Consider the following 66,751-nt stretch of genomic DNA (forward strand, 5'->3'; position numbering starts at 1 on the left):
TTGGTGACAAAGTTGTACAGCTTGAACATGGGGGCTCTTGATTTCAAGAACAAAATGAAGCCTCTCTAAAACATAGCCGCACTTCTTCCCTTGAAGTGTCCTTTTGGTCTTGAGAACCTAAGATTCTGCTTCCCCTGTCAAAGGGCAGGCGGGGTGGGTGTAGGATGGCAGCAGAGGGACTCTCAAGGCTCTGTAAGTAGCACAGTCACCTCTGAGCCTTCCACCCAGAAAGTCCATTCAAACTCCACCTCCCATTTCTCCTTTCACACAGAAGGGCCTACTTGTCTCTCCATCAGCAATCATAGTTCTTTGTTAGGTTAACGAAGTGCGACAGCAACATGCCTGCAGGAGAGGTTAATTAGGAGCCTCACATCTGTGCTGTCCTGTCACCTTCAGCAACTGGGTCAAGGCAGAATCATCTTTGCTTTCATTGTTACCTAAGCAGACCACGGGCAGCTCTGGATCAGGGACCAGGCCTCCCTGTCCAGGGCCGAGCACCGACAAAGGACAGGGAAATCTCTATGAGCACATCAGCAAGCAAATGAAGCCACCCTTTCATAATAATGATTATAATAATGATCACAATAGTGGCAGCTGCAGCAGCCACAGCACCTAACTTCATTGTATGGTTGCTGAATGCCAGGTTCTTCTAAAGAGTTTCATGGATATCTTCCATCTAATTTTCATGTTTGCATGATGACAGAGGTACCATTTTGATCTTCATTTTAGAGATGGGAATACTAAGTCACAGAAGAGTTAGGTCACCAGCTTGCACACATTCACATAGCTTAGAAGCAACAGAATCAGATTTTTTTTTTTTTCAGATGGAGTCTCACTCTGTTACCTAGGCTGGAGTGCAGTGGCACAATCTCAGCTCACTGTAACCTACGCCTCCCGGGTTCAAGCAATTCCCCTGCCTCAGCCTCCCAAGTAGCTGAGATTAAAGGCACCTGCTACCGCGCCCAGCTAATTTTTGTATTTTTAGTAGAGACGGGTTTCACCATCTTGGCCAGGCTGGTCTCGAACTCCTGACCTCGTGATCCACCTGCCTCAGCCTCCCAAAGTGCTGGGATTACAGGTGTGAGCCACTGTGCCCGGCCACAGAATCAGAATTTAAATGCTGGTGATCTTGCTTTACAACCCATGATCTTAATCACTGTAGTCAAAATGGTATCATTCCCCACTGACTCCCATTTGATGCCCCAAGATCGGGCTCAGAAACCTTGGCTGTGAATTAATAGGGCCTCGGCTATCCCAGCATTCTTTTCTGGGTTTTGTGAAGATAGGATTCCATTCCTAGGCCCTCTCAATGCTCTGATTATATTGTAGGTTTATACTGGTTTGGTTTCAAATCATGAAGCAAAAAGGAAGCAGTCTCACCCCCTGCCCAATCTGTCCTGCCCAGCTGGCCTCTTCCCATGAGAGCTGTACCGTCTGGAGTGGCATGCCTGAAGCCTGGAAGAACCTCTAGTTCCAAGCCAGCCAAGTCTCATTCCTGCCTTCAAAGGCCCATCTCAAGAAGATGCCAGATCCCAGCATCAGATCCCTGTCCAACTCATGCAAGCCACAGAACTCTGGGGCAGCTCAGGCTGCAGAATCCGGAGTTGAGATCAAGTGGCTGAATAACAGAGGAAAATAACAGAGGAAAGAAAGTAAAACAGGCATGATATTGAATTCTCCAGCTTGCTAGTTCATTTTTACTTGGTCAACTCTTGATAGGATGTGATGTCTGAGTGCCCCAACCCACAAATTTAGAGTCAAAGAAGTCACTGTTTTTACATGGATCAAGCAGACGTCAGGAGACAGATTTGGACCCACTGAATATCCACAGAGGGATTTTTTTTCTTACCAACTGCTGGGATGGTTGATTTTGCATAGATTTTCTTGTTGATCCTTATAATAACTGCTTTATGTCTTCCACTATTTTTAGTCTCATTTTATAGATTTGAGGATGAAATTTACAGAAGGAAGAAAAGTAACATTTTATTGATCCTAGAAAGTAGAAGGGCTGGGCTCAAATCCCACATTCTGATTCCAAGCCCAGTGCTTTGGATTCATGAGCTCAGGTTCAAATGCTTCCTCCACTTTCACTTTTAGACGCTCCCTCCGGCCATTCCATGGTACTGAGAGGTGACAATGTGCTAGCAGCCCTCACTCTCAACGCCTCCTCTGCCTCGGCGTCTACTCTGGTGGCGCTTGAGGAGCCCTTCAGCCCGCCAGGGCACTGTGGGAGCCCCTCTCTCGGCTGGCTGAGGCCAGAGCCACCTCCCTTTGTTTGCGGGGAGGTATGGAGGGAGAGGCATGGGCGGGAACTGTGGCTGCCAGCAGTGCTCGGGGGCCAGTACGAGTTCGGGCGCCAGCGCAGGCTCAGTGGGCCCTGCACACGGAGCGGCCGGCGGGCCGCTGGCCCAGGGCAGTGAGGGGCTTACCACCTGGGCCAACAGCTGCGGAGGTTGCGCTGGGTCCCGCAGTAGTGCTGGCCGGCAGGCGCTGCACTCAAATTCTCGCGGAGTTTAGCTGCCTCCTGGCAGGGCAGGGCTTGGAACCTGCAGCCTGCCATGTCTGGGCTCCCCCACTGTGGTGGGCTCCCACCCAGCCAGAGCCTCCCCGATGGGCGCCACCCCCTGCTCCGTGGCGCCTGGTCCCATCAACCGCCCAAGGGCTGAGAAGTTCAGGGGTGGCTCAGGACTGGTGGGCAGCTCCAGCTGCAGCCCTGGTGCAGAATCCACTAGGTGAAGCTGGCTGGGCTCCTGACCTGGATGGGGACTTGGACAACTTATATCTAGCCAGAGGATCCTATGTGCACCAATCAGCACTCTGTATCTAGCTGATCTGGTGAAGACTTGCAGAACTTTTATGTCTAACTGGAGGATCCTAAATACACCAATCAGCACTCTGTGTCTAGTTCAGGGTTTGTAAAAACAGCAATCAGTACTCTGTGTCAAGCTCAAGGATTGTAAATACACCAATTGGTACTCTGTATCTAGTTAACTCTGTGTCTAGTTAACCTGGTGGGGACTTGGAGAACTTTTCTGTCTAGCACTCTGTGTCTGGCTCAAGGATTGTAAACACACCAATGAGCACTCTGTGTCTAGCTCAAGAACTGTAAACGCACCAATCAGCACTCTGTCAAAAGGGACCAATCAGCTCTCTGTAAAATAGACCAATCAGCTCTCTGTAAAATGGACCAATCAGCAGGATGTGGGTGGGGTCAGATGAAGGAATAGAAGCAGGCTGCCCTAGACACCAGTGGCAACCAGTTCGGGTTCTGCGCTGTTGAAGCTGTGTTGTTTTGCTCTCTGCAATAAAGCTTGGTGCTGCTTGCTCTTTGGGTCCACCTTGCATTTATGAGCTGTAACACCACAAAAGTCTGCAGCTTTAGTTCTGAAGCCGAGATCACGAACCCACCAACCCATTGGGAAGAACAAACAACTTGAGACGCGTTGCATTCAAGAGGTGTAATACTCACCATGAAGGTGTGCAGCTTCACTCCTGACAGTGAGATGACGAACCCACTAGAAGGAAGAAGCCCCAGACACATCTGAACGTCTGAAGGAACGAACTCCGGCCACACCATTTTTAAGAACTGTAACACTCAGCGCGAGGGTCTGCGGCTTCCTTCTTGAATTTAGTGAGACCAACAACCCACCAATTCCGGACACAGTAGTGCTCTGAAAGGTTGAACTGTTGTGTAAGGCAGGATGTGTGTGCTTTTGTCCCCGTGTTCTCCCCTTTTTTTGTGCAGACAACGGGACTGTACTCTGGGATTTTTTGCAGCTTGGTGTGGCTACTGGCTTGAGTTTGGGCTGGTGTAATGTGAGCAGAAGTGACCCGTGTAGATGTATTTTGGGCCTCCTGGGAAGCAGCTTCTGAACTAGAGATCGCATGCAGGTTCATCCTGGAGTGCTCTTGAGATTCAGACGAACTGCAGGGAAAAAAAGGAAGCAGGTGGGTGGACGGAGAAGTTAGTCTGTGATGACTGAGTGATGGCGACTCAGCTGTGGCCTCAACTGACGGGGCAGAACTCAAGCTGGGATGGCTCTTCTGCACTAGGGTGTGGGATGGGGTGAGGGAGCTGGGCCTTTTAGACACCTGTGTTAACCAGTCATCTGCCCTAGAAATGGGATAAGACCTTGTGTGAGGCTGAACTCCCTTCAGCCCACGGCATTTCTGAAAGGTGATTTAAGGTAAAGAGCTTCCAGCAATACTCCTATTGATTGAGGAAGTCAGCCCTTCAGCCTGATGGGGAGACTGGGTGGCATATCACAATGTCTACTACATGCCCCACTTGCAGCCCTGGTTCATAAAAACCTTGTATATATAATTCTTACCTCATTTACTTTCTGATTGAGGAGAATTCCAAGGACCTAGAGGATGTTGGAACCACAAGATGAAAGCATCCTGGAACCCTGAGTGACTGCCTGGAGCGGAGCTCCCCAGACCAAAGTATTGAAATGAATAACAAGCAAACCCTTCCTGTGTTGCTAAGTCACAGAAATTTTGGGTGTGTGACTCATGACTTTTTTTTTTTTTTCTTTTTTGAGACAGTCTCAGTCTGTCTCCCAGACTAGAGTGCAGTGGTACAAGCTTGGCTCACTGCAGCCTCCACCTCTGGGGTTCAAGCAATTCTCCTGTCTCAGCCTCCTGAGTAGCTGAGATTACAGGTGCAACATGACTGGCTAATTTTTACATTTTTAGTAAAGGTGGGGTTTCAGCATGTTGGCCAGGCTGGTCTGGAACTCCTGACCTCAGGTGATCCGCCTGCCTTGGTGTTGGGATTAAAGACATGAGCTACCGCACCTGGCTGTGTGTGTGACTCTCAACAGTCAGCTTACTTTAATACAGGCAGAAAGACAAAGATGCTGAGGGGATCAGTGAGAGGAAAATTGGGGGCCTGTAGAGTTCTAGTATAATTTCAGAGATAGGGTAGTTGTATACTCATGGCTGGACACAGAGTGCTAGAGAGAAAAGAGATGTGGATTCTGCTCTCCGATGTTGCCTGTACACAGACATCCCAGGCATGGTAAGGGCACCCAGGGATCTGCATGGTAGAGCAACTGAAGATAACAGCTCGAGTCTGGTTGCCTGGCTTTATACCCAGCCCCATCTCTTGCTTGCCTTACTGTTTTGGGCCAGTTTTGAAATCGCCTGTGGCTCAGGCAGAGGTGAGAGAGCTCACTGAGCCAGGCCAGAGCATTCTGGGGGCTCCACGCTTCCTGGCATGGGCTTATCCAGGCAGGCGAAGGGAGGGGGTAGAGATCCCTCTCAGGTCATGTTGGGCTAAGTTGCATAATAAAGGTTTAGCCAGAGCTTCTGGGTCTCAGATTCCCCAAGAGGAGCAGGAGGAAGAAATTCACCCACATCACTTTCTAGAGCTTTGCCATCCCACTGCCTGTAGCACTGGGTGGCTAGTGTGGCAAATGGGAGATGAGGAGGGACCATTCTGAGCTCGGAGGCTCCTAAGTGCCGTGCCATGAGTTTGGTCTTTCATTGCGCAGACAAAAGGGAGACAGTCAGTAGCAGTGAGAAGAGCTGCTCCATCTAGTTTGTGGTTTCTTAGAGCCAGAAAGGTGACAGCTGGGTGGCAGGTGACCTGAAACAGAATAAGTTTATGGAGGGCAGTGAGTCAAGGTGGAGGGACGTGACGAGGGCTTACAGCAAAGCACCAAAGTTGCAGAAATGCAGATCAGCATGAGAGACTGCAGGTGAGGGACAGTGGGAACAGCAGCTGATTTCAGGAGCTGGGAGGAGGTGTAGAGAGTGAGTGAGGGCAAGTCCAGGGTTATTAGGGAGGGAAATTGCACAGCATCCTCTGTGCCTCCATCAGGACGCAGGCTGTGCTTTTCTCTATTCTGCGCTGGCAGTGCTGTGTGGAGCACGTGGTGGCCGGATTGGATGAATCACACGACTGGCACACAGCCTTTCCTAGCCATCTCTTACTGTCTCCTGCTTCCACGGCCACCATGTCAGCACATCAGTTCTTTGTCTCTACTGACGTTTCAGTTCATGAGCCCACCTGGCTGAGCCTCCTGGAATTCTAGCAAATACTCAAAATGCCACAGCTTCCTTGGCTTCTGTCCAAGTGCTGCTCCTGGTGGTCTGGGTGGGTGCTTCTGTTAAAGTAGACTGTCTTGTGGTGAGTAAAGGGCACTAACCAGAGCTGCCAGGCAGAGACCCAGGCCAGGTCTAGGGTCACAAGATTTAGCAAATAAAAAATCTGGGATGCCCCAGTTGTATCTGAACTCCGAATTTCGGATAAAAAATAAGTACATTTGTAGCATAGATATGTGTTGGATATTGCATGGTTCATACTTATTTGTTGCTTATCTGAAATTCAAATTTAATTGACTGTCTCCTGTTTTATGTGGGAAGTCTCCTGGGTTGCTGATGGTCTGGTTTGGCCGGTTAGAGGGAGCTTTGCTGAGGGTGGTGCTTCTTACGGTATCGAGGAGCAGCTCTGCCTACTCTAAGAGAGGGAGCTGCAACCCCCACGCTGGCCCAGCCCTGGGTTCATCCTACTAGCGATTCCATCATACTTTCTTTCATTCATAAAACTCACCAGCAAAGCAATGACAACTAAGGGGCAGGGGCGGAGGTGCCGGTTGGCAGCCGGGCCCTCATCCATCATGCTGCCACTAACAAGGCTTGCTAACAGACCGTTGCGGTTCCAGCACATTAATGATCATTATGGCCCTAATGAAGATTTGTGATGCTGCTGGAAGAGGCTTCCAGCCCATTGTTGTCTCAGGCAGATGGGGAGGGGGTGCCTTGGGGAGTTGTTGATGGGAAGGGAGGTTCTGGGGACTGGAGGAGCTGGGAAGGATGAGTGGCAAGGGGCAGAGAAGAGAGTGTAAGCTGGAGAGGTGAGGGCTGAGGCTGAGGGGAGAGCTGCAGTGGAGGGGGGATAAGGTGTCTGCAACTGGAGTCTGGGACCACCCAGACAAGGGAGTAGACGGAATGGCAAGAGGTCGGAAAGACAGCAAGAAGTTAGCAGATGGGAGTTACAAGTTTCCTGGGACTGTTGGAAAAAATTACCACAAACTTGGGGCTTCAAACAACAGAAATGTCTTCTCTCACAGCTCTGGCGGCTAGCAGTCTGAAATCGGTTTCACTGAGCAGAAAATGAAATTAAGTATGAGTAGGACTGTGCTCCCTCCAGAGGTTGTAGGGGAGAATTCATTCCCTATGTCTCCCAGTTGCTGGGGGCTCCAGGCATTCCTTGGCTGATGGCTCCACTACTCCATTCTCTGCCTCCCTTGTCCCAAGACTCCTACTGCTGTTCTCCAGTAAGGACACCTGGGAGTACACTTAGGTGATACTCACAGGGCTGGGTCATGATAATCCAGCATGAGCTCCTCCTCCTCTCAAGATCATAAACTTAATCCTATCTTTTGCTATATTAAGTATTATTCCCTGGTCCAGGTATTAGAATGTGGACATATCTTTTTGGGGGCTGCTACCAGGTGTGAGGAAGGCCTGAGCATCATGCCAGGGTAGGGAAGGTTCCTTCAGGGACCCACTTGGAACACTTGCCCCAGTTTTCATTCCCTTCCCCTTACTCTAGTACCTTGAAGCCAAGGCAGAGTCATGCACATGTCTCCATGGGGGCAGGTGTGTGCCCTGCAGTGGGGGAACACTGAGTTGGGTGGGAGTCCCAGCTCTGCCTTTGATCCACCTTGTGACCTTGTGCTGGTCGTGCCTCCTCTTTGAGACTGTCTCACCTGCTGCAAATGAGGATGTTGAATTGCATGATCTCTAAGGGTCTTTCTAGCCTAGAGACCAGTTGATGAACTCCAATCTCATTTTATACTGGAGAAACTGAAGTCCATGGAAATTGAACCTCAAGTCTCTAAGGACATAGAGCCCAATTCAGGCTGTCGTTCACAGTGAGTTTTTGGTTTGAGCTCACAGCCTACTCTGAGCAGCTTTTTCTAATTCAGAACCGAGGTCATAATTCAATCTGTGATTGACCTCATAGCTAAGTGGATTTTGCTTAAGCCATGCCCTGACTTAGTATCATGGCACAAACCTAGATCAATAGAGAAGCAGCTGCAGTGCAATGAAATTAGACAGATTGGGCTCTGTGTGACCCTGGGCGAGTCACTTAACATTTCCCAATCTCAGTGTCCTCGTTAGAAAAATAAAGATATTTTGAAGGCTATTGATTTATGAGAATTAGAAAGAAATAAATGCAAAATGCTCTGTAGGATGTTTGGTATGTGTGTGGGGTCAGCAAAGGGTAACTTTACCACTGGAGGGCTTCCTCTAAGGTCTCTCCTATTTCTCTCCCCTTATTCTCTCTGTTCTAGCCCTGGCCCCACCTCCCTGCTATTCCTGGAATGTGCCCGTCCTGCTCTTGTCCTAGGCCCTGGAGCTCGGTCCCCTCTGCCCAGAGCATCCTTCTCCCAAATAGACACACAGCTCAGGCTCACTCTTCCCTTCCCTCGGGCATTCACAGCCAAGTCACCTTCTTAAAGAGACTTTTTTAGCACCCTTTTCTGCTTTGTTTTTCTTCCTGGAAGGTATCACTGTATAATTTATTCTATGTTTTACATACTTTGTAAATTGCCTGTTCCCCTTTTTCAACTATAAGCTTCATGAGGTTAGGGATTCTAGCTTATTTTAATCACTGCTGAATTCCCAGTTAAAACAGTGCCTGGCCCACAATAGGCACTCAAAAATATTTGTTGAATGAATGAATGAGTGAGAGAGTGAAGGAAAATGTCTTCAAGCTGCTGTAAAACCAGCTATGGAGAGTGAAGAGTACATCAACAAATCTCTTGAAATGATTCCGTTTTTTAAAGGAATGAGACTTAATTGCAGTGTACAGTTTGCAAACTGGGAGTGGCAGCTTTTGGAACACAACAGAAGGACATTCTGGGAGAAGAAAGGGGCTGCCTCTTATAGAAAACGTTCCTGCCTAGGTTCCCACTCTGGTTCACTGTGCAAAAGAAGGATGCAAACTTGTTTGGTTCTGATTGGCTGACACAGGTCACAGTCTGTTGGTTAGGTATAGTAGGCAAACTGGGATTTTCCAGCACCTTTGATGCAGGCAGCATGAGCAGGAACAGACAGCTATGAAAGTCCCAAAGTTGCTTAATGATGTGACAAGAGTACATGCCTGGCCTCTTGACAACAAATGGCTGCTTGTCTCTAATTTGAATTTAGGCTTGTTTAGCTACTTAGGATCCATCTGGAGGGACTGGTTCTTGTAGGGTTTACAAGGAGGAGTTGAGTTACCAGTTAGGAGGCTGCAACTATCAGGGAACAGCTGATGGTGGGGACTTGGAGTGGGGCTGGTGGCGGAGGGGGTGGGATGTGGGTACACTTGAGGGATCTTTTGAAGGTAGATGTACTAAGATGTGCTGATGTGTGAGCTGTAGGAGGATGCCAAGGTTGCCTGGAGCCTGTGGTGGTTCTATTGACTGAGCTGGAGGTGATTAGGGAGGGGAGAACCAGGTTCATGATGTCTATGTCCGGTGGCCTTTTCAATGAGGGAGACGTGGAGGAAAATGAACTCTACCAGCATTTACAGAAGTTGCGTTATACTTCAACCTTGAGGATGGGTTCAGTTTGACTTAAAGCCATGCCCTGACTTCAGCTTTCTGGGCTGGAAATTCTTCAACTTTAGAGCAAGAGTTGGGTGAATGGAGCCCACCTGGGGTCTTGGGCAGGCAGTGTGGCCATGGAAAAGGCTTGGGTTTGGAGTGAGATGAATTCGTGCTGAAATCCAACCCTTGCCATTGACTAGTTAGTTAATTTCATCGGACTCAATTTCTTCCTCTCTAGAATGAGGTGGTAATTCAACCTCGCAAAAATGCTGTGCATTTCAAGCAATATAACATCTCTGAGTGCCAAACTCTGTGCCAGGCACATAGCAGAACAATCAATAAATGCTCATTTTCTCCCCCTGGCCTCCTGGCCCCTGCAGTACACTAACATCATGATTTCACAGTTCCCAGCAGCAGCCACTTCGAAGCAGATAGAATTGCAATACATTATGAAGCATCTAACACTCTTTACCTGTGTGTATCTCAGAAACTCACTATTTCAGTGCAAATATGCTACATGGATTATTTTGAAAAGGCCATTCAATAATATCTATCAAGTGACAACATTGAAAGGAAGATCTATTGCTATATTATACAGAGAGAATAAAAATTAATCTCTTCTTTCTCTGCCATTACCTTTCTCTTAGATTTCTCACACCAGGTGTTCAAATCCCAGAGAGAAAACTTCCTGTTTTCAGTCTGACATTTTCAAACATGTTGATACATACCGGATGGAGTGATTCTGCAGAAGATGGTGCCACTCACAGCTCCAACCTGGATGAAGTAGCTCCCCGAATTCTATTTATGTCATAATGAATATATTCAACTTAATTTTGTCAAAGACTTCATAGGTGCACCTGCAGCTAAGAGTGCAGTATGGATCTGGAGTGATTCTGAAATTTTCTTTCCATAAAAATAATTTTGGCAGCTTGGGATCAATATCTTCCTCCCATATGTTTCATATTCTCTATAAAGTGTAATTGAAGACACCCTTCTCAACAGTACTTCTCAGTATGAATACATTCAGAAATTCTAAATAGGTAATTTGAAAAGGAAGGAAACTAACATTTGGCGAGGGTCTTCCATGACATGCCAGGGCTGTGTGTTATGCACCTTTGCATATGTCATTTCATTTAATCTGCACAACAATGTGAGAACGACGATGTCAAGCTTACTTTTGCAGGACAGGAGACTGAGGCTCAGAGAGGTTAAAATACTTGCCTAATATCACACAGTCATTAGTGGTAGAGCCAGGATCGGAAGCCAATGTTGTCTGACTCCAGAGCTTGCTCTGTTGTGTGTACTCTCATCGCTCCATCTCTAATTCTCCACCCCTCCCAATCCCAAGCCTCTCCTTATTGGGGGAAAATCCAAACGCTGGCACCAGATCTAGAAAGAGCTTTCTTGGCCTGGACTTTGAAAGAACATTTTTGGCCCAAACATACACTTGGACCACATCTATTTCATCTTTAGTTAATTGGCTTCAGTGTTCTCATTTCCTTGTGGGTAAACGGAAGCAAAGTTGGACAGGGATGTCCGTGATCTTGGATCGAAGGAGATTTTGACTTTATTCGAGGAAATCCTTGTCTTCCTCTAGGAGGTGAGAAGGAAGCGGTCCCAGCCCAGGGAGACGGATTCTTTCCTCTGCTGCTCTGACAGCCATCTCGGCAACTCTCCCGGCCAAACTCCCCAGGCTGTGCCGTGCCCCACTGTGTAGTTCCTGTTGGGGTAAGGTTTGGCTCCATGTCTCCTTCCACCCATTAATCTTCATTTTAGTTTGTTACTTATGAAGATACATCTTGAAACACTCAAGAAGGGAAGGAGGAGTCCATCCCTGTCACAGACAGCATGCTTCAAGGATTGCTATTTCTTCAACCTGGCCAACTTGGATGTCAAAGCGAACATCCTCTGGGAGGAAATGGCCTTGGAATTTTTCCTTGCTTTTCACTATGTCCCCCATAGTGTTTGTCTAAAACAGCAAACCCCATTGTATTATTGTGTCCATGACCAAGAGGACAGGGCTGCCTTTTGTGTCCCTAGAGTTGGGGGATCCTTTACCTCGTGGTGACCCCAGTGACCATGGTTCCCACACCATGTGCCTCAGCCTGGCTGCCCTGTAATGTCCTCTTCCTGGAGCCAGTGCATTTCCACTAAATCCAGCAAGCGTATGGGCAATTTCCTTGGTGGCATATAGTTATTACTCAGATTTTCGGACAAGGTTCTTGTCCTTAAGACCCACCCTACCCTCACAGCTTTGTTAAATGGATATTGCTACTGGTAGTTACCTACCTAATTTTTCCCGTGCTTCTGTTTTGGGGAAGGTCAGAGAGGGGAGAGGTTCTGACCATTGGACAGCTGGTTGAAAGCATAAGCATTCCTTAGGAAATGGAGAACTCTTATCTTGAGGGAATAAGAATCCCGGTATAAGGCATTACCTAATTCTGACTTTCAGCAGGAAAATGGCTTCATGGGGGCCAGAAAAGAAGGGAAGCAACATTTACTGAGCTCCTACTATTCCATTGAGTCCTGTGTTCATGGCCTTTGCTATCTACTTTATTTACATTTACGTTATCTTAGTTAATCTCTGGCAACCACAGATTTTTTTTTTTTTTTTCAAGGAAAATTCAGGCTCATGGAAGGTAGCAGCGGTAAATCTGGGATATAATTGCCAGATAGCCTCAGCTTCAACCTTTATGCTTTTTCTGTCATTATACAAATCTGATTTTTTTTTCTTTCCTTTTCCAATTTTATATTTTAGGAAAGTTCAATTAATCTGTATTTGTTATAGAAAATTAGACTTACTTTTCTGTGGTTGCATTAAGTTGATTTAAATTATTGATTGCTGCAAATTAGAATAAGCCATTGGGATTTACATTACCTTGTTTATTAATTCACCAAGGTTTATTGGGCACCTGCTGTTTTCAAGAAACTAAGAATAAAAAATAAGACCTCATTACTTTTCTCAAACAGCCCAGAGTATGGCCTCAGAGACAAATATGTAAACTGCAGTATATTAAGTGAACAGAGAAACGTGTATAGTGGTATAGGATTATGAAATAGGAAGTGGTTAATTCTGGCCTGGAAAAGTCAGGGATGGCTGTGGTGACATTTTATTAGGTTTTAAAGAATAAGTAGGAGTTTCCTAGACAAATAATTATTATTGAGAAGGATATTTACAACACATATGATGGTGTGAATTTTCAAATAGGATTATATATGAAAAAGCCAAGCAAAATCTATTGTTAGTCTACCAAGATGTTTCACAAGGCAGTATCAAGGAGAATTTTTCATGGTGTAAGGTCTGATCGTTAGCCTTGTTATAAGAGCAGTTCACCAAGATTATGCTCCATTTCTTGGTGCAGACTCACATTAACCAAGCTCATAAGGCTGATATAAAAACCACACTTCCAATGTGATATAGTTTGGATATTTGTCTCCACCCATATCTCATGTTGGATTGTAATCTCCAGTGTTGGAGGTGGGGCCTAGTGGAAGGTGTTTTGACCAAGAGAGTGAATCACTCATGAATAGCTTCAGCCATCCTCTTGGTGACAGGTGAGCTCTTGCTCTCAGTTCACATGAGATCTGGTTGTGACACCTCCCCGACTCCTCTCTGTCTCCCTTGCCCCTGCTCTTGCCATGTGACATGGGTGTTCCCCCTTTGCTTTCACCATGATTGTGAGCTTCCTAAGGCTTCGTCAGAAGGTGAGAAGATGTCAGCACCATGCTTCCTGTAAAGCTTGCAGAATTGTGAGCCAATTAAACTTCTTTTCTCTTTTTTTCTTTTTCTTTTTTTTTTGAGACAGAGTCTTGCTCTGTCGCCCAGGCTGGAGTGCAGTGGCCCGATCTCAGCTCACTGCAAGCTCCGCTTTCTGGGTTCTGGGTTCATGCCATTCTCCTGCCTCAGCCTCCTGAGTAGCTGGGACTGCAGGCACCCGCCACCACACCTGGCTAATTTTTTTTTATTTTGTATTTTTAGTAGAGTTGGGGTTTCACCGTGTTAGCCAGGATGGTTTTGATCTCCTGACCTCGTGATCCACCCGCTTCGGCCTCCCAAAGTGCTGGGATTACAGGTGTGAGCCACTGCGCCCAGCCTAAACTTCTTTTCTTTATAAATTACCCAGTTTCAGGTATTTCTTTGTAGCAGTGCAAAAACAGCATAATACATTGTATATTAAATTAGAATGAGAGGCATATCTGTCACACTGACCAAAATACTTGCACTGGTCAAATGGCAACTTCTCTTCTTGTGGGCAAGTTACATGGGAAAGTAAATGATAGTATCAAAGTTCCTTGATGAAAATGCATTCAGAGTATGATTATATATAGTTAGATAATTTAAGTGTCCCATGGCCCTGTGCTCTAGTAGCCTCTTCTGTCCATTTTTGTAGTTGAACTAAATTTGTCACAGAGACTGCAAGGGTTGAGTCCTTAGACCTGCTTCTCCCCTGGCCATTGCTGATACGGGCACTACTCTGTGCTCTTCTTACTCTGCTTCCAGGAATGACCAGGTGTCCTGCTTAACTTAGCCTGCATTAATGTCTCCAGTTATTAATATAATAGCTTGGCTTTCAAGCCATTCTCTGTTTTTCAGTTAACTTTCAACATCTCTGCTCTGAGCTGGTGTCTCTGATACTATTATTAACTCTCTGTTACTAACTTTACTTCCCTAATTTCCAAGTTGCTGGCAACCCTCACAGCTGTTCCCCTGTAGAGGTAATATCTATGCTGCAGGATTTATGGAAAGACTGAGACAGTGCATGGCGAAAAGAGCCCTGTGCTGGGCAGCTGGTTGGTTTATTCTGCTCCTTTCTTTCCAAGAGGTTGAAACTGTACAAATTCTCTCCCTGGGTATGTATCTCACTGGTCTCAGGAGACAAGGTTAAGTTACTAAATCTACTCTCTTCTAAGCCTAAACTATGAGCAGGGAAAAGATTTTTTTCCCCACTTTTAAGAGACTTTTTATTACTATGAGTAATGATCTCTGTGTTTGGGTCAGCAACTTCGATTACGTTTTATAGGATCTTAGAGCTGGAGAGCACCTTTCTCAGACCTGTACCTGTCAGCAGAGTTAGTTACAATGTCATTGGAAGAATAGTAGTAGCATTCCTAGAGGAGACTGTGACATTTCCTTCTGCTCCCGCAGTAGCCTTAAGAAAGTCTTTACTGCTGCTAGACTTCAATTTTCATGGTGATAACTCAAGCTTTAGCTTTAGCGTGTGTTGAGAACAAGAAAGATACCATCCACTCCCCCATGAAGGGCATCTTAGTATAGGCCCCGATAGACAGCCAAGTCTTCTATGCATTCCAGGCTTTGTGTCTGTCCATTTAAAGAGTGAGACAATAATTTCCTGATCTTCAACAAAGCAGATTACCCTCCATAATATGGGTGAGCCTCATCCAATCATTTGAAGTCCTTAATAGAAAAAGACTCACATCCCTAGAAGAAGGGGGAATTCTACCACCAAACCACCTTTTGACTTGAATTGCAGCTCTTAGTTTGAGTCTCCAGACTGACAGCCTACCCTGCCAATACTGGATTTGTCAAGGCTCTCTCTGTCCTCCTGGGGAGGCAGGAGAAACAGGCACACTTGGTGAAACTTTTAGTTTTAAAAATCTCTGTGTAAGTGGATCCGTCCAGTTCAAACCTGTGTTGTTCAAGGGTTCTGTTTCTCTGTCAAACTCTGACTAATACAAATTTTGGTACTGAGAATTTGGATGCTGCTCTAACAAATACTTAAAACTGGGAAAGTGGATTTAGAACTGGGTAATGAGTGGAGGCTGAAAGAGTTTTTGAGGTGCATGTTAGAAAAAGCAGAGTTTGTCTTGAAGTGGCTGTTGGTAGAACTATGAATGTTAAGGGTGCTTCTGGTCAAGGCTCAGATAGAAATGAACTTATGACTGGAAACTGGAGGGGAGATGATCCTTGTTTTAAAATCACAAAGAGCTTGGCTCCATTGTTTCCCAGTATTTTGTGGAAGGTAGAACTTGCAAGTGATCAACTGGGATATTTAGCTGAGGAGATTCTTAGCAAAGTGTCAAAGGCACTGCGTGGTTTCTCCTTGCTGCTGTTAGTAAAATGTGAGAGAGGAGAGAGAGAAATTGAAGAAGGAATTACTAAGGAAACAGGAACCAGAACCTGAAGATGTGGAGAATTCTCAGTCTATCCACTTTGCAAGGAATAAGAAAGTGCATTCTGGAGAGGACATCAAGGATGTGATTGACAATCATTTGTGGTGAAGAGATTACAGGTGTGACTCATGGATCCAATCAACCATCTCAGCAGCAATGCTGACAGTTTGGACTGAAGGATCAGAGATGGGGTGGAATGAAGGAAGGATATCAGGCTTCTGAGTTTCCATGGGATGGACCAATAGAGCTATCCAGGTGTGAACAGCTGTGAACATCCATTATCCTTCAAAAAGAGGGGAGAAGAACTGCAAAAGCAGTTCAGAGGTCAGCAGGGATACCATTGCCATTGCCACCAAGGGTCCAGAGAGCATTCCAGGAGGTGGGGCTATCTCCTCCTTGGCCCATAGGATGGGACTACCACCCAGGGCCTTGGGAGGAGGGCAGCCACCCAGGGCTTCAGGGACAGGGCTGCCTCCCTGGTGGTCCAGAGGACAGAGAATGGAGCCAAAGAGGATTGTTTTTGAGACTTCAAATCTGATAGTATTTGCCTTGCTAAATTTCAGACTTGCTTGAGACGTGTCACCCCTTTTTCTGATTTTTCCCTTTTGGAATGGGAATATCTATCCAATGCCTGTCTTACCCATTGCATTTTGGAAGCAGATAGCTTGTCTTATTTCATAGGTCCACAGTTGAGGAAGAAGTTCACCTCGTGATGAATTATACCTTGAGTTCTATAATTCTTGATATGGTGATATTTAGAAGAGATTTTGAAATTGATATTGGAATGGGTTAAGACTTTTTCAGATATTGGGGTGGGATGAATATATTATGTGTTTGAGAAGGACATGACTTTTGTGGAGTGACAGGGCAGAGTGTTATGGGGTAAATCATGCCCCCAACTTGTATGTTGAAGTCCTAACCCCCAGTACCTCATAATGTGACTTTATTTGTAGATAAAGCCTTTAAAGAGATAAGGAAGGTAAAATGAGGTCATACTGGTGGGTCCTAATCCAATATGTCTGGTGTCCTTATAAGAATATGAGAAATGAAGACACAGACATAGAGATCTCAGAGCAACTGTGTGAATTACAGTGAGAAGGCAGTCGTCTGCAACCCCAGGCGGGGCCTCAGAAAAAAAACAGGCCCTGCTGACACCTTGATCTTGTACTTCCAGCCTCTAGAATGGTGACAACATAAATTTGTGTTATCTAAGCCACTCAGTCTGTGGTATTTCATTATGGCAACTCAAACTAATATAGTCACCAACATCAATTAGACAATTTCAGTGGGGGAGAAAGCTAGCCACGACATTTTGTTGGCATTAAGAAGATAAACCTTGGTTACTTGACTGATTATGTTATTTTGAAGTTGATACTGTATAGACCCAAGCTTCATGATATGTTTCTTCATTTATGATATTTTTAGACATAATATCACATTCTCTCAAGTCTATTGCCTTACTAGCCTGAGGAGTATTTGCTTCTGAGGATCATATATCAAATCTCTTTCATTTTAGCAAGAATATCTTTCGTTCCTTGTAAAAAAAAATACTGTGATTTAGGTGCAGAAACTCTTGGAAATAAAAGTCTGTTTTCAATTCCAACAGTTTCCTCTTGTAACATTTTCATTTTCAGTGTAGACTTCAGGCCCCCCAACCCTCAATGGAAGGTTTGCTTTCAGACAGTCTCTGGAGCCACACTAGCTCAAACTGGCTATCTTCCACCAAAAAAACGCAGGCCTGAAGAACCTGCCCTTTGGGAATATTCTTGACCTCTCCTACATCTCCCCATGAAGGTTCTACATAATCCTACCTGACAGAGGAATCTTCCTTCCAACCCTGAGTTTTATATGCCCAAATTCTAACTTTAAGCATAAATATGTATAAAAAATTGAAAATTCCTTGTTGACATCTCATTTCCTGGCTGTGGTTATCATCCCCAAGGAAAGGAAATAGCAGAGCAAGTGTGAAAGAGAAACTTGCCAGTATTTGTCAATAGAAAGACTGAAAGATCATCTTTGTGCAGTGGCAATACAGTGGTTCATGAGCAAAACTTCTCACTAATTTGCTTTTCTGGTTCACCAGAAAAAAACCTTTCCTGTTTCACACTTTATTTATTTATTTATTTATTTAATTTTGAGATGGAATCTCACTTTGTCGCCCAAGTTGGAGTGCAGTGGTACAATCTCCGCTCACTGCAAGCTCCGCCTCCCAGGTTCACGCCATTCTCCTGCCTCAGTCTCCTGAGTAACTGGGGCTACAGACGCCCACCACCACACCCATGTAATTTTAAAAATATTTTTAGTAGGCAGGGTTTCACCGTGTTAGCCAGGATGGTCTCAATCTCCTAACCTTGTGATCCGCCTGCCTTGGCCTCCCAAAGTGCTGGGTTTACAGGCGTGAACCACCATGCCCCGCCTCTTGTTTCACCCTTTTAAATAAACATCTTTAGAAAATATTGCAACCAAATTCACAACCAAATGGAACACTATGTTAAACAGAACTAATTTTGTTTTTTGATGACTGAATATCTTCACTTTAGGTTCTTATTGGAAACAACAAGAAAATTATCCGGATAGTGCTGGAGATCAGAGTAGTGAACACCAATTAGAGTTCTTATTATGCTTTTTTCTATTGTAAAAGTAGGGTGTTCCCCAGCCCAACCTCCTTTCCCCACAAAAAACAAACAAAATAAATAAATAAACAAAACCAGACATTCGTAGATTCTGGTTAATTGGGTTCCAAGGAATTCTGGACTCACAGAAATTTTGTGGGTAGTTATAGTTCTAGTTGATGGTGTGTTGAGGGGTGTTAGAGGGAGGGCAGGGGCCTTGATACTCATTGTATAATTTTGACCAAGTCATTCCAACTTTGAGCCTTGACAGGGAAATCATATCTGCCTCACAAATTTTTGTGTGCATCAAATGAGATAATGGGTATGAATTCACTCTAAGCCACAACTGGGCTATGCAGATGTTTGTCATTATTTTCAAAGAGCATATGTGACCTAGTTTTTATTGTGGCTTAGTTATGGAGAGAAGAGCATTATAAATGCCTCTTGGCTCATTGCGAGCAAACCTAATCCAGTGACTTTAACCACCAACGATCACTTTAAAGGCAAATGCCTTGCTATAAAAGTAGGTGAACTCCATGGACTATTCATATTTCCTAAATTCTTATTTGCTAATTAATTATAAGTGACATTTCCATGAGCACACTAAATGTTTAAAAATTAATTTGAGTAAAAATTATACTCTTCCTTAGAGCATCACCTCCAAACTCTCCCACTTTGGTCAGCTAGAGAAGGAAAACACTTCTTGGAACTTTTTCATGTGATATGGTTTGACTGTGTCCCCACTCAAATCTCATCTTGAATTGTAGCACCCATAATTCACACATGTTGTAGGAGGGACCCAGTGGGAGATAATTGAATCATGGAGGTGGTTTTCTCCAAACTGTTCTTGCCATAGTGAATAAGTCTCACAAGATCTGATGATTTTATAAGGAGTTTCCCCTTTCACTTGTTTCTCACTTTTCTCTTGTCTGCCACCATGTAAGATGTGCCTTTCACCTTCTGCCATGATTCTGAGGCTTCCCTAGCCATGTGGAACTGTGAGTTCATTAAATCTCTTTTTCTTTATAAATTACGTCTTTATCTGTGGCATGAAAATGGACTAATACACCATGTTCAAACATTTCCATCGTTTGTAAGGAACTTGCTTTTGTGATTTACACATTGTTTCTCAAACAATTTTTTAAATGGTTCTTCTGATATGTGTATTTTGCCATTAGATTAATTTTAATAAGAAAATTTTTACTGCCCTATTACCCTATGGAAGTGATGATTTAAAAGGCAAGAAAGTAACTTCTGGTTCATAATTTTTTATATCAGATCGAATTCTTCAGGATTACTTCACTTTTTCTTCCCCAAATTGTCCATCCCACCATCTTATCAGGCAGTCACTGTGTGGATTCCTGGTTCAGTGAATATTTTGTTAGAATTCAAAGAAAACTTGTGTGCTCTGGAAAGAAAGGGCATGGGACTGGGTTTCAAGGAGAACTGGGTTCCAGTTGTGGTCCTGCCATGAATGAACTCCAACGTGTTGCCATCATCTCTAGCACACCCTGGGTTTCAGCTTACACATCTGAAAAATAAATGGTTGAAGTAGATCTCCTCCAAGATTTGTTTCAAATTTGAATTTTCTATAGTTATAGAGTATGTGGTATGTTGAGAGAATATGGACTTCAAAGCCCAGCAGACCTGGGCTCTGTACGACTTTGGGGAAGTTACTAAAACTCTTTGAACTGTAGTATTCTTTGCTGTAAAATGGGGATGATCATATTCACCTCAAAATTATGAGGATTAAATGGGCCTATGTATATAAAATACTGTAACATAGAATAGAGATAATAAATGTTATTTAACATCTCCTCTTGCCATTATCTACTAAACAATCCCTACCCAAACCATGTAGAAACAGAATAAGAAACTTTAGACATATTTTGCACTGAAGCAGGAAACCTATCAGATGACGTGGCCACTCTCTCTTGTAAACCCACGGAGGGTGTGGGGCTGGAATGCAGCTGCCAGCATGTCTAGTTCCTTTCTAGCTCTAAGTATCACCAGTGCTTAAAGGGACTTTTCATGCAGCATCACTCAAATCTTCTTCAAAGCTCATTTCAGAGAACATTGAGGATGCAGTTTCTGACAAAGGACACTGAGAACATTTATGAAGTAATGACAGCCTGGGAAATGTAATAAATATAGACAATAAAATACTGTAACTTCTAAGATTTTTGGTGACAGTTTTAGACAATGAAGTAGGAGAACATTACAAGTTGGGACTGATCCAGGAATGCAGAGATGTGACTATTACACCTAGATGGTTTTCTTCCCTACAATCAAAATAATGTTTATGCGAACTTGATTCCAGTATACCATGAAGAGATCAGAAATGACAGTTGCTTTTGGAATGCTGACCTCACCAAAATTCCATTTTGCTTCCTTCCAAATTTCCTAACCAAACAGTGCAGAATCTCAATACCCTGTGTTCTTCACAAAGGAGAAGCTTGACACACACTTCAGTGGTGGTCGTTGGTGCGCAGGTCAGGCGAATGAAACGAAATTTAATAGTAGGAAATGCAAAACTCCTATGTTTAAGTAAAAATATAAAAATTAATCCATTGTGCCAGTGTAGCTTGGCAAGCTTGGGACTTGGTGAAGAGAAGTATTTACATTTGTGTCTCGGTGGTTTGAGATAACTATGTGCTCTCTATACACAAACCATGTGACATGGCTACCAAAATAACAAATTCAAAAGTAAGTTGCATTATTAAAAGAATTGTGTTTTTCTTTTTTAGAAGAAATGTTATTTCTTGTGTGATTTGCATGCCCAAGGGCCTAATCTGAGTGTTGTGTTCCAATTCTAAGGGCTACAGTTTAAAAGGAAATAGGTCCTATTAACTTGGACCATTGAGGCTTTACCCATGCTGGGTGCGTGGTCACTTTGGGATGCCTTTTCCTATCTGTCCCTTGGGGAATTGCTGCTCATCCCTCAAGACCTTCAAGGGCATCTATACATCTTGTGTTTTGTGCTACAGCACATGCGGTAGATTAATCCATACCAGTCATTTACAGGCAGTACCTCTTCGAGTCATGGATTCCCTTGGGGCATGGACTGTGTCTTACTCAACTTGGCATCCCTATTGGCTGGATAAAATGGTAATGGTAATTATTGCTCTATGCCCATTTGTTGAATAGATATATTAGTGAGAAGCTCTGTAAAGTATTTAATTATTTATCTTTTGTTTGACAAATATTTTTATTGCGCTTTTATGTTGAGATACCGAAGTAGATCTTGCACAGATCCTGTATCAAGCAATTCTCAGTCTGGCTGAATTCTCTCACATGAAGAGTGGCTGAAGAAGTCAAGAATATCTAGCCAGGATACAAAAGTATTAGGAAGAGGTTGACCATGTCTCCTGACATTTACAGAGCCAGGTTGGGGGTATATTCAGCTTGTGCAACTCCAGAGGGCAAAAATAGGTGGGATTTTGAGGGAGGATGATTTCTAATAATATCAGGAGTCCAGAGATGAAATGGTTTGTTTACAAAAATGGCAAACTCTGCCACAGTGGCCGTGTTCATGGCTGATGCCTGTGATGCCCATCTGAGCAGAGGAGATGTCTGCGAGGAAAGGAAATGAGAGTCAAGTTCTGAGTTCTCTTTGGTCCTAAGGAACTGCTCTTTTCCCTGCCAAAGTGGTTTCCAAAGTTTCACCAAATAGACATTTGGTCCCAGGCTCTTACCCTTTTCTACTAAGAATAACGCCAAAGGCAAAAACAGAATATAAGGTCTATGTGCTGAGATAGATTTTGAGGGGCTGCCATAATGCAATCCAAGAAAGAGTTCAGTGGCCTGCTAGGAGTGGTCATGGGGTCACCACATCTGTTTTTGCCCCATAGTAGATGTCAGTCTGACAGAGGTGAAGCTTTATATGTGGACACAGCATCCTAAACTCGCCACACTCCAGCCGTTACTAGGAGTCTTGTTGATACATTGGAGCAGAGAATATAATTTCTGAGTGAAATTTCTCAAAGAGCTGTTAATCTCTGTAGGGAGAAGATGTAAAAGAGCTATCCCAAAGTTCAGATGTTTCTAGAAACATTAAACAGCTATTCTTTTGTTTATTCAAAGACATGTATTGAAAATAGTTATTAATTTCCATGTTTCAGAAAGCCTATCAAACATTTAAAATGGGTAATTCAGTTCTCATAACAATCCTGTAAGAAAGGTCCTATTATTATGCCTGTTTTACAGAAGAAGTCAGATGTCAGAGGGGTTGAATAATTTGCCCAAGGTTACAGTGCTGTACGATGACAGGATGGAATGAGAATGTAGGCAATCAGGTTCTAGAGCTTTTGAATAAGGGACAGCTAAGGAGAACTGGACGAGGTTGTGCTTTTATTCAACCAAATTTGTCATGTGGCATTCTAGGCCCTACACTAGGAGCTGGGGACACATATGGAAGTCACAGTCCTAGTCCTTAAAGAGCTCATGGTTTGAAGGGGAGCTAGGGAAGTAGCAGTGATAGTATTATTGGGAATACACTTGAGGGTAGGATGAGGGAAGGATGGCAGTAGATGTAAAGGAATTCCATGCAGAAGGGACAATTGGCATCAGGAAAAGCACAACAAAGCGTAGGTTGGATGGTAGTGGAGTGAGGTGATGGAGGGTGAGAAAGGGTGGCTTACAGACAGCTCCCAGCCTTGTAGGATATAGAAGATGGGTTTCATAATAATTATATGACAATTTCACAAGAAATGAGATGAAATGCTCTCTGGGACTTTCAAGGACAGTAAGATCATTTCCAGTTGGGGATAAGCATGGAGAGGCTCCCTGGAAAAGATGGTATCTGAGGTGGGCCTTGAGGGATGAGGAGGATTTCGACATGTTTAGACAAAAATCCTAAGGGTGGTGAGTATAGTGTCAGATATGAATAAAAAGACTTAAATAAAACCAGAACTTATAAACAGCTCATTTTTCCAATGTCTTATTTCATGAAGAGAGAACATTTTTCCATTTGGGTTTGGCATCTACCTGCAACAAAAGAATCCCCTGGAGTATTTGTAATCCATGTATATTGGTGTGAATTTCTACCATTTCTCAATTTGCCGAAGAGAGTTGACTTATGCAGGGTACCTGATTATCTATCTTGTGTTGGATGCTTTTTGGGGTCCAGAGTTATAAAAAAAGTTCTCACTCAATATTTGGATGCTCTTTAAAGAATGCAAAGTATATTACGGAGATTGGATCTCTGCATTTGATTACAAAATTTAGTAACCAAAATAGAGTGAATGGAGAAGAGTAGGCTGGGAGCAATGATCATTATGGAGTGAAACAATTCAGCATTAATTGAGTTTGGCCCCCTATGGTTGAGAAAGAGTGATTCTTGGCTTTCACATTTATGAGGTTTCACCATTTTGGAGTTTCCTCAAAATCTAAGATATATTATTTATGACATGAGCAAATGAATGAATGAAGAAATACATGAACAGACTCTTTTGGGGCTCCAAAGAACTATAGAATTGGAGTAAGAGTCCACTGGTTCATTGGGACTGAGAGTGAGGTCAGTTGACTGCCTCCTGGATAATTGGGCAGATTTGCAGACACCCCTTCACCTCATCCTTGACCTCAGGACCTTCTGTTCACTCTGTTTCCTTCTGCCCTTTCTCTTCATCTTCCTTACTTCCCTTCCTCTTCCTGTTGTGGTCTCTTTACCTTCTGCAGCTGAAAGGAGGCTGTTTGGAAGGGTATGTTCTGTTAGCACCTCTTGTAACTTTAGTCTGACTACACATTGAGGCATTTCATGGATTATCCAAAAGGAGATTGAATGAATTAAGTTGCATTGTAGGGACCTGTTAGCTTTTTAACCTCTATTCCAAGATTATAAGAGTATAAGAGTTACATATTAGTATAGGAATGGGGATCTATCTATCTATCTATCTATCTATCCATTCATCTGTCCTATCTATATCTATCAATCATCTTATCTATCATCTATCCATCTATCCAATATATCTATCCATCTGTCTATGTATCTATATGCACACATTAAATATACATGTTAGGTTATCTCTATATATTAACTATATCTAATGTACATATTGCAATGAACTAAATGTTTGTGTCCTCTCAAAATTCATATGTTGAAATCCTAACCCCCAAGGTGATGGTATTAGGAGGTGAGGCCTTTGAGAGGTGATTAGGTCATGAGGGTGGAGTCTTATGAATGGAATTAGTGCCTTTATAAAATAGGCTCATGGGAGCCCGTTCACCCCTCCCACCATGTGAGGACACAGCAGGAAGGCACTGCCTGTGAGCCAGAAAGTGGAACCTCACAAGACACCAACTCTGCCTTGATTTTGGACTTCCCAGTCTTGAGAGCTGTGAGAATAAATTTATGTTGTTCATAGGCCACCCAGTCTATGATATTTCGTTAAAGCAGCCCAAATGGACTAAGACACTTACGCACACACACACACACAAATACACACCACACATTAGTTTATGGACAGATAATAGCTATCTTGACTACTACTGAGAACCTTTTATGTGCCAGTCACTTTGCTGGCTCTGAATGTTTCTCACTCTCAACCCCTACATTCCCACTGTAAGACAAAGAAACTCAATGTTATTAAGAGTTTACAGTAAACGGCAGAATTGGATTTGAACCTGAGTTGGTTTGGTTTTGAAGTCTGTGATTTTCCCACCGAACCACCAAACTTATGTTCCATAAGGACCCTGTGTGGGGAAAAGGAATGCACGGGCATTTCTCCTCCCAGTGGTGTGGGTCCCAGCTGTCCGGTGTCTTGAAAAAGCCCTGCTGCAGGGACAGGATACTGAGATTCCAGTCCTCACTGAGACTGAATTGCCCTGTGAACCAGCGTGAGATCCTCACCTCTCTGAGCTTTGCAAATAGTATCATGAGATAAAACTCTACTCATGGGCCCTTCTCACTCTCACGTACCAGGCTTTTGTTTTATTCAGAAACATCTCCTCTACTAACAGGCGAGCCACAGAGTCAGTCAAATAACACACGAGTGTGTATATTCACTAAGATGAATGCAATTCCTTGCTCACGCATGTAAGTTGCACTCCAGAAATGACTGACAGTTTTGATGGCTATGAAACTGGTGCCTGAGGAATTTTGGAGAGTTTTCCATTTGCTGAAGGTAGAAAAGGTCATTATTTATTTTCTCTCACAAGCCAGATCAATGAGCCCTTTTTAAACCTTGGACTGGTTTTCTGGAATTTTTCAATACCCGGAAACACATAAAATATGTTATTTGAGAAATTTAGCAGGCGTGTTCCAAAGTTAGGTGAAAATAATTTAGAATAAGATATCTTTGTTTATTTTGAAACATAACTGGAACTTGGAGAAGTGTAAGTTCTTTTGAATTTAAGGGTTTGACTGATATTCCTGTGCCCAAAACCAGAAAGTTCTTTTCTATTTTAAAAATACTTTTTGCTGAAGGATAGGATTTTGAGCATGTAAAATTTGAATATAAAAGAAGCCTCTAATTTTTACTGCAGTTCAAATTATTGACTGTGATAGGCCCAGAAAAGATGGAATTGATAAAAATAACAAATTGCTGTTTTTACATTTCAGAGGAAACAAACAGATTGTTGATAACTATTTCTTAGAAAGAGTTGGAATGGGCTGGGCACGGTGGCTCGCACTTGTAATCCCAGCACTTTGGGAGGCCGAGGCGGGTGGATCATTTGAGGTCAGGAGTTTGAGACCAGCTTGGCCAACATGGTGAATTCTCATCTCTACTAAAAATACAAAAAAATTGCCGGGCATGGTAGTGCACGCCTGTAATCTCAGCTACTCGGGAGGCTGAGGCCGGAGAATCACTTGAACCTGGGAAGCAGAGGTTGCAGTGAGCCAAGATCAGGCCACTGAACTCCAGCCTGGGTGACAGAGCGAGACTCCAAAAAAAAAAAAAAAAAAAAAAAAGGGTTGGAACATCCCACTGCATGCAGCCTTGCGCATAGTTATAAAAATGCCAGAGTTATAATTTTTGGACTACAAGTCTGTTTGGTTTCTGTGGTACCACATAAAATCCTACTGAATCTTATAGGCAATATTAACAACACTTATAACCACTGTCAATTTTTCATTATTCAAGTGCTATCTTTCAATTGTATAATGGAAACTATATTTAATATGAGGTCCATGATAAGACTGAATAGCAGAGACTTTGAGAAAAACATCCAGGTCAGACTGCTTTGGGATTGTACTTGGGGCTTTGGGATGAGACTATAGGCTGGTGGGTAGGGAAGCAGTTTGCCATTGAGCGAATGTTTCAGTCCTTGATCATCCCAGGATGATGTAAATCTTGAAGCAGGAAATGAGGGCTCATGAGATGGGCCTTACTCATGTTTTATAGGTAAATTCTTCTAGAACGAACTCCTTGGAGTTGGCAGTCAGCCTGGCCCTCATTGAGGCCTGGTGAAGCCTGATGTGGATTCATAGTGAGTAGCTTGCCACTGTCCCGTACGGTCAGAGTGGAAGCTAGGCACCTGGGACCTGGACTGCGAAGGGATGCCCAGGTGAGTCTAGACCTGGGGCAATAGTTGTAAATGATTCTGTCCACATAACTTCCCGTCCATTGTCCCAGAATGGTCCATGTCTTTTGTATGTTACAATCTAGGTTTCTTGGTGGTGGTAGACGTGATGGTAATGCTATTAGTGGTAATGATATTGACAATAATAAAACACTTTTACAGTGCTTATGAATATTTCTGGTACTGTTCTGAATACTAGATGATAATTTATTTTGTCCTCGCAATGCCCTTATGAATGAGGAATTAATATTTTCCCGATTTTACAGGTTAGAAAACTAAGGGACAGAGAGGTTTCCTTTTTTTTTTTTTTTTTTTTTTTTTGACTAATTTCCTTAGAAAGGAAGTATATTACTTTGCTAGGGCTGCCATAACAAAGTACCACTGACTGGGTGGTTGCAACACAGAAATTTATTTTCTTGCAGAAAGGCAGCTGACAGTCCAAGATCAAGGTGCCAGCAGGGCTGGTTTTTCTGAGACCTACCTCCTCGGTTTGTAGATGGCCATCTTATTGCTGTGTCTTCACATGGTCTTGTCTCAGGGGCATGCATGTCTCTAGCCAAATCTCCTCTTCTTGTAAGGACACCAGCCTTGTTGGACTAGGACCCCACACTAATAACCTTAATTAAGCCTGTAAAGGCCCTGTCTTCAAATACAGTCACATTAGGGGCCAGAACTTTGACATGTGAAGTTCATATCATAAATACAGAAAAGTGCAATTTGGTGGTAATAGCTAAGATGAATAGGAATTCTGATATTATTTTGAGAAACATTCTCACCTAAAGTCTCAGCATATAAATAAATTTTAATCGCCTTGAAGATCAGACAGCTTCTTAAGTATAATGATCCATTATCAATTACCTATTAGTGGGAGGCCACGATAATAAATAACTGAATTCCAAATATAATTAAAAATATTCGTGTCACTGCTTAGATGCCATCTCTTTCTTTACCAAACTTAAAAAAAGAAAAATCTCTCCCCTAAAGCTCTTAAACCACATGATTCAGCTACTAACCGAAGCTCACCCTTTTGGATTTCCCCTGCTGTACTGTGGTCGAGGTGCTAATTAGCAGGGAAAGTGCCAGATGGCAGGCAGCCAGAGGAAAAGCAGAGAAGCCGAAAGACCTGCACAAACTGCAGATGGAATAACCTGTGAGTTGCAAAATTGAGATATGCCCCTAATGAGTTGTGTATTAAAGCCCATCTGCCCCATAATAGCAACGTCACCCTGGCAGAGACCTCCAGTTTCCTCACCTGGTAAACGGGGATTATAGTAATACCACATTCCCAGGCTTGCAGGGGTATTAGACAAAATCAGCTAAGGGCAGCAGACTAAGAAACTGGTCTTTATTGAGCATATATTTTATGTCAGACACTTGGCAACATGATTCATTTAATTCTCACATTGACTCTATAAGGTAGGCATGGCTAGCTCCATTTTGCGGATGGATAAACTGGGGCTGGAGAAACTTGCCAAGTGTCACATACGAAGTACACTTTAACCTCACTCCAAAGCCTTTGCTCCTTCTACTGACCCGTATTGCAGAAGTGCCTGGCATTTTGTGAGTACTCAGTAAATGTCTGTCATTGTTGGAGACAACTGCAAAAGAATGGTCTCTTTGCTATGAATTTAAACGATATATTTTAAAGCTGCTGGGAGCCTTTTTGTCCCGGTTTTCTACATCTGATTTACCTGTCCCATTTTAACCATTCACGTGAACATTGTTATGTAACTGGCACATGCTTTTACTGTATATAACTTAGTGTTACATAAATCTAAAGGCTGCTGACTGCTAGCAATCTTTAAAATGTAATGAGCTAAAAGATTTGCTTTGAGCCTTGGGGCAGGATGGCTTTGGCTTAACCATTTGCTGAGTTCAGCTTTTAGGAGGATAAGTTTACTGCATCCCTTCAATAATCCAACTGAAGCCTGGATTCCAAGCAACCGTAGATGAGATTTAAGTCTCCAAGAATGTTAGAAACTTAAATAAAACAAGGCTTAAGCAGAAAGTCCTCACAATCATGTCCGCATTCCATCAGGATGATGTAATCGAAGGTTGGAACCGGGCGGCCTCTGCCTTTGTGTTCCAGGGCCCTTCACTCCGTGCAGGGGGAAATTGACACAGCCATGATGGGGCCTGGCTCACAAGAGCCATAGTTACTGTAGGAGCTTCTGCGACTGAATAAGCTTAGTTATTGGTGGGTTTCTCAGCTATGACAATGATCTCTGTAAAAACACAGAACAAAAATTTTTGGTTAATTGAGGTCAAATTTTGTGTTAAAGGAGGGTTAATTTCCCTTCCCTCTAAGAGAAGAGTCTCTCTGTGGTGAAAAACATCTTAACATTTATTCTTGTCTGTTTTGTCGATCAGTTGAAGTCAGAGCAATAAAATCCCAGGGGTGGAAAGGGTGCAAGGGGCCGCTGGGTTCATTTCTCTCATTTGGAGGCCAAACACATAAAGGTGATGATCGTACTGTGCCCAGGCTGAGTGTCGAGATCAGCTCTGCCACATGCTGTTTGTTCATTTAATAAGATGAAGTGTGGGACCCAGGCTGAGTTCCTCAACACATTTTTTCATCTATAAATGGGATTATAACTAATAATAGTACCTACCTTAAAGGGCTAGGCACAGAGCCCTAAATGAGTTGACATATGTTTGGAACAGATCTGGGTATACTGTGGTGCAAAATGTTTGCAATTCTTTTTATATATCAAAGGCAAGGACGTGTGCTGGGTGTGTGTGCAGTCTTTGAAGCTGAGAGGCCTGTGTTGGAAACTGTGCTCTGTCCCATACCAGTTCCCTGACCTTGGGTGAGTCACATAAAGTGCGAGTCTTTTATTTTTCTCTAGAGTGGAAATAGGGCTATGAGTTCCTAACACTGGTAGGATTATAAGGAAAAGGACAAGATTAAAGTAGACAATCCATTATAAGCATGGTGGCTAGCACATGGCTAGTCTTCTCAACGAGTATTTGTTAGAAAATATAGAAAGGATGAATATTGGATATCTTAGTAACTTCTTTAGCTTTAAGCACACATCTCTACACACAGTGACATACAAATATATTGGCTACACATTGGACTACTTTTTTTTTTTTTTTGTATTTTTTAGTAGAGACGGGGTTTCACCATGTTAACCAGGATGGTCTCGATCTCCTGACCTCATGATCCACCCGTTTAAGACAGGGTCTTGCTCTGTTGTCGAGGCTGGAATGCAGTGGCGCAAACATGGCTCACTGCAGCCATGACCTCCTGGGCTCCTGAATCTCCCACTTCAGCCTCCTGAGTAGCTGTGATGACAGATGCATGCCACCACACCTGGCTAGTTTTTTAATTTTTTGTAGAGACAAGGTCTTGCCATGTTGCCCAGGCTGCACATTGAACTACTTTTACTTTTTCCTTCTTAACTTGTTGACAAATGGTAGAGAACACAACCTAAAGTCGTGAAAAATCTAGATTTCCTTTTTTTTGGTTTTGTTTTTGACCCATTTCCTTTTTTTAAATTTTTTAAATTTTTTTAAAATTTATTTATTTTTTGACCCATTTCCTTAGAAAGGAAGTATATTCGTTTGTTAGGGCAGCCATAGCAAAATACCATAGACTGGGTGGATTCAACAACAGAAATTTATTTTTGGCTGAAGATTCAAGATCAAGGATTGTATCTTTCCAGTTTCTGGCAGGGCTGGTTCCTCCTTGGTTTGTAGACAGTTGTCTTATTGCTGTATCTTCCATGGTCTTATCTCTGTGGGCATGAATGTCTGTACCCAAATCTCTTCTTATAAGGACACCAGTCCTAGCAGACTAGGACCCCACACTAATAACCTTTATTAACTCTGTAAAGGCCCTGTCTCCAGACACAGTCACACTGGGGGTTAAGGCTTTGACATATGAATTTTGGGGACACAATTCAGTTCATAAAAGAAAGACATCACTTTCTGTTTCCTCATTCATGTTGACTCATTCAGAGAAAATTTGTGTTATATTTACCATCTGCAAGCCACAGAAAGGCCTCAGAAGAAACCGGCCCTGCTGACACGTTGATGGTGGACTTGTAGCCTCCAGAATTGTAAGAAAATACATTTTCTTTTGTTTAATCCAACAAGTCTATGGTGCTTGTGGCAACCCTAGAGAACGAAGACACTCCTCTATCTGGATAATAAATACTATATTTAAAACATTTGAATATCTGCTATGTTCCAAGCAGTTGATATTTTGAATACTTTTTATAATATTTCTGAATCTGTTGATCCTATTATCTGCATTTCAAAGATGATCAGTTGAAATTTGAACCGCGAAGTCTTGCTGTATGTATTCTTTCATACATTACCTTTGATCATAAATCATGAATCTCAAAAATCATCAATCTGAGTTTTCTGCCTTTCATTGATCTGTATGACTTCTCTATGACTCCGGTAAATATTTTCTCTAATTAGCGATAGGATGTAGATTGCATCCAGTACTAGGAAGAAAACAGTTACGTTGGAGCTAGCGAGAGGATCCCCTGGGACTTCTGGGACCTGTTTTGTCACAGAGACATCATAGACTTTCACTTGCTTTGGAACATACATTTGTAGCCAGAATTTATGCAGCAGGTGTACTCCTGAAAACGTTGTATATAAATCAATTTGTAGGCAGTGGGAAAACATATTGGATGCAGTAGAACTTACTCTTTAACCAAAACATACAAATCCATTTTTTTTTTTTTTTTTTTTTTGAGACGGAGTTTCGCTCTGTCTCCCAGGCTGGAGTGCAGTGGTGCCATTTTGGCTCACTGCAAACTCCACCTCCCAGGTTCATGCCATTCTCCTGCCTCAGCCTCCTGAGTAGCCGAGACTACAGGCGCCCGCCACCACGCCTGGCTAATTTTTTATATTTTTAGTAGAGATGGGTTTCACCATGTTAACCAGGATGGTCTCGATCTCCTGACCTCATGATCCACCCGCCTTGGCCTCCCAAAGTGCTGGGATTACAGGCATGAGCCACCTCACCTGGCCCAAATCAATTTTTAAAAAATTTTAATTTGATGAATTAATAATTCACCCTGTTTAACTTTGTATGAATCAGCATTTTCCTATATGGGTCTCTGTGGTCAGCTCATGGTGAATTTTTATGTGTGTGATAATCCCATCTCCTCCCAGTCCCTCTCTCTGTGCCTCCAGTCCCCTCACACCCTTTCCTCTGACCTCAGACAAGTCAATGCGTTTTTTGTTTGTTTGTTTGTTTTTTAACCCTGCATAGATCATTGGCTGGATGAGGATCAGACAAGATTGTGAACATAAACACCCTTTGAAATCTATGAGGTGCAGATTGTTATTATTATACTAGCAGGAGGGATGCAGTTTATTATTTCCCCTAGGAGACATTATTTATTTCTATTTATTAAGCCCGATTATTGTAGCTTTTGACCATGTCTTTGTAACTTAATAACTAGATCAAAATAAGCTCCTGGAAATGGATCTTTTAAAATTATTTCTTATTTCCAGCAAGGTTGACACAGGCTGGGAATAGAGAAGCTTTTTAATAAATTCTTGCTGATACAGGGACTTTCGGGGAATGTCAGTTAGATGAAGATGGATTGCAAAATCTCCCTCAATGACCAGCTGAGGGAACACAAGCTGTAAAAGCCAAGAAAGATTCACCAGTAGCAAAGCAATTCAAGAAGCAGGTAAAAAGTGATGTCATACACTTTGATAGGCAGGTCTGATGAAGGAAATAGAAGATTCTTGGCACAGCCTGGCATAGGACTGACCCTCCTGACCCTCAGAAAGTCATACAGAAGAAAGTCATACAGAATTTAAAAAGTTTATATGCTTTCCCATCAGTACTACTAGATTGAAAGAGAAGTAGAATTTGGGGTTCTTAAGATAAATCCCACCTGATGGGAGATGTTAGAAGGCTTCTCTCTGCCAGCAGCTCTTGGTTGGGGGATAGTTTTCTGGAATAATCTTTCGACACATTCAAATGTGATATCCAAATGCTTGGCACATGTTATGAGAATCTGAAGTGGGAAAAAAAAAAAAACCCACCAAACTGAATCTATTGAAGCTTCAGGGGGTGCACATCAGAAGCAAATGCAAAACTGCTCCATGAGACCCAGTGTTCAAAATAGACTCTTTTGGAATTTGTTGAGCCTTGCTCGATGGCTTAGTAGATGATAAATTTGTGTAACTATTCCCCATATGCAAGGGAGCAAGTGTATTTTGCCTCATTTCCCCCCGTTTCTGCTTTGCTGTGCACTTTACCGAGCTAGGCATACCTGTCTGGATTTCTAGTTTCCTTTCTCCAAATTTCAGAGGTACACGTGTGCATTTAAAACAAAAATAGTTTCTGTGTGTTCTCTATAAGATTCCTCATCACTCATTAACTTCTGTGTGATGATTCTCCTAAGTAGATCCAAATGATTGGTTGGCAAAAATGCCTTTGTAGGTCATTTTAACTTCGGGATGGCACTTGTTTGGGTGTCTCCATGCCCAATTGAAGGCCTATGAAATCTGTTAGCTATCTGATCTGCTTTCTCCACATTAAGTAGGTTTTTATTTTGATACTTGCTGTTATCATAGTAAGCCTGGATAGCTCTGTAATGAAAAATAATTCTGAAAGACGAGGACTGTTTTCTCTGACTCTTTTCCTCATTGTAGGGGCCAAGTACAACTAACCCTGGCCTGTTTGTGATTTCCCAGGAATTGGCATGGACCAGTTCAAATCTGCGGGTGGAGGACCCCTGGGGAGGATGACTCAGAGTCAGGGTTTCCAGGTCTGCTACCTCTCCTAGTGCAGGGGTTCTCTTTCAGGGCTCACACAAAGCCTTGGGATTTGGTTTCTATAGGAAATTTCTTTTTCTCTCTAGATTGCACATCCCTGAAGGGCACCATCTAGGACTTCTGGTGAGGAGTCACCTGATAACTGTTGGATGTGTCCTTTGCCTTCAACTGTTCAATATCTCATTAAACCCTCCTGATAGTCAGTAAAAGTGGGCTCAGGGACATGAGAAAATGTGGCCATGATCAGTGACAATGCTGAAAAACATCAAACCCAAGCCTGTGCTCTTTTCACCTTGCTGTGTGCTGTCAGGCTATAACCTGAGGTCAACACTGTGCTAGTGTTCATTGGATGGTTGATGATGCTGAGGGTAGTAGGGTAAAGAGGATGGAATATTATGGATTTCTTGAGTGAGAATGAGGCTTTGCTTAGCAAATTGGAGAGTGCTACATTCAGAAGAAAACCCTGGGACCAATTAAAGGAATGTCCTACCTGGCAGGTGGAAGTCTTCTAGAAGGAAAACTTCTAGGGAGTATTATGGGAAAGGGTGACTTTGCAGGCCACGTCTCAGAGCTTTGAAGTCAAAGATGAATTAAAGTCCCTCCCAGTTGGCATGACACACAAGATTCTTCACAATCTGACCCTTGCCTAAGGGTTCACCCCTTTTTCCCCACAACTTGACCTACCTGGCCCCACATGGCACAGCTTGCTATTCACTGCTTTGGCATGTTCTTTCATGCCTCCATACCTTTGCTCATGCTGCTTCCTTCTCCAAGAATGTTTCTACCCCTTCAAAATCTTTAAGTCCAAGCTCAGATGTCTCATGTATAGCCTTGGCTAGCGACCATTCTTTTGATATAAACTCTTCAAGGATGGAGATGATGTCCTGCTTATCTCTCTAGGGCTCAGCACTCTGCATAATGCATGTAAGATCCTCAAATAAGTGTTTGGTGTGAGGAGAGAGAGGCAGTGTGGGCCTTTGAAGGCCAGAAGGCCTGGGCTCTTGTCCCCACATAGCCACTTCTGGATTTGTGAGCTTGGGAAAATCACTTACCTTTGAGACTCATTTTCCTCATTTGTGAAATGAGGACAATGTTAAAACCACACTCACTAGGTTTTTGAAATACAAGTAAGGTAAGCAATACAATCTATAAAATGGGATCTAGGTTTGAGAAGTAAGAATTGAATATACCAACATAAAATTAAAGACTGATAAATTATATTACATTGAGATGTCTTGATCCTCAAAAGACATCATAAAGAAAGTGAAAAGACCAGCTGCAAAGTAGGAGATGATGAATGTAACACCAGTAACTGAAAAAATCCTAGTATTAAGAACTCCTCAATCAATATGAAAAAATCTAACCAATAAATATGAGCAAAGGCACAAACAGGCATTTCATGGGAAAGGAGACACATAGGATGAATAAACATGTGGAAATGGAAGCCGATACCAATACCACAGTGTGATGCCATCTTACATGCATTTGAGTGGCAAAATTTAAGAAGTTTGACATTTCTATGTTTGAAAAGAATGTAGAACAATGGTTTTTCTGCTACTTTGCTGTGGAAATGTAAACTGCTATAATCATTTTGAAAAGCAAGTTGTTTTCTTTTTTGTTTTTTAAGAGACTACGTCTCATTGTGTTGCCTAGGCTGGAGTGCTGTGGCTTTTCTTAGCCATGATCACAGCACACTGTGGCCCCAAACTCGTTGTCTCAAGGGATCCTCCTGCCTCAGCCTCCCAAGCAGCTGGGACTACAGGTGTGTGCCACCATGCCTGGCTGTGATGCTTTTATAAATTTGAATATTCACATTTGCTAGCATCCAGCAATTTCCTTGTAGGTATATACCTAAGAGAAAATCTTGCTTATGTGTACCAGGAGATGTGTGTAAGAATATTTACAGCCAGTACTCTTTGTAATAAAGAATCAAATAACTCATACAGATAGTGACAGGGCAATGGATTAGTAAACTGCGGAATAGTGACATAAACAAATATTATATAATTGTGAAAGTGAATGAATTTAATGATAGTATGGATAAACAATATCAACATAATTGTAAATAGGAAAAATAAATCTGATAGATAGAGTTTGATGATACAGTGATGTTAAAGATTAAGAAAACTAAATGATACATTGTTATATATACACATAAATGCAATACTGTGATGAACCCCAGATTCACGATGTTGGCTACCTCTGGTGGGGAAGAGGAGACAGAAGGATGATATATGGAGGAACATAAGATACATGTTAATTGGTGGAAAGGTTCCAGTTCTGGTTTAGGTGGTGTGTTATAGAAGGTCTTTATGTTTTTAAACAAATGCCAAAGATGCCATGTCATTCAGTGCCCAAGGATGGCCAATGAGTGTGCCATTGCTGATTCTACTCAATTCTATGTCTCTTTCCTGAAACACACGTTCATTACATTTTTACCGTGCGTATGTATCTCATATGGCTGTATACTCCTGGTGTGTGGGAGAGCAAGCTGGAAAGGGGAAGAAAGAAGAGTAGGGTGAGCCTGGGTTAGTTTATAATTGACTGCCAGTGTTGGAGAAGGGTCACTTGAAGTGATGTTCCATCTTGGGAAAGTCACTGCCCTACTTTGCCTCAGTTTCCCCAACTTTGAAAAGGGAAATGCATTTGGTGGCTTGGAATTCCTCTTCCTTCTATGACTCCTCTTCACTCCCCTTCTCACTCTGCAGGCATTTTTCTCAGGCTTCTCTTCTGTGTCTGTGTCCCTGTCACTGCCACAGAGACCACACCCCAAACACACCCAGGCCATCAGTCTGGGGAAGTGGAACCCAGCAGCCACGGGCAGAATTCTGGCTCCCAATCCTGTTGGCATCTATTTTTCTGCTCTGACTGTCCAACCACATTTGTTAATCACACAATTTAGTGCCCTGTAAACAGGGCCACTGTTTCACTTCCCCACAAGCATTCTTGGAAATAGCAGCTGAGGAAGATTTGTTTCTAGTCATGAACCAAATATGAGGGTCACATGATTTTGTGATATTTTTTCCTTACCAGAGAAATATGAGAGGCTTAAGCGGGCCAACCTTCCAATTAATCCTAAGAACAGCTGCCTTCGAGGTGGGTGAGCCTGAATATGATTCATTTTCCTAGTCATTTATCAAGGAAAAGAAACTGTCCGTTGGCCTCCAGTAGCTTTAATTCATTGGAGGCTAAACTCTAGCACAGCTGGTAGACCCCAGCTTCACAGACGTGATCCGGACTGTGACCTGTATTCACCTTTGCTTTTGAGTGAAAGCAATTAGACTATATAAATAGTGAACGCGGACACACAGTGCGGACGTTGGCATCTTCCTGCCAGTCACTGCACTCTGGGAAGCCCCACGTGGCCTTGCCCAGGTGCACTTATAATTGCTCCTGTTTCTCCTTGGCTATCAGAGCATCATTTGTCTAATTCTTAGCTCTGCTGAGCAGAGGGCTTTTCCAGTCATCCATGCAATTGAACGGTGGCCTGCCAGGGGTGGATGGATGTAGGAAGGACTAAATGGAGATTTCCATCTCCATGTTTATTTCAAAACAACTCTGGAGTGAAGTGACATTTTCAAAATCCTGGGAACACTTCATCATCCCCGCTCAGTGGGTGAGGAGGTCACTTTGGTCCAGGTTTTCCAAATTTCCTGGGCTTTGCCTGATGGATTCCCCATGATCAGAATGAATCCCAAGAGAGAAGTCTTTCACTCTGGCAGGAAATAGATGGGTTAGGGACAGACCTGTGAATTTTTTTCTGGAATGACAGGGGTGTTCAGTTTCAACAGTGACACATTAAGGGAGCTGAAAATCTAGCAAAAAAGAAAAGAAAAGAAAAAACAGTGCTTTGAAGGACTAAGCTGATCCTGAACAATGGGTCAGGGCTCTGCAGGTTTTGGTGATGTGGAACAAGGGAAAGGAAAAGATAACAACAGTGGAGTCATCTCAGAGGTTATCCTTCCGGAAGATGACTTAGGGGTTTGCATTCCAGTTCCCAGGGATGTAAATGAAGAGAGATCCTGTGTGCCTGGAAAGACATATTCACGGTCACTTTTCCCAAAGACATTGTGCCCCTGGTTTGAGGCCAGGATGCCTGTCCTGAGCAGAGTCAGCTCTGCCCTAGACCTCTTCCTGGTGATTCTATCCATGCCATCAGCTGCTACACACCTGTTGAAGGCTCACAAATCACTGGATTCATCGCAGACCTCTCTCCTGGTTTGTTTGTTTGAGATGGAGTCTCACTCTGTCGCCCAGGCTGGAGTGCGGTGGCACGATCTCAGCTCACTGCAACTTCTGCTTCCCAGGTTCAAGCAACCCCTGCCTCAGCCCCCTGAGTAGCTGGGATTACAAGCGTGTGCCACTATGCCTGGTTATTTATGTATTTCTTTTTTAGTAGAGACGGGGTTTCACCATGTTGGCCAGGCTGGACTTGAACTCCAGATCTCAAGTGATCTGCTTGCCTCAGCCTCCCAAAGTGCTGGAATTACAGGTGTGAGCCACCACGCCTGACCTCTTGCCTGGGTTTTTGACTCATGCATCCAACAGACTCCTAGTTCTTATCCACTTCAGACCTTATGTCTGATTTAAATTCCCTATCTTTCCCCGAACCCACTTGTCCTCTGATCTCTAGGACTGCCCCACCAATTACCAAGTCACCTGGGCTGGACTTTGAATGCCATCTTGTGTTAGTCAGGGTTCACTAGAGAAACAGAACCAATCAGGTATGTGTCTGTATCTATAGAAAGAGATTTATTAAAAGGAATTAGCTCACGTGATTATGGATGCTAACACATCCCCAAGATCTTTAGGGTGAGTAGGTAAGTTGGAGATCCAGGAAGAGCAAATGTTTCAGTTCGAGTCCAAAGGCGGGAAAAATCCAGTGTTTCAGTGTGAAGGTCATCAGGCAGGAGAAATTCTCTTGCTTGGGGGAAGGTCAGCCCTGTTGTTCTATTCAGGCCTTCAACTGATCAGATACTGCCCTAAGAAGGGCAGTCTGCTTCACTAATCTCATGCAAAAACAGCCTCACAGAAACACCCAGAGAAATACTCCTATATCTGAGTGTCCTGTGGCCCAGTCAGGTTAACTCATGATGCCAACCATTGCATCTTCCCAGGCCCCATGTCAGTCATCATGTCTTGTTTCCTGACAGTATCTCTCCTCTCTGCCCCTTCTTCCATTTCTACTGGGCCTGCAACAGTTCAGCCAAAGAGCAGCACATTCCAATAACCTCCAAATCAGACTTCTTGCTCCTCCATCCTCCACATCCAGCCTTTCCACTGCCCCAGTGCAAGATCTGGGACACACCCCTCACTTCGACCCTCAATTGCTCTCTGTCCCTCTATTTCCTACAAAATAACAGCCGATCTCTTTTCATGACACTCACAGCTCTGCATGGTCCAGTCCTAACTCCTTTCTAGCTTATGTTCCCGTTTCATTCCCACAGATACTCAGCTTCCACAGCAGCAAGTTCCTTCTCACTTTTCAAGCACTCCTATTCCTATACTCTCTCATCATAAATACTCTATCCCTAAGTATTTCCACATCTTTTTGAGAATACTTATTTTTCATTTCATACCTTTAAGAGCTGATGGGCAGCTGCTCAGACCTCTCTGCTCCTGAAGTTAAGCGGGCCACTCACAGGTCTTTGCATTTTGACACTGGCCTCTTTATCCTAACTCTGTCATGTCATGTCAATCTCTTGTAAGTGTGTGCACATTACCTTATTCTAGAAAATATGATTGGTGTGTGGGACTCATGTCTGTGCAGTTTAATGCAAGTTCTCTCCACAAAGAATGGACATTATGGACATTAGATTCAGAAGAACTGTGTGTGAATCCTGACTTTCTTGCCCTGTGATGTGGAGAGACACTTAATCTCTCTGAACAACAGTTCCTTTATCTGCACAACAATGCTAAAAAATTTCATTTCAATGTTATGAATAGTAAAGAAAATAGGTGCACAAATGCCTGAATGGCATCTGGATTCTAGTACACATTCATAGCTCTTGTCAGATCAAAGGAAAAGTGAATTTATCACCCTTCTCTTTGAAGATATTTAGTTATCACATATGGGATGTTAGTTTTCTTATGTATTATTTTCCCCTAATTTTACTTTGGTTCTCCTCAATGCATTCTATCTTCAACACAACTTTTAGGAGGACTTGGATTCGTGTTGCATGCTAGTAATAGCTCTTTCTTTTTTTTTTAATGGCTATTTGACTTGAATTCCCACTTGAGAATTAATGCTGACCAGTGTAAAACTTTTACACTACAGAAGTATGCAACATGCTGTTGCCAACCACCATCAAACACGATGCGATGTGACTTCCATAAGATGACAAGGGTGCCACTCTCTAGGCTTTGAAGGAACCAGTGTGAACCCCCACTCTGATTCTCCTCAGAAGAAACGGAGTGTTGAAAATTAGATTCAGCTGCAAGTGTTTGCAGCGTCACATTCAGAAAGACAGATCAGAAGCTGCTGGAGGCTATTTTCAGAGAACTCCTAATAGGTACAGAACCAAAATACAGACATGGTTGTTAACACTCTGGGAAATGCCAACTTCATGCTGGATGTCAGCCAGCAGAGAGATTGAAAGTCCTAGATAGCTTATCTCAGAGCAAATCTGTATTATGTAGAAAGTGTGAGATGCAATTATATGGGAGAATCATACAGGAGTGCTCGTTCTCCGCTATGCATTGCCATGGTGCCTTGAAACTGACGATATCAAGGTGCGTTTGACATTTCCTAAATCTTTATTTCCCTGGAGCAGGTCATTGTTCTTCCCTGTATTCTTTCCTATGCCTCCTGTTTAAACTCTACTCATTTTCTCTGGTCCATCTCATACTTTCCCAGGGCTTCACTCACCATATATCCCTAAATGAATAACTCATTATATATTTCTAGCCTTGAATTTCTTTTGAACTTCAGACCTGCCTTTCAAGTTCCCCACAAGCCACCTAAATTCAATACCTCTTCCTCCACCTCTGTTACCCAGCATTTGAGCACAAGTTCTTTGACTTCAAGCTGAGATCTTTTTCCTCTTTAAAACAACAACTTCCTTAAGGTACCTTTGCTAACTGAGATGAAATCATCCATTTAGAATATTTTTTTGGAAAGGTAACAGAAGTAGGTCTGTAGCATTGATTAGAATTTGGATTCAGAACCTGGGATCAAGTCTCAGCTCTGCTGCCCTGCAGGAGCACGGCTCTCATCTTTTTCATCTGTAAGATGATGATTTGTAAAGGATGACAGCTGATGAGAAATTCGTCATTATGTTGTGATTACTGTGTGCAGGCTCTGTTCCCTGTGCCATATATATGTGTGGCCCTTTTCATATACACAAACTGTTAAAGCAATGTAAATATGGCCTGAGAAGGACTCCATACTTCTCTGTTTGAGTCCTTGTGGATGAACTGAAACTTAACTTAATAGGCAGACAAGATTGAAAACCTAACTTAGGAGTATGTGCCTGTAACAACAGCTGAGTCTTGGCCAATCCCAGTGGCCGTACTTTAACCACTCATTGACTGCTAAGTGTTTAAACTATGTTTAAATAAGGCAAATGCCAACCTGTAACCAGTCCAGCTGTTTCTGTACCTCACTGCCGATTTCTGTATGTCACTTCCCTTTTTTGTCTATAAATTTATTCTGACCACAAGGCATATCTGGAGTGTCTCTGAATCTGCTTTGACTCTGAGGGCTGCCCGATCTGCGAATCATTTATTGCTCAATTAAGCTTTTTTAAATGTAATTCAGCTGAACTTTTACTTTTAACAAAACTCATTTGATTCTCATAACAACTCTATGAGGACTGTGCTATTATTCAAATTCTAGAGAATGAAGTTACCGAGTTTGTGGAACCACTTCCCTTATTTGTTTGTTGTGGGTTACATGCCACACCATGCAGGGTGCTCCTAGGTCCGTGCCTGGCATATAGTAGATTAGTGTTCCTTGTCTTTTAAATTCCACCTTACCCCACCCAACAAGATTTTAAGTTTTGCTTGATGTCCTTTGTAGCTTAAATGTATACATTTTGAGTTTTACAACAAGTATATTTATATTAAGCATAGAGTATAGTTCTTTAAATGCTCTGTGTTTCTGCAGATTTCGATTCATCCTCAGAGGGATATTTGCACCTCTTGAGTTGGGACCCATCTCCTATGGAGGTGGCACGTCATAGGAATGACTATTTTCTAATTCGACATCATTCTCTTTTTTCTGAAGGCCCTTTCTGGGGTTGTCAGGGCATAAAGGAAGAACTTCAATAGATTCACTTCTGGAAAGTACTTCAATTCTGAAGTCCAGGTTTCTTCACTGGAATGCGATGGCGTTGATGCATCAGGGGGACAGATGCATGGCCCTGAATTTCAGCTAAGTTATACCCACCTGACTGCAGGTCTCCCCAGCTCATGCCTCGCCCATATTTGAGAAGGGCCTGGCTGGTGGAGGGCAGTGCAGCCTGAGGTCAGAGAGCAGTTAGGCTTGGCTAGGTAACAGGGCCACACAGAGCTGATTTGATAGTCTTGGTTTTAAATACAAAATCGTGGTGTTGTCAGAACTCAGCCCATCCAAGTCAATGGCTCCACTGATTTTGTTAGTACTGTCAATTCTCCTGGTATAATCTACCAGTATGATTTTCATAGGAAGGTGCAATAAGAGACAAGTCAGAATGCAGAGTCGATGGCAGAACTTAAATAAGATGTTTTGTTTTTCCATGTATCCTTGGGAGAGACAATGGTGCAGTCTTGCCTTAGGCTGTGGATGGGATTTGGAGGAGTTGGGAGGGAGTGGGAACTGGGGAGAGCTGGCCACTGGCACCATCATCTCCTGGCATGGAGGTGATAGCCAAGGTCAAGGGCATACCTGTGTGTTCAAAAGAGGTGGGAAAATGCCACGGGGCAGTATTTAGGTTCTGACTTACTTAAACTGAACCAGTTAACATAAATGTGACTTCGATGTAATGGTATGAAAGAGGCCCTCACAGCCTTTCCCCTCGGAACCCTGTATACTTGTGGCGGCTTTGTTTTGTTGACCAGGAAGATGACTGAAAAGGAGAATGGTAGGAAATAGGTCCAAATTTTCCATAAAATATCAAGAAAGAAATGGGAGAAGAAAGGACCTGGAGAGCCAGGTGGTCTACAGGTTTTAGAGAGAATTTAGAAATGAATCAGAGAAGGGAGATTTTAGAGAAGAGTAGCTGTCAAAGTAAGTAAGATTTGGGGATAATAAAGTTTATTTTAGAATTTTTGCTGTGTATCTGAAAATGTAATTTCCCCCTTGGTACCTCTGAGGAAATCCATTTCACATTTAAAGTGTTTTTTTGAAGCTTCTTCCCTACTTCCTTGGGGTCAGGTGTGTCTTTTGGATACAGGGCAGTGTGGTATGATGGTTAAAGGCACAGACTCTTTAACCGGATTGCCAGGCATGTTCTAGCTTTACTGCTTCATAGCAGTGTGACTTTGAGCAAGTATCTAATCCCTTTGTGCCTCAGTTTCCTCATTCATGGTATGGGGATACTCATATTCCCCCAACAGAGTTGCATGTGGTGTAATTTGAAACTGACCCAATTGTTCCACAGAACTGATGTTTGTGGTTTATTTTGAATAAGCATAGGAATTGACATACCCAGTCTTGAAACTTGAGAAACTGACATTTGTCTTATCTGAGTTCCTTTCCTAGGAAACCATCAATCAGGCCTCCCAGATAGTATCAACTAACTGAAATGTACCAGATCACCGCATCTGGGCAATGTAGAAGTCAGACCCCTCACCTATCATGACTGCCTAACTGACCACCTGCTACCTGTTGACCAACTCCTCTTCCTTAGCCCTCCCTAATTCCTGTTTTTCTGCATGCAGATACATTTCTTTCCTGCTATATAAACTTCTAATTTTAGTCAGCCAGGGAGATGGATTTGAGACTAAACTCTCATCTCCTCAGCTGGAGCACCTGATTAAAGCCTTCTTCCCTGGCAATACTTGTTCTATCAGTGATTGGCTTTCTGTGCAGTGAGCAGCAGAACCTAGACCGAAACCCTGGTGTTTCAGTAACAACATGAAGTATCACACATAGACCATTGAGGGCAGTGCTGGGACACAGTGAGGGCTGTGAAAGACTGGATTGTTGAATTGTAATGTGACACCTTGTTGGCACCAGCTGCAGTGGGAATACCAAGGAGTAATTATATCAGATTTTTGACTCATTTTCTGTGATATTGCTTATTAAATTATAGCTATGGATCCAAGTCGAGAATTCACCACTGATATTTCTGTTGGCTCTAGGGTGCAAGGGGTATGGATTGACCCTGTGGTAGGGTATGGTGGGACTTGAAGTACCACCCCAGAGACAAAGGGAGAATGCTGAGCTAGGAAAAGAAGATTTATTTTTTAATGAAAGTAATCATGATCATCAGCTAATTCTCTCTTCAGGATTGGACATTTCAGATGGAGGACTGGCTTATCCAGCATTATAATTCACTAGTATGAGAAATTCTCTGAATTCTCTGAATTTCTCCTGGCAAAACTCCAAGCTTGATTGTTGCCTGATTTCTTAGCAGAGCTGAATGCTTTCTGGAAGGGGGGGTCAGGGGTGGCTGAGGAGCCTGCCCTAAGTCAAGGCTTGGCTCTATCCCACAGCTGGAGAAGTGTTGGGGTAAGTGATGGGCAACAAAGGCTCAGGCCCCTTCTGGGAATTGACATGGAGGGCTGCTGGGAAGATGAACCATAGGTACAATGTGATCTTCTGAAGGACCTGGTGCAGGGCTACATAGGTAACTGATCCCCAGCTGTGGGGCAGCTGACAATCAAAGGCCCTGTGCCCTCATTTCCTTCTAGTTTGATAGGGCTGGTCACAAGCAGAGTTTCCATGGTAGCCTGATTCCTGCTGCCCACAGGACCAGCACGGGTGGGACATAGTTGGTGGCAAACCCTGCTCTGTCCAGGACTTCAGTGAGGTAGACACACTAGGTATTTTCTCTGCTGGTAGCAGGACATCTAGCAGCTGACAACATTCAGAAGGGGAAAGACTTGGTGACATTTTAGGATTCTCACTTTTTTATGGAAGAAATACATCTCTTCTTTGTGAACATCCATACAGTTTACTAGCGGGTGACCCTAAAATGAGCAAAGATCAGAACACGTGTGTGTTCTCAACAATTCCTTCCAGCTCCTCTCCCAATTCCCTCAAAAAAGACTTTGAGACTCTGGCAAGTCCAGACTACCTTTTGAATGCATTTCTTGTGTCTCACCCTATTCATCTCCCTTATGAAGGTTTTTCAGTGCTTTTTTGGGTGGGTATGTCTCTTGCCACAATATTCAGAGATAGGCCATGGTACAGCCTCAATTCAGCAATTGATGTCCTGGCTTCCATGACTCTGCCTGCTACTTTCCTTACCTGATAGGTGCACACACCTAGGTTACTCTGTGCTAAGAGGGAAAGGAACACAGGAGCCAATACAATCAAGTATGGCAGCCAGTGCCTAGCATAGTAAGGTGCCGTAGCAAGTGAGGATGTGTCCATGCTTTCCGTGCTAAGTAGGAAGTCTCAATCTGAAGGTATGGCCCTGTGAAGACAAATAAGAGGAGAACTACAAGAAAGCTGGGGCAAACCAATGTCAGACCTAAGTGGCATGTAGGGGACAATCTGAGATCTGAGGCTGCTGGGCCAAAAAAAAAAGAAAGTTTGAGAAAAATGAGAGGTTGGGACAAAGTGGGCTCTGAAAACACAATACTCAAACTCAGGAGTTGGTTCAGTGTTGAGGTAAGTTTTCTCATTTATTTACAATCCCTTTCACTTTTCTGAATGTATACATGTATAAAGTTCCTAAAAGTAACTGATATGATTTGGCCATGCCCCCACCCGTATCTCATCAGGAACTGTAGTTCCCATAATTCCCACATGTCATGGGAGGGACCCAGTGGGAGGTAATTGAGGCAGTTACTTCCGTGCTGCTGTTCTCATGATAGTGAGTGAGTTCTCATGAGATCTGATGGTTTTATTAGGGGCTTTTTGCCCCCTTTGCTCATTCTTCTTCTCCTTGCTGCTACCATGTGAAGAAGAACATGTTTGCTGCCCCTTCCACTATGATTGTAAGTTTCCTGAGGCCTCCCAACCCTGCTGTACCATGATCAATTAAAACTCTTTCCTTTATAATTACCCAGTCTTTGGTATGCCTTTATTAGCAGCATGAGAACAGACTAATACAGTAACATTGGGTCACAATAAGCATGATAAGCAAAGCTGAAAGAGTTAGTTAAATTATTCCAGGGATCACATTTATCCTATCAAACTTACTTTTTTCCTTTTGGGAATCACTTTTAAAAATACAAGGGCTTTACCTGTGCATTACTCATTATAGCAGCCATTACAAGCATATTCTGAATCTGACGTCTAAGCAACATTTTGACATCTTTGAACTGGGGAGTTGGGAGGCACCAAAGAGATTACCTGATTGTACCACTTCACTTCACAGGTGGTAAAACTGTAGCCCAGGTAATGTGCATAAACTGTTGAGGATTACATGGGTTGAACTGCAACTTCTGTCTATTAGATTGAATTGTATCAAATTTTATTTGGAAGATGAACATTGATTTCTTACTCTGCTCTGGGCTTATTTAAATTCATATTAAGAAAAAATTAAAATAAGCCATATGTCATGGCACACCAACAGAGAAATATCAGTTTTCTATTAATAATGTTTATATTTTATAATGTATCAAGGTTTTCCAAGTGTTTTCTAAGTGAGCTCAATATTGGAAAGACAGATATCACTGCCCTTTTAGAGAGAAGGAAACAGATGTCCAGAGTGACCCAGTGACTTGGTCGAGGCCTCACCATTTAGGGAAACAGTGAGAGTCAAGTTTGACACCTGTGTGGTGACTTATTCACTGGTCCACTGCACAGATTCCTGGGACAAACCTCACCAGGTTCTTCCTTTCAAACCTGATGTTTTTTCCTGGGTGATGAAGCGTTTTGTCTACAGGTCTGTATATGTGGAAGAGAGAAAGGTGATTTTTTTTTCCTTAAGTCATTCTCAGACCTTTTATCTCTCTATCAGTTTCTGACCTTCACCTCCCTTCTTCTTCTCACTCATTTTCCTTTCTTATCACATATTAACTCTAATGTTTTCAGTTTTTATCATAATACATTTTGTAGATGTTTATAGACTAGTACAGGAGTTGCCAAACTATGGCTCACTGCTTGTTTTTTAAAATAAAGCTGAAGTAAATAACAACTTCATTGAGATATGATTTATGTGCCAAAAAATTCACCCCTGTAAAGTATACGATTTAGAAGTTTTTAGTATATTTAGAGATTTGTGCAATCATGACCACTGTAAAACAGTTCCATCACCCAGAAAGAAATCCTGTATGCATTGAGTCACTCCCCATTACCCCAGGCCCCACCTAACTCTAGGCAACCACAAATCTACTTTCTGACTCTATGAAATTCCCTATTCTGAACATTTCAAATAAATGGAATTATACAAGATGTAGTCTCTTGTGACTGGTTTCTTTTAGGTAGCATGATGCTTTCAGGGTTCATCCATGTTGTAGCACTCATCGGTACTCCATTCCTTTTTATCACTGCCTAATAGTCCACTGTGTGGACATACCACGTTTTATTTACATATTCATCTGTTGATGGACTCTTGGGTTTTTTCCCATCTTTTGGCTATTATGAATAATGTTGGTATGACCATTCATGTACAAATTTTTATGAGGGCATGTGTTTTCATTTGTCCTGGATATATACTTAGCAGTGGAATTATTGGGTCATATGGTAACTCTGTCTGATGTTTTGAGGAATTGCCACACTTATTTTTCAAAGTAATTCTACCATTTTACAATCTACCCGGCAATGAATGAGTGTTCCCATTTCTCTACATCTTTGTCAAAATGTGTTATTTTTCATTTTGCTTTACTTTTGCGGACTTGTATTTTGTCTGTCTTCTTTATTTTCATCATTTTAGTGGATGTAAAGTGTATAACATTGTATTTTTTATTTGAATTTTTCTATTGGTAAGGATGGTGAGCATCTTTTCATGTGCTTATTGGTCATTTATGTATCTTCTTTAGAGAGATGTCTATTTAAATCCTTTGCCCTTTAAAAAATTGGGTTGTCTTTTTGTTGCATTCTATGAGATTTTATATATATATATAAATGCCTTATTAATGTGATTTGCAAGTAATTTTTCCCATTCTGTGGGTTATATGTTCACTTTATGATGATGTTCTTTGAAACTCAAAAGTTTTTAATTTTTATGAATTCCAATTTATCTATTTTTTTCCCTTTATCGCTTGTGCTGTTGGTGTCATATATGAATTGAAACCATTGCCTAACCCAAAGCCACAAAGAGTTACTCTTATGTTTTCTTCTATAAGTTTAATAATCTTAGCTTTTATATTTAGGTATATGATCCATTTTGAGTTGATTTTTTATACCTGTGAAGTAGTGGTCCAACTTCACGTTTTACATATTGTTTGTTTGTTTGAGACAGAATCTCCCTCTGTCGCCCAGGCTGGAGTGCAGTGGCACGATCTCAGCTCCCTGCAACTTCTGCCTCCCAGTTTCAAGCAGTTCTCCTGAGTAGCTGGGACTAATTTAGACTGGGACCAAATTAGCCACGTCTGGCTAAGTTTTTGTATTTTTAGTAGAGATGGGGTTTCACCATGTTAGCCAGGATGATCTCGATCTCCTGACCTTGTGATCCATCTGCCTTGGCCTCCCAAAGTGCTGGGATTACAGGTGTGAGCCACCACACCTGGCCACATATTGTTTTAAAACAATAGTTTTGTAAAACATCCAGTTGTCATTTGTTGAAAACAGAATTCTTGCCCCCATTGAATTATCTTGTCATGCTTGTTGAAAATCAATTGATATAAGTATTATTCACTTCCTTTTTTTTTTTTTAATTTATTTTTTTGAGACGGAGTCTAGCTCTGTCGCCCAGGCTGGAGTGCAGTGGTGATCTCGGCTCACTGCAAGCTCCACCTCCTGGATTCACACCATTCTCTTGCCTCAGTCTCCCGAGTAGCTGGGACTACCGGCGCCCACCACCACGCCCGGCTAATTTTTTGTATTTTCGGTAGAGACAGGGTTTCACCGTGTTAGCCAGGATGGTCTCGATCTCCTGACCTCGTGATCCACCCACCTTGGCCTCCCAAAGTGCTGGGATTACAGGTGTGAGCCATCATGCCCGGCCTATTCTCTTCCATTTTAATAGCTGGCCTTAATATTCCCATTCATGATCTTATATCTTATCCCATTCAAGGTAGTACCACTGGCTTACCCTTGTATAAACTGATCAAAGAGAGCCTGTCTAAAAGTTTGAGTGTATTTATTTTTAAACTTGGAGAAGGGAAAGTCTAGGCAGCATAGAAAACCCAGAAGCTATAAAAGAAAAGATATATACATATAACTATATACAAATTTTGCATTTCTGTTTGGCACAGAAGAGCTCAAAGGAAAACAAACATCTGGGGAACGGATCTGCAACAAATATGACAAATGAAAGGCTAATTTTCTTCATCTTTAAAGAGCCCACCAATAAGACATTTATAAATTAATAGAAAAGCCAATAAAGAATATGAACAAGTACATTTAAAAGGTGTTCAATACATCTCTTAGTTAAGGAGATGCAAATAAAAATTATGAATTACCGTGTTTTTTTCTTAGGAAGGTAAACATTAAAACACTAGCTCATGGGAAGTGCTGCTAGTGACTGGCTGATGGGGTGGAGAACAGATACTCTCACAAATTATGGGAGTGCAGGTTGTTGCTACTATTATGGATTGTAATTTGCCAATGTCTGCTAAAACACAAATTGCTCATATTTCGATCTACAAATTTCATTGCTATGAATACTTGCTAGAGTGAAGAAAAAAAAAAAAAAAAAAAAAGGAAAACAAGCTTGGAAGCAGCCTAAATGTTTAATCAGGAATACTAAACAGTCATCAAGTAGCTTCGTATATCTTAATATGGAAAAACCCCTAAAAATATTTTCAGGGCAAGATTCACAATACTGTAAAATGCACACAATATGGACCAAATTGTATAATTTCCCCCCAACACAAATCAGAGCTTCCACAAAACCATGTGTTTCAGAAACACAGACCATGAAGTGAAATCTCATCATACACACATTTAAAACATGTAAATATAAAATAAAATGTATAAAAACATAATGTAAAGGTAAACATGCCAAGTGAAAATTAAAAATTATAAGTGCATTCACATGTGTTAGCATAACATTAAGTCTAAGCATAGTGTATGTTGTTGCTATTCTTAAAAGGATGCATTAAGCACCTGATAATAGTGATTATCGTTTGGGGGAGGGACCAGGAAGGGAAAGATGCATGTACTTTTCATTTTATAACATTGCACACCACTGAGCAGCCTCATCCAGTGCAGGGTAGTATTTTTACTTTAAAAAATGTGGTCAGGCCGGACGCGGTGGCTCACGCCTGTAATCCCAGCACTTTGGGAGGCCGAGACGGGCGGATCACGAGGTCAGGAGATCGAGACCATCCTGGCTAACACGGTGAAACCCCGTCTCTACTAAAAAATACAAAAAACTAGCCGGGCGAGGTGGCGGGCGCCTATAGTCCCAGCTACTCGGGAGGCTGAGGCAGGAGAATGGCGTGAACCCGGGAGGCGGAGCTTGCAGTGAGCTGAGATCCGGCCACTGCACTCCAGCCTGGGCGACAGAGCGAGACTCCTTCTCAAAAAAAAAAAAAAAAAAAAATGTGGTCAATTGGAGCCGGGCGTGGTGGCTCACACCTGTAATCCCAGCACTTTGGGAGGCCAAGGTGGGTGGATCACAAAGTCAGGAGATCGAGACCATCCTGGCTAAGATGGTGAAACCCCATCTCTACTAAAAATACAAAAAAATTAGCTGGGTGTGGTGGCGGGTGCCTGTAGTCCCAGCTACTCAGGAGGCTGAGACAGGAGAATGGCGTGAACCTGGGAGGCGGAGCTTGCAGTTAGCCGAGATTGCGCCACTGCACTCCAGCCTGGGCGACAGAGCGAGACTCCATCTCAAAAAAAAAAAAAACCATATATATATACATATATATATATATATATATATATATATGTATATATGTATGGTCAATTGGTATTATTTGAATAATGGGATTATGAGCCAATGTTTTCTGGCTTTCTAGAGCTCTGTATTAAAAACAAGTTATAGTTTGTTTTTTAAATTAACATTCTTAAAATAACTACCAGTTGCACTTTACCAACTGCAGTCAAATTTCTAAAGCTTGTTAGGTGATGGGGCTGCTAGAAGCCATGTGCTTATGACAGAATGCATTCAATGTTGACATTCATCATCTGCTTCTTTTAAAATAATTTTGGTAAACTATTCCTAACATAAAATGTACAATTTAACCAATTTTAAGTGTGCCACTCAGTGGCATTACATACATTTACATTGTTGTTCAACCATCATCATCCATCTCCACAAGTCTTTTCATCATCGCAGACTGATACCCTGTTCCCATTTAATAAGAGTTCCTCATTCCTCACTCCAACTCCAGGCAACCACCATTCTACTCTTCTTGTCTATGAATTTGGCTGCTCTAGGTGACTTATATCAGTGCAGTCATACCATATTTGTCCTTCTGGGTCTGGTTTACTCCACTTAGGATAATGTCCTCAAGGTTCATCTGTGTTGTGGTATGTCAGAGTTTCTTTCCCTTTGAAGACTGAATAATATTCCATTGTATGTATGTGGCGCGTTTTGTTTCTCTGTTGATCCACTGATGAACATTTGAGTTGCTTCCACCTGTTGGCTATTGTGAATAATTCCGCCATGCATATGGATGCACAAGTGTCTGTGTGAGACCCTGCTTTCAATTCTTTTGGAAATATGCCCAGAAGTGGAATTTCTAGATCATATGGAAATTCCATATTTAATCTTTTGAGAAACCGCCATACTGTTTTCCACAAATGGCTGCACCATTTAACTCTCCTACCAGCAATGCACAAGAGTCCCAACTTCTCCACAGCCTTGCCAATGGTTATTTTATGTGTGTGTGTGTGTGTGTGTGTGTGTGTGTGCATTTTCTGATAGTGACCATTCACATGAGTGCAAGGTGGATCTCATTGTGGCTTTTATTTGCATTTTTATCTGCTCATTCTTACAGCAAACATACACTGCCAGCTCACAGGTGCCAAGACCTGGGACACGCACTAGTGCCCAGAGGGCCCCTGCTGTCATCGCCCTCAGAGTGGGGTGGGGGGATTGATAAGCAAATGCAAGCTGGCATTACCCCTCCTGGCAGGCAGTGAGGGGTGGCCTGCATGTGGCACTGTGGGGACTCTGGGGTGGTATGATGCTCCTTTGCTGGGTCATCTCCAGGGCTTCCTAGTAGGCTAGAGACAGTGAGTTCCAAATGCTTAGGAAAAAATTATAGAATAACACTTCACAAAAAATTATAGAATAACACTGAACAGTGAGAAATTTCTATTCGTTTACTTATTGTTCTCCCTGCAAGCTAGGAAAAGACAAGCATTCTTTGATTTTGGTGTTAGAACGCAGGGTTCTTTGGAACATGTTCCAAGCACCACAGGCTTAAATGAAACATGTATTTCCACGGAGATGAAAGAAAAGGGAGGGTAAAATATCTCCTATGCAATTGCTTTCTGTGCAGCCCAGGCTGTGAGGAGGAACAGTTTAGGCAACAGCAACCCCAGCCCCTGGCATTTGCAGAGGGCATTTAACTCTTCAAAGCACTGCCTTATAATCAAAGGAGGTGGTGTCCATGCTGAGACAAGGTTATCACTTTTTTTTCCTGGTCTATAATTACTCATGTGCTTCATGCACCTGGTGGAAATTATATTTAACAGTATATGCAAATGATTATTTCCTGAATGAATTTACATTTTCTGAGCTACTTTCTACTGTTCCCTTAACGTGGGCTTTGTTAACCACTTTTTGTACGTTTTTTGTTGATGTTAGCTTCTTAGCGAGTAACGTTCTCATTTGAAGCTATCTTGGAGGTAGGACATAAAATGTATATGTGTCTGTAAGTATAACATTCTTGAAAAATCAATTATTAAAAAACAAAACAAAAAAGATTTTATAGCCAGAGTAGTGGAAGCCTAAGCTGGTATTTCTTTATAATGTCATTGGTTGATAGGTATTATACAAGTAATTGCTACATTTAAAAACTTGATGAGATTTAGTGTTTACTCCTGCTGAGTGAATTTTTTTCAGGATAACAAGCATTCTTCCTGTACTCTAAGTCATAGGTCAAAAAGCGGCTCTTAGATTCATGTATTTACTCTTTCTGGAAGCTTCTGCCTCCATTGTGCAGTTGTAAAAGTGTCCTGGTTTTTTTTAGGGGGAAAGGGAATGGGGTGTGATGCCTTATAGGGGAAAAGGTTTCTCTTACTCCATCAAGACACAGGAGGTCCCAGAATGGTGCAAGCTTTGGCAGCTTGACTGGTTTCTTCAGGCCATGGGAAGACGATAGAGCAGTAATGCTCTGGGACCTGATGTGCCCAGAGAGGCTCCCAGAACACTACATCCACTGGAGGATCTTTTTGGTTTTTGGTTCATTCAAGAAATATAAGTTTATTCTCTCTATTATGGGTTGACTTCTGTCCCACCAAAAGTATGTTGGAGTCCTAGCCCCAGGTGCCTGTGAATGTGACCTGATTTAGAAATTGGGTCTTTGCAGGTATAATCAATTAAGATGATGTCATATGAAATCAGAATGAGCCCTAATTCCATATTAGACCGCTGCCCCTCTAAGAAGAGGAGAAAAGACACAAACCCAGACTCAGAGCAGACATCACGCGAAGATGGAGGGAGAGGTGGGAGTGATATGTCCATGAGCTAAGGAGCATCAAGGATTTATGGTAAACCCCCCAGAAGCCAGGAGAGAGGCAGGGCATGGATTCTCCCTCAAAGCCCACAGCAGTAACCAAGGCTGAAGACACCTGGATTTTAGGCTTCTAATTTCCAGGACTGAGAGAGAATAAATGTCTGCTGTGTATCACCATCAGGTCTGTGGTGATTTGCTATGGTGGCCCCAGGAAACTCAGATAATGTCCAATATCCCAGATGCCACCTGGCACCGAGAAGCGTTAGGTAAAGGGGACAGTGCCTTTGCCCTGAAGAGGCAAAGACATGGATGGAGAGACAGATGCAGAGAATGGAGGCAGTGGGTCCCATGTGGAGGATGGTAGGCTTTGGAGTCAGACTGAAGCAACTTCCAGTTGGGAGCTGATTTTCTTAAACTTTCTGGAGTTTGGGGTTTTTCCTTTTTACAGTGCAGAGCACCAGTGTCCTTCTATGGGATTCTGGTGGAAGAGTGAACACAGGTGTGGAGTTGAATGAGTTTGACCAGGGCCTAGCCCGCCAAAGGCCCCCAGCTAACACTTGCTATGGAAGGCCTGCACACACCCTCCTCACTCAGGTCATCCGTTTAGAGTCAGTCTCTGTTCTTTCAAATTCACTTTGGTAATTTTTGTCCTTGCATAGTGTTTATTTAAGGAACCATTCGGTTGGTTGAAACCTCACAGCATTTAGGTTTTGGCTCAATGCATTGGAACAATCTAGAAGGTATTTATAGCTAAAAACGTTTGTGCACCCCAAACCACATTATTTTACATCTCCTAACACTTGAGCGAGCTCTGGTTTGGTTTGGATCTTTAAACCTTCCTGTGGTGTGGAGGAGAGTGAATTTTCCAACATCCCTCTCTCATCTCTGTAGATATCTTGGTCCTACCCCATCCAGTCGGCCCGAGCTGTGGTCTTCATCAGGTGACGCACTGGGCAGACCCTGATTATAATAACGTGGGTAGATGCTGTGTGAGGAGACTTGACGGCCATTGTTGGCAGATATTGGGCAAGACACTTTAATAGCTCACAACCTGCCTTTCTCTGGACTCACTTCAAGTCCCTTAACAGATACCTTCTATGGAAAAAAATTGTTTTTCATTTTTGGGTCTTGGCAAGACAGAAACACAGAAAAAAGCATTTCTTCTGTTTCTTCTATACACCTGTGTGGGAACGAGCCAGGATTTATGAAGTTTGTCCTTTTTGAAAAACTCATTTTATTCCTAGCCAATACCATGACCTTAACGTGCATTCCAGCAATATCTCCAAAGACAGCAGAGGGAGTGGGCCACAGGGGCATCAGTGCTGCCTCGTCGGGGACTGAAGTCAGGCCGGAGCAGACAGTGGAGAAGGAAATATTTGGAGAAATAAGAACTGTGTTTTTATTCTTTTGTTGCCAGAAAGCCAAAACCAAAGCTGGAATTTTGTGGTTCCAGCACTTTTTGTGCCTCCCAGTCATTTTTCACAGATGGTTCTGGTTTAAGGAGGAGGCACTTCATCCACCAGAGGGAAAGAGGCCCAGCGAATGTGCCCAAGCTGCCCATTCTCATGCCTTGGTTTACTCCGCAGCTGGAGAAGATGAGAGCTGAGAGAAGATGGCTCGAAAGCCACCAGCGAAGATGCAAAAAGGGGGCAATAAAATTACTCTGCGACACTGAAACTTGAACTTTCCTTTACATGATGTCACCTTGGGAACACTAGCTGCAGAGTCAGTCACACGTTTCCTGGGGCCCACCTCCTACAAAGCTGACGCTCACGTTTGGGCCGTTCTCAGTTTGCTTCTTTCTTTTCATTTGCTTCTGAGCAGCTTGGTGCCTTGCCAGGCATCAAGACCTGAAGATAAAGTGGGGCATGGCAAAGGTGGAGGTGGCTTCACCTCTTCCCTTCACTCCTGAGTGGGTGAAGCCTTTCCTGACCACGTGTCTCTTCAGCAGCCCCTTGTCACACCCAGTCTTTTGCCCCTTCTCACCCCTCATCCCCTCTCCTTGAAATCTCCCACCTTCCTACCTCTCTCTCTCCCACCAAGTGAGGTGGCTGGGTGGGTCAGGAAAGCTGGGCTACCCCCTCGTACATCATCGCAGCTCCCCTTTCTCCACCGACCCAGCACTATGGAAGGAAGCCCACGTCTTTCTCGGCATACTCCTCTGCGATGCCTGGGCCATTTTCTTTCTTTGTCTTGTGTTTACTGACTTATTGGCTTTATTAGCAAGTTTCTCCTCCCTTTTTAGCATCCAGCACAGTTGTCCCCTCCTCTAGGAGGGCCTTTTCTTTCATTCCTCATAGTGTTGGTACCATTCCGTTATGACAGCTCTGAACACTTTTAGGTTCTAGTTATTCACTTAAAGTTTGGACTGTGGATTTCACTCTGGGGAAGAAGCGTGCTGCTTAGTGCTGCATTCCCAATGGCTAGTCATACCTGGTGCATAAAAAGGAGTCAATAGCTGGTTCTTACAGCCTCATAGGTAAACTTCCAGATTAGAGACTTTCTTCTGACATATCCAATTATGTATATGGCTGTAACTTTCAGGTGTGTGTCACCTGACCTAGTGTAGCGTATCTCATTGAATTCAAAATGGAGAAAAAATGGCATATATCCCACTTAGACAGCGATTTGCAATTCACATTATACTTTCCTGAATGCTTTGATTTGGGGCCTTATCCATGGGAAACAGGAAGGGCAAACACTCAACCCATGAAATGAAGATTGTCATCCCCATTTTACAGATGAGAAATCTGAGACTCACAGCAGTTTGTTGACTTCTTCCTGGTTACAAAGAGAGTAAATTCAGAGCTGGGCCTTGTACCCGGGCCATCTGAATCCCAGCTCAAATTTTTTTTAACAACATTGTATTGTTGTTGTTAGAAAAGCATAACAATCATTTTGTGGGTTTTATAAAATAAAAGAAAACCACAACCCGCCATGATAACAACCATGACAAAGCCCTTGAACCCTTCAGGGCAGATGCTATCTATATTTATGGGTGTAGCATGTGCCGAAATGCCACTGGTGTGTGAGCAATGCCCAAACCCTGAGTACACAGGACCGGTTGTGTTGGGCAAACGTCGTCACAGCTCATCAAGCTCAAAGATTTGCAAACATAAAACATTTTCCAAGACTTGTCTCCATGAATGAGTGAGCCAAGCCCCTGGGGTGTGGCTATGTTACTCCATTAAAACAAACCCCAAAACAGACCTTGGTGGGGTTTCAGATCTTCTATTTGGAATAAAGGTATGAGTCATAATTATGTGGTCCAGGTGTGCAAGTGCAGGCCAGACCTTCCTTCAGAGCCAGGCTGGGCTGATTGACTCCAGCATTCCTCTTCTACAGGCCCTTCCAGGTTCGCTTTGGGCAGAGATGCAGGGGAGGCTATAAAAGCCAAATTCTCCATTCAGGCAGTCTACGGTTTATTAAGTGGGTTTAGATGATGTCTCAATACTTACGGGTGAGATCTTTTGGATCCTAAGGGGATCTTGGCCCTTTGTGGGTCCTTTACAATAAGGCTCAGGGAGGGTCACTCTATGTCTAATTGAGCCAGTGAACCCAAAGCAACATGTTTGCATTGGAGAAACTAATCAGTGGCACCTGTACCTGGTCCCTGCTCATGTCTGGGCTGCCCAGTTCTCCTCTCCCTTTTCCCCAGCTCAGGCCCTATCAGTTTCCTCCTTCCTTCTTGAACCATGTCATGTGACTTCTCCTTGGACAAACCCCAATGGCTGGCCCAGCTCCCTGACTCTACCCTGCCTCTTAAAACACCAGCTGAACTGAATGATCTAAGCACAGCCCCAGACTCAGTTTATCCTGGTCACACTCTGAGAGCCATAACCTTGCCCCAAACCCTCTCCACGTAGGAAGACAGCAGAAGATGGAGGGCAGAGCCCCATTCCTGGGGGCAGATAGCCTGAGATGAGAGCCCTGGGTCTGCTCAGGGTGAAGTGTGTGGCTTTGCTCATACCATTACAAGCCTTGACTTTGTTTCTGCATCTGTAGATGTGAGGCACTGCAAATAGCAGGGCACATCAGGGGTCTGTTTCTGTTCCTGGCTGCCTGTCCCTGAACCACACCCTTTCCCTTCCCTATGCCTTAGTTTCCTCCTTCGTGAAATGCAGCTTATAGTATCTAACCCAGGGGCTAAAATATATACCATTTTAAAATGTAACTGATAGTACTGATCAATCATTGTCCTGATTTTTATAGTGTATATTTCTAATCATATGTTTTAAATCCAAGAGAACTGGTTGAATGCATGTTTATTTTCCTGAAGATATTTTTAAGATAAAGCTTCCTGGCCGGGCACGGTGGCTCAAGCCTGTAATCCCAGCACTTTGGGAGGCCGAGATGGGTGGATCACGAGGTCAGGAGATCGAGACCATCCTGGCTAACACGGTGAAACCCCGTCTCTACTAAAAAATACAAAAAAACTAGCCGGGCGAGGTGGCGGGCGCCTGTAGTCCCAGCTACTCGGGAGGCTGAGGCAGGAGAATGGCGTGAACCCGGAAGGCGGAGCTTGCAGTGAGCTGAGATCCGGCCACTGCACTCCAGCTTGGGCGACAGAGCGAGACTACGTCTCCAAAAAAAAAAAAAAAAAAAAGATAAAGCTTCCTAATGGCCTGTAAACTTTGCATATATATGTAGTTTGATACGTATTGTCACATTTGAAAATCATGTGAGTTGGAACTGGTTTTATACAAAATATAAAATAGTGGAAATTGTATAATTACAATCATGTAATTAAAAGTATTAATCAAAAAAGAGATATATATATACACACACACATACCATTTACAAGATCATAGATCTGTTGGGGATTGAATGAGATGATGGATAGGAAGCACTTTTTATAATATCTGTGTTTTAGTCTGTTTGGGCTGCTATAATGAAGTGCCATAGCCTGGGTGGCTTATAAACAGCAGAAATTTATTTTTCAGAGTTCTGCAGACTGGAAGTCCAGGATCGGGGTGCCAGCAGGGTCAGGTTCTGGTGAGGGTCCTCTTCCAGCCTGCAGACTCCTGTCTTCTTATGGTGTCCTCACATGGTGGAGAGAGGGCAGGAGAGCCCTCCGGAGTCCCTTTAATAAGGGTACCAGTCCTATTCAGGAGAATCCCACTCTTACAACTTAATGGCTTCCCAGATATCCTGCTTCTTAATACCACCATCTTGGGGTTAGGATTTCAGCGTATTAATTTGGGCAGGACATAAACACTCAGTCCATTGCATATCTGTTTCATAGTAAGGACTCCGTAAATGGCAGTTATTTTTATTCTCATTATTAGGGAGGGCTAGGGCCTGCCTGGCAGAACCAGAGGTGGGTGGTCTGCTTCATCATGACAGAGATACTGGAACCACCAGGGCCTGTAAAAGGAGAAGAAGGGCCCAGATCAGGTGGGTGGAAGGCTGCAGCGGGGAGTCATAAGAGGGTGTCACCTGCAGTGGTCAGATCAGAGGCAGCAGGGCTCTCATCCCCAGCTGCTTGTTGAGGATGGAGGGGCAGGAAGTCCTAGGTGGAAGGATGGAATTCTGGGAGCAGGGTAGTTGGGTGAGGGGCTGAGGGCAGGAATTGAAGCCAAGGGTGGGCCAGGATCTGAGAAACCACAGGCAGGGAGATCAGGGCCTAGCAAACTTTGAGGACACCTTTGGTGTGCCAGGTACTATAGGGCGTGGGGCACAGATGAGAGGAAGAGGAGGGCTCCATTCACCTGGGAGGACTCCGAAGTCAAGTGCCAAGTGGCCTAAGGGGTCAGCTGGATCCTGAATATTAGGAAACACAGATCCCTGATGTGTTTTTGACTAAAAAAAGTCATTTTATGGTTTTTCTCATTAAAAATAGTAAGCACAAAGTATTTCACAGGCACACGTAGGAGGGGCTATATATATAAATGCATGCTATGATGACAAAGGAGTTTGGATTCAAAGGACCAGATTTCAATGATGTTACTGTTTGTGCAGACTTGGGGCTCCGTTTGCTTATCTAGTAAAAGGGGATAATGATAAGGTAAGGTCATTGATTTGTCTGGTCATTGTGACCATTACATGAGACAGAGAAGGTGAGAGTGTTTTACACACTGTGCCACCCAAATGCCAACTGTCATACTTGAAGACCTATTTTTCCTTCTGAGAAATAATACATGTTTTTAATATCTGCCCTCTGTTTTCCCTTTTATAGTTCTCAGGTAGATGCCAACATCTGCTTCTCTCTCCACTCAGTGATTATAAGATAACTTGAGAAGCTAAGCAGCCTGTAATTTTCCTAAATCAGAACCTTGATAGGCCTTTGCCCTATGAGCTGGGAATTTTAGAAAGGCTTCCAGAAATTGCTTTAATTTTCTGCAGTTGTCACTTTGGTGGGAGCCCTTTCCCAGCTCTGCTTGTCCCTTCTTTTCAGAGACCTAGGGAAAGAGAACTCACACTGGTGGAGTAGGGATGGGTGCTGGGCACCTGCACACGGGGTGTCTGAATGAACCAGAAGCTGAGTGGGGGATGTGCATGGCACAGGACTCGAGAACAGGTCCACCCTGAAGGAAACTGCGTCAAACTGAGGACCGGCCCTTTGTTTCAGGAACTGTTCTCCCTTCCCCATAGGAAGATCTTGTTCTCACTCTGCAGTAAAATGCATCTCTCTCCCACTGTCTTCCCACACCTCCATTTCTGATCAGCTCTGGCCCGACATTGGCGTGTGAGCCAATCATGTGTTCACAGCAAGTTGAGGTGGATCAGGCTCCGTGGTGCTTGGTGTTTTTACATTTTTGGCGACCTTTAAAAAAAGGGAATAGACAAATGACCCGGGCTGCTGAAACAGAGTACCACAGGCTGCGTGGTTTAAACGACAGACACTGTAGAAGCAGCAGAGATTCTGGAGCCTGGGAGTCTGAGCTCCAGGTGTCAGCAGGGTTGGTTTCTTCTGAGCCTCTCTTCTGGGATTGCACATGGCTGTCTTCTCCCCGTGTCCTCACGTGGCCATCCCTTTGTGTGTCTGCATCTTAACCTCTCTTTATTTTATTCTATTATAATTTTTAATTTTTGTGGGTACATAGTAGATGTATATACTAACCTCTTCTTGCAAGGGTACCAGTGAGATTGGATTAGGACCCACCCTAGTAACCTCATTTTAACTTAGTTACCTCTTTAAAGACTGTATGTCCAAATACAGTCACCTTCTGATGTACTTGGGGTTAGGGCTTCAATATATGTATTTGGGGGTACACAGTTCATCCATAACAGAATACAAAATTGTGAATACAAAATGGGGTTTAGGGCTTTGGAAAGGGTCTGCCTAAGTGAAGGGTCCTAGAGCCTAAGAGTCATGGGCTTCCTTGTAAATTGGCTTCCGAGTGGCAGCCTTGGCTATGACCATGTTAGTGGGGTGTGGGGGAGCAGCAGGAGCAGATGTGTCTGGAATGTCACATGCAGATCAGGCAAGTGCCACCACCTTAGGGCAAGGAATGGGACCTGCCAGCCTGCTCTGTGTAGACTCATTTTAGGGCATGAGTGAGGATGATTGAGGATGATTGAGGATGCAGGTGGATTTTCTGAAAGAATAAACCCACCAAAAATGAACCACCACCACCACCATCACCACCATTGAAACACCTAGGAACTTAAAATCAGAGCATCTGCCATGAAATGCATTTCTTTCCTTATGGACTCTAGTACTTCTTTCCCTATTCACAACATGGCCAGAGCTTTACAGAGTAAAAATAATTCCAACTGGAGAGTGCTTAGCAGTTGATAAGGCACCCTCGCGTCCACACCTCACCCATCCTCTGAGACAGGTATTAGCATTGACCTGTAGTGCCGGGGAATCCCAGGCTCAGCGGGTTGAAGTGACTCCACCATGCTACACAGTGAACGAGTGCCAGGGGCCTTGCACCGCATGTGTGTCTTATGGGCTGAGCTCTTTTGTTACTGTACACCATTTCTCTTTGTGTGCCGGGGCAATGTCTTTAAAAATAAATCTTCATGCTAATGGGACTATCATGACAAAGCAACGGACACTCAAGCCTTCAGGCCTGGAATTCAGGCCATAAAATTAAGCTACCTGAGATGAGAGAGCGTAGCTGGTTACAAGGGAGTTGGAAATTATCAGAGATCTGACCAGCCAAATATGAATCTATGGAAATATTCATTTATTATCAAGCTTTACCCTGCCTAAAGTCACGGTGGATAGGAGGGTGTGGCCTAGCCAGGTAATTGAAACGTTTCAGCACATTGGGTGGATCTTGGCCTGGGAAACTAAGACAAGACTGAGGAACCTCAAGGAAAACCAAAATGGGGACTAGGGTATGATTTGCTTCATGCCAGCTTGATTCATGTTAACTATACTTTGCCGTAATTACTCTAATTAGTGGTTTTGAGCATGATGAAAGAAAATAATTATAAGTATTTATGGCTGGTCAGTGGGTTACAGATTGGACAATCAAGAAAAGTAGACAATGAAACATGGTATATAACTGAGTTTACTCCATGCTGTAATTAACATTCAATGCACTCGTCATTATGTTCATTTGGCGACAGCACAACATTTCGCGTGAGTGCAGGAGCCGTGGCAGAGCAGCTTTGAAGGCAGGGTCTCTGGGGTGACTGATCTTTATGTCGCAGCCTCTATGAGTGGAGCCACACAGTAAGAGAAGGTCCGTGAAAATTGGTTGCTTGGTTGAGGGAAAGAATGAAATCATGAGATTTACACTATCGAATCGAAAAAGAATGGACACCTTTGTTCTACATGTGAAGCTCACCACACAGGCTGAGCAGACAAATATTGAGAACAAAATGAAATCCAGAAACAGTATGCTGCACTTAGGGCAAAAGTGACCTGGTAATTTCTCCTTCATGAGTCCTTGGTAAAGGGACTTCCTGGGGATGTGCTGAAGTAAAATCATTTCCTGGATATGCCCTCCCCATTTCCACCTTTGCTTTCATACTTATTATTTGCATGACTATGCTACTTCCTCTGCAAAGTCGAGATAAAAGAGAACCACCTGGGATTTCTATCGGGATTGAGTGAGCTCACATGCACGCTGTCCACCCTGGGCAGGAACACAGTAGATGCTCAGTGAGTATAGGTGGCTTCTCACCCCATCCCCGTCTCCTCTTGCCCAGGATCCTGGAAGTTCTCCTTTGTTCCCCACACATCTTCAGGTACAGCTCAAGCCCTCAAGTGTTCCCCAGCTCTCCTGCATGCATCCTCTTTCTTCCAGACAGCCCCGTTCTCGGTTCTTAGTTGGGGTCCTAGTTGGATGTACTTAAACTTTTTCCTCCGAGCACTCTCGTGGGAGAGCAGGAATCCCATTATTATTATTGTTATTATTATTATTATTTTATGTTTCTCTTTCACTCGATTCTTAAAGGGAGATTACGTACTGGTTAGATACCATTAGACAATCCTGATGTGGCCACTTAACTAGCTGTGTGGCTAGTTTCTCTCTTGAGCCTCAGTTTCCTTGTCTGTAGGAAAAAGGGTAATGATTTCTACCTTGCAGGGTTACAGTGATTAGAAATAGTGGTTACAAGTGCCCAGTACAGGTTTTAGCACATATAAGAGGCTCCACATGTAGTAGATAATGATGATGACGATGATAACAATGATGATAAAATAATACAGCAGCAACAACAACTGCTCATCGAGCTCTTATTATATGTCAGACATTTTAAAATAATGTTTCTTATCTAAACTGTCTTAATTTGGATAAATTCAGCTATAAAGAATGCTGGACCAGGCCAGGAGTGGTGTCTCACCCCTGTAGTCCCAGCACTTGGTGGGAAGATTGCTTGAGGGTAGAAGCTCAAGGCCACTTGGTGGAAGGATTGCTTGAGGCTAGAAGTTCAAGGCTACAGTGAGTTATGATTGCGCCACTGCACCCAGTCCTGGGCCAGAGAGGGAGATGCTGTCTCTATACAAATTAAAAAAAGAAAAGAAATAAATGATACTGGATCTGGCGCAATGCTCTTATGGGAAAGATGATGCCTCTTGATAGAAAACAAATATAGGAGTATTTATGATGTGCCAGTTGGTTTGCATATGCACAAAGTCAAATCACCAAAACCATAAAACTAGCAATAATGAAGAATTTACCCAAGATTCCATAGCTAGAGGAGAACACAGGGTCAGAATTTAAGCTCAGGTTTTTCTGATCTCAAATTTCTGCTCTGATGACAGGAGTGGTGCTAGGAGAATAGAGCAGGCTTTAGCCTGTCCCTAAGGTGCGGGGTCAATAGTCCAAATTGCAGTGTCTGAGGGATGTGGTAAGGTTCAGCCTGATTCAGGCTCTATTAGCCCTCAGTGGACCTAGGATGTGAGGGAAGATACTTGTAGGCAGAATGAATGCTATAATACAGGTTCATAAAAAGCTTGGGATTCCAGGAGGTTGGTGCCTTTGAGAAATTCAAGGCTCCGTAGACCTTGCCAGGGATGAGTTTCAGGTTTTGGAGTAAATTTCACTCAAAAGAACAAGGCACACAGAAAAGTATTTAGAGAAACAGGTGTGGTCTGTGGGGTGAAGGAACAGATCAATGCTAAAACTCCATCTCTTCGTGAAATTAAATTGCCTTCTCTAGGATCTTCTAAGGAATCGGCCAGAACTAAACTTACAGGACAGCCTGAGGCTCACAGCGTGGGAGTCATGTAATCCACACGGAAACTCTGGGAGGCGGTAGAATCACTTAGTTCCTGGTTAACAGAAAGGGAGACTGAGGATCATGGAAGTGATATAATTTTTCCAAGTTCATAAAGCTTATACGTGTGGAAGTGTGGGTTTGATCTAATGTTCTTTGCTCTTCTGCTTGAGTTATTTGCCCTGTTCCAGAGATGGGAAAAGGAATTCCAGGAGACAGCATGTGAAAAAGCTGAGGACCTAGAAGGGCAGCTGGTCAAAATATTCATTTGACAGGATCAGATAAATGGATTTTTGGATGGAAAAAATGAAAGAGGAGGGAACACCAAACACTGCCGTTACTTAAGAACTTCTCCAAATGCTCTAAAACTGGAGATGTGTCTAGTCCTTTATGGTAAAGTATAGGCTGGGCTCCCATCTCCCCATATTGGAAGTAATGCTTAGGGAAGCTTGGTCTTGGGAGCCAGATGAATTTGGTTTCAAATTTGAGTTCCACTATTTAGTAGCCTCTCCAGACTCAGTTTCTTCATCTACAGTAAGAATCATAAAGTCTACCTTGTGTGAATTGGGATCAATATAAAGAAATCACTTAGCCCTTCTTAGTACCCATGAAATGATAGTTGCCATTTTTTTTTTTAAATAAAACCATCATGACCCTCTATTTAGGAAGAGCAAAGAACATCTAGAAGATGATAGAGGGTCATGATGAGTTCTAGCATCTCGGAGATCACAACCGCTAAGGACTCCAAAAGGGAGAGAGAGGGGAAGAGGAAACAGGGGAGAAAAAAAGTGGTATTTCAAGGAGACAAGAGGAATCTATTTTCACTTCTCATTTGCATGCGTGGAAGGATGAACACCCCAGAGGGTTTCTGCTGCTCCCAGCTAGGCGTTGCCGCCACTGGCCTGCAGAGGATGTGGGCATACCCTCAGTGCAACAAAACAAAACAAGTTCCCTTTCCTTTGGACCATGATTAAAGCCACTGTGGGTGTGCTCTGCGTGTACAAAGCCTGTTTTCAACTGAGATCTTCAATCAGCATCTCATACAATTTGAGAAGCAGCCTTAAACCTACTGCTAAGCTTGCTCAGGACTTGGCAGGGAGTGAATTCAATGCCAGCTCTGCATACGGTGTCTATAGCTATGATTTCAGCCAGGACTTTGGAATCTTCAGGTTTGGTGGGACTGTCTTCTCCAGGGAGAGGCTCCTAGTGGCCCATGATCTGGATCTTTGCAGCTGAGTTAAGAGAAAAAATATTAGTATCATAATCTGCCAAGGAGTTTGCGGCCAAATACCAGCTCTGCCTGCTATTCATTCATGTACTTGATAGACATTTGCTAAGTGCCGACTGTGTCCCAGGTCCTGAGCCAAGTGCTGAAGGTTCAAATATAGTATTAAAAATAGCAAAATGTAGCTGCCATTTATTCGGTACCCAGTATGTGCCAGGCCCTGTGCTAGGCAATAATAACATGAAGTTAGAAACAAGAATAGTGATAATTTTCACCACTTTTTAGTTGTTTTCAGCTGGGTACTCATGCTTTTGCTCCTGTGTTTACCCCTCACACAGCTTTGAGAGGAAGAATTCTAGTTAAGAATTGGTTACCATTTGCTATTCCTCAAAAACCTTTAATTACTTGTCACTTTTCCATGAAAAAGTCATTAAAAATTTATATTTATTTCAGATGAGATGGGGCATATTCAGGGTGGTCTGGCTGTAGACTAAAAATTTGTATTTATTTCCAATAATGAGTATTCCTCAACAGTTGTAATCTACCACTTCTCTTCTGGGATGTCTTCTAGCTGAGAGATCCTTGAGCAGCCTCCGGGGCTTCCCATGCTATCCCAGGATCGGCCATGTGTCCATGCGGCATGGGCAGATGGGTTTCCGGTCAGGTGTAACTGAAATGTATTTTCTCAACACAGTCTGGCAGGCAGTGCAGTCTCCACAAATGCATATCACATCTCATAAAGAAACCATGCATATTGCATGAGCTCCAAATGTAGAAACAGATACTCATAAAATACAAGCCTCAAAATAAAACCGAAACATTTCAAAACAACAGCAGTTGCAACGCCACCAATTTATTTATTTAATTTTTTTTTTTCTCCAACAAGATCGTGAAACAAATCCCCACAGTCCCCGAGCAGAATCTGAAAATCCCAACAGCCCTGGTGAGGTTTTGAAATGGGTCCTTCTTGTAGTTGGGGGAAGCAATAATAGACTGACAGACTCAGATAGCGATTTTGTTGAGCAAAATGTCTTTTCCTGATCTGGAAGCTGGCAAAGATGAAAGCAAAATCAAATAGCAGTTTTTCCAGAATGGAGTTAGAAGGTCCTATTTTTGCAGATCCCATTTCTGAATGGTTTGAGGTCTTGGTGGCTGGGGCTACCTGCTCTGGTTTGGTTGTTTTCACTTCCGGGTTTTGAGGTGACACAGGGCAGAGGTCTTGCTCTGTTTCCTCCGAGGTGCCTAGCGCAGTGCCCAGGACCTAGGACTCAGTGAACATCTGTTGGATGCTTTTCGCAGCCCTGTCCCCAGCTGTTCACTCTAATTCCATTCCCTCCTTTCCCGTTTTGGAGCACATATTGCGACGTGAGTGAGAGTGACATTATGATGGGGATAACCTTTAATGTGCTCTAATTTATGAAAAAAGTAACATTTAAAAAGTTGGTGCTTTATTATTAGTGCTGTGGACATCTGTTGATTTTGGATTTTTA

General features: G+C 43.0%; 1 non-coding gene across 1 annotated transcript; it reads right to left on the minus strand.

Moving 5' to 3' along the window:
- Nucleotides 1-49,648: 49,648 nt before the first annotated feature.
- On the minus strand, nt 49,649-49,718 carry LOC112427521 (small nucleolar RNA SNORD18). Its single transcript, XR_003019131.1, has one exon. It is a non-coding gene; the product is annotated as a small nucleolar RNA SNORD18 (small nucleolar RNA).
- Between the last annotated feature and the right edge of the window lie 17,033 nt (nt 49,719-66,751).

The sequence above is a fragment of the Macaca nemestrina genome, chromosome 13 (assembly GCF_043159975.1).
Source record: "Macaca nemestrina isolate mMacNem1 chromosome 13, mMacNem.hap1, whole genome shotgun sequence".
Classification (NCBI taxonomy): Eukaryota; Metazoa; Chordata; class Mammalia; order Primates; family Cercopithecidae; genus Macaca; species Macaca nemestrina.